Genomic DNA, 72089 nt, shown 5'->3' with positions numbered 1-72089 from the left:
ATGTCTAGATGATGGTTGTGTTAATCGAATGTACGGCCAAAAATTTTAATGTCATCCAGGTAGCAAAGACAAACTTCCCACATTAGTCCACGTAACACAGAGTCCATGAAGCGCTCAACGTGGCTGGAGTGTTCCATAGGCCAAACGGCATTACATTTAATTCAAATAGACCATCTGGGGTTATGAAGGCCGTTTTCTCTTTGTCATTCGGGTGCATGGGTATTTGTCAATAACCAGATCTCAAATCCACGGAGGAGAAGTACGATGCCGAATGTAAACAATCGATGACATCATCAATCCTGGAAAGCGGGTAGACATCCTTTTTAGTAACAGAGTTGAGCCGTCTGTAATCCACGCGGAATTGCCATGTACCATCCTTCTTTCAGACAAGAATCACAGGGGCAGCCCAAGGGCTACACGACTCTTGGATGACCCTTTTCTTTAACATCTCTTCTACCCGTTGAGTAATGACCTTGCGCTTCGCAGATGAGACATGGTATGATTTCTGCCGGATAGGGTGAGCGGATACTGTGTTAATCCCATGGCGAGTACGCCACTCGGGTACACTTATTTGCTCTTCTTTCTGCGCAAAGTCAAATATAGTAGCGTGCTTCGCAAGGACTTCGACCAACGCTTGACGTTTTTCTGATGATAGCGACTTGTTTACCATACTCAGAAAGTTGGCTTCTGTATGATACGTTGCACGAGTAGGATCTACTCTCTCGTCACTTAGAGATGCAACAAAACTGGTCGCATTTTGTTCGAAGCGGGCGAGTCGCATTCCGCAGGGTAGCATAACGTGTTCATTTGAATAATTCGACACCCATAAGGCCGATCGCCTATCACTGATCGACAGAACACAATGTGAAATGAGCACATTTTTCTTGGCGCAATTGAGAGGAATGGGCTCCACAAGAACATCAAACTTTCCGGCGTCCGAGGCAGAGGCGTCAACGCGTACGGTCTTCATCGAGTTGGGCGGCAAGACAACATCTTCAATGACGGTGATAGATCCTTGACAGCACCTAAGATCTTCAGTAAATGCCGATAGCATAATCTCGCCAGCACCGCAATCTACAGTAGCCCCGCACTCGCGTAGAAAATCGATGCCCAAGATGATGTCATGGGTGGGTCTGGACAGGACGGCGAATTCAGCCTCGAAGACCTTGTCATCCAAAGTGACACTAACAACACACACACCGATCGGGCACAATGTCTCCCCGCTCACTGCACGAAATGATGCACAACTGTCCCAGCGAAACATCACTTTATGTCCCAGCCGCAATTTGAAGTTAAGACTCATCACTGAAACAGCTGCTCCAGCATTTATCAAAGCCATCGTAGGAAGTCCATCAAGCACGGGGACCTTATTTTGCGTCATAAAAACGGGTGGAGGCATAGGCGGATGTAGTGACAAATGTTCGGTGACCTCACCTCCATTGGCTGCTCCACCTAGTTTCCCGGAGGCGGGGAGGTGACGCGTCGACCAGGAGATGGAGAACGGAACCGGCGTCAAGGGGGGGGGGGGGCGTCAAGCTTCGCACGGAGGAAGGCGAGTCGTTGCGTAAATTCCGGTGGAAATTGCGTCCTACATGCGTATCACTGTGGGTCGTTTGCTGGAAGCCGTCCCCAACGTACGCGTCCCGCATGGAACGCATACCACCGCGCCAGCCGTTTTGTCGAGAAGAAGCTGATGGTCCCTCGTAGCAGCGTTGCTGAGGGCGACGCCTTTGACCAGAGAATCGACCCACATGTCCACGGAAACCGCAGTTATAGCACAGAGGGGCCTCACGCACGTCGCCAAACCTTCCACGAGGCGCCATGTGTTCATGATCGTTCCACGAAGACACCAATGTAGGTGGTTGGCGAGAGGCGTTCGGGAAACCACGGCGATGATGTAAATTGTCGGTTGGGTGCTCTGGTGCTCTTGATTGGGGCACATCATATAGCGTGGCATCAACGGCAGCACACATTGCATCGTATGGCGGGGAGGTGTTGATAGCAGGTGCTCTCGGCGGGTTGACAGCATCACGTCGTCCAAGTTCTTCGCGTACGATTTGCCTGATCATTGAGGCAAGATCAAAGGGGGATGTTGGAGAGACGTTGACACTTGCAACGGTGGTGACGTTGGCAAGTCTACCAAATTTGGGAGCGATGCGCCTAGCTTTCAGTGTCTCAACGCAGTGATGGACGCAGGGACGGACGCACAAACAGACGCACGTACGGATGGTCGGAAGCAAGAACGAATGGACGGACGAATACTTCACCCCACTCCTAATCATTCACTTAAAGGCACGCCTAAAGTGCGTGGATGGTCTATAAGGCGTAAACAGTGTCTGGTCAGGCGTCTCATTGAAGAAAAAGAATATACTCGGCGACAGCTTTTCTTGACAGCACTGTGGAAGCTATAGAGCCGAACCGTCTGCATGCGCGCGCGCCAGGAAATAATACCTATTTTATATAGTACCTACTTGGCCTGAATAAATAAAACTTTCTTCATTATAAGGATAGAACAAGTATGGGACGCTGTTCATGGAAAAGAAGTGATCGTGCACCTTAGTTTTTTTTTCTTTTTTATTTCTTGGACGGCAACACGTTTTCCGCACGCCGGCTGTGTCTGCTGCTTGCTCTTGCAGCGGCGAGCGCAGCATCAGCCGTGAAAAAGCTGCTCATCGTTGGGACGCGCCGTCTTTTGTGCATCACGCATCGAAATTTTCAGCCTTATCACTGGTGGCCACGCAAGCTCTGAAATAAGCTTCACTGTTCGCGTCTTGCGCGCAATCTTAATAACGATCTACAACAATTGTGAGGCTTCTCGAACACTGAGGCGCGGTCTGCTCCGATGATTGCTGACAGCCTTTGAGGGCGTAAACCGAATACAGCAAAACTGAAACAAGACAGGCCCGTGGCCGGATTGTGCCGCAACCGGCCTTCCATTTCGCCCGTACCAGGACTCAATACCGTAAACGTTAACATTCGATCACGTGTGGCGCGTACCCGTATATACTGGGCTGAACACGGAACCTAAACTTCACTGTTATGAAGGCTGAATAATGCTAGAAAAACGTTCTGAACAACGGAAAATTTTATATGTACCTGTATATAAACAGCACAGTAACTAGCTGCATGTATGCACTCTCATCAAAGTTTAACTGTGACGTTCCCATTTTGCATGCATACACTTTGCTATAATAAACACGCTAGCGCAGCGAGCAAGCGAAAACCAAAAGTGGAACCGAAATCGGCTGCAAGCTGCCGGACTACTTGCGTAGTAACTCTGTAGCCTTTGCTCCGATGTAGCTCTGTAGCCTTTGCTCCGATGTCAAGAAAAGCTGTCGCCGAGTATAGGACATGCTTGTTGGCCAAGAGACAAATGTTGAAAGTCAGAGTGCAACCCAACAAAATTTCGCTTCTTTCAGCACGCAACATATTGTGTGTGTTAGCCTTGCGGAAGGTACTTCCGCGGGGTGTGCAATAATTACTGAGAAATAATTAGAAATTGTTGAGGAAAGAGTAGAGTACTGTAATGCTTCGTCTTTAGGAGTTGAACGCGATAGCAGCATCCTGTTTGTAGAGTGTACTTCAAACAATTACTGCATGAAACCTTTTCGGATTGGCTATGCACCCACTTCGTGGCCCTAAGGCAAGAGGTACAGCAACATGTGTACTTCTTGTAGTGGAGTACTGGCTTTAAGCCACGGAGCCGTCATGATATTCCCATATTCTTACCCCGTTGGCAATGAACAGACGCACAAAAACAAGAAAAGAACTTCCTGTGCTTAAGAATGCAGTGAAGGAAGCTTGACCACGCAGTATTGCTGCAATATTTCATGTTTTATTGTGAAGAATATATTTAAGATACGTGCGTTTGTGAACCATGAAAGCTACCTTCACTGCATTTTTAAGCTGAGAAAGTTCTTTTCAGTGTTTTTGCAAGCAGAGGCATGATGATTTGGTCAAACATCTGCTTGCCACGCAAACGACCCGATTTTGGTCCTGGCTCGGACCCCAACAACCCTGGTTCAGTCCCCACACTATTCCAGCATTTTTCATCATTTACTTATTTTATTTGCATCATTCTCGGTTAATCGGTCAGGTATATCTTGATGATTTTTCGCTCAGAGCCGGCAACCCCCACGCCGACAACAACGCCGACACCGACGCCGACACCGGAATTTCTGCGAAACAGGCTGTTTAACGCTGTCATGTTAACAGTGGTTCGTTCTTATCATGGAAGGTTTGTTCTGTGCGATTTCATCTATCAGAAGGCAAAGATCAAAATAATCTACTTGTACGCAACAAGAGACCCTCGTGATCACTTATCCTTTGTCCAAGAAATGTCCCCTTCGTTTGACACTAATAGGCTACTGGTTGTCCTTGTAGATTTTAACTGTGTAATCCGTGCACATGATCGATCTAGCTGCTTAGATAGAAAATGTGACAGCGCTGATTACCAAAACAGATTAATAATTAGTGTTCCCTGAAGGATGTTGCTTTGTCAGCTAAGGCTGATTGAACCGTCATTATCGCCACTTTGAAGGATCTAGCCATGCAAGGTTAGACAGAGCTTACGTGGTATTAGAGCTGGCAAATGTCTGTGAAGTTGTGCTATTGAATAAGTATCATTCAGCGATCAGTCACCAGTCATGTTCTCATTAGGCCAAAAAGAAGATTCTAAACGTGCATCTATATGGCACCTCTGGAAGTTAAATGCCAAGCTACTTAGCGTCGATAAGTTTTTCAGTTGCATCAAAGAACAATTACACAAACGTGGCGCCCTCGGTTTTAGAAACAGGTCTGAAAATCGCTAATACATCAAATCTACTGTGAAAACGTGTGCCATGGAAATGCATGCAGAAATACGGTACGAGGAACATGTGGAAGATGAGAGTTTAAAGAAGTTGCTTGTGGGATACAGCAAGGAAGACAAAGAAAACCCCGGATTTAGTGGCAAAGTTATTTGAGAAACTAAAACCAAACTCGAGGTCATCAATGTTCCTACATTCTAAGGGGCCCGTGCGGACAGCTCACTTGCTTACGACATGCCTGATCACCGATTTCTTACTACTAAAAAAAGTGTGCGCGTGCTAAAGACATCACATGATTTTAAATTATTGGCCAGTTAAGCACTAAACCAGAACATATATAAAGAATGCATATACAGAATATTATCACGAAGTAATTTTCAATCGCATACACAAAGAAGCAACTTTTGAAAAACTCTTTCTAAGCGTTTTGCTAACTTTATATCCCCAAGATACAGAAAGTTTGTCAGTTGATAAAATTGTGGGAGAGATAGAAGTAGTTATAGACAAACTGTATAACGGGAAACCTCCAGGCGCACATGGGATAACGGCAGTATTTTAAAAGACTTTCAAGGCAGAGTTAGCCGCTATTCAGCAAAATTGTATTCGCTGAATCATTTAACAAGGGTAGCCTACCACCTTCATTCAAGAAATCAAACAATTTTCTCATCCTGAAAAGTAAAGACCGTCTAAAAAGAAAATATGTATCTGGCTATATACCGACAACATTGGCGAATGTGAACTAGAAAATACTAATGAACGTTCTCGCGATGCGCTTCCAAACAGTCACATGTGCAGTGGTTTACCCAAACCAAACCTGTAAAATAAGATCAAGATCAATTATTAAGAACATACATGTAACACGAAGCATAATAGGGGGGGCTGTGACGCTGACTTCAGAAGGGTTAGAATGTTGCGAATTTTTCTAGCGAAAGCTGTTGCCATAGCGTTTTGTTTAAATTTTTAGAACACGTTGGTGTTGGCATTGTGATATTGCAGGGTGTTGAGATGGCTTCCGAGAATTGTTCAACCAAGTTGATTGTGAACCGTGATTTAGCGTGAAAAACAATTGTACGTTCATCTGTAAGGCAAGGCTGCCCACTTACGCTTTCATTATTTGCTTTTAACCGAGAATCTCTGTGTGTGACCAATACTAAAAATAAAGTATACAAGATTTTCAATTCGGCGCTTGTGAGGGGAATATACTGGCATATTCTAATGATGTTGCCTTATTTTGTACCAATAAGGAGAGCATACCCACCTCAATGAACATTGTACGAAGGTTTGCCGATGCTACCACTACATTGTAAATATAGTCAAGTGCTTTGGGCTGTTGCATAGAAATCGGGAAGCGTAACCCGTGGTGGGAGAAATAATTAATGGTCAAGCAGGCTCAACGCATCCTTCAGTGTGCTGATATAAAATATCAGAACAACTATGATATCTGGATCAAAAAAACTAGGAGCTATCTGTTCTGACTCAGACGGGAACGCCGTGACATCTCCGGTTTTGCTCGCGTGACTATATGCAACGTCTTCCTTGTATCGCGGCTGGTTTACTTGTTGCAAGTACACTCGTGTTTCAGGCTCAATATTCAAAGTATTCATAGGATTCTTGCTGTTTTTGTGTGGCAGTACCAGTACGAATGGAGAAGCCGCTACAACCTCTCTTTAGAGAGTCACTCACCAGGTTTGACAATTCTGAGCTGACAAGCGCAGTGTGTACATGGGGCGTTCAAGACCACGTCTGCCAAAATTTGCAACGCTACGCGTCGCAGAAACGGGTCAAACTTCAAGATGAACACTGCAACCCTTCGTTTTGCGGGCACTCGTCCAGAGAATGAGGGCATGACGTGCGCGTATGAATGGCCCTACGTACGCGTCAATGCAGTGTCGTTGGTTCTCTACGTAGACAATTGTGCTCTGACGTTGCCAACAGTGGCATGTGACATGGCGCAAACTATTTAACACTACCTGCGTAGTTTGTGTACTTGTTGCTTGATAATAATAATCAATCTCTAGATAATTATTAAGACGCCTTAAGGAAATGTGAGTGTTCTTTTTTTTCATTGTTTTTTCGTCAATCACCACGAGATGTGGGGCTGTTGTGCCGGTGTTTCGCATCCTTCCAGATCCCCGCTGTCAGCGCATCGAGCAGACGACAGCCATGAAAGCGAAAGTAACGCTCCTACGCGTTCGCGTACTCATTGTGCTCCTCTATCCTAGCGCGTCTAAGCCAGTGTTTCCACACTCTTTCTAAATGTTCATTCGAGTACGAACACACGACACGATCACTCACATACGCACACACCCAAACATCAAACATACACAGGGCTCACTTCCAACTGATTTATTCATAGCTCGAAGGCTTGAATATATACAGGACACATGTACGCACTAAAACCACAAAGAAAGGCCAACAGCATACATTATCAATACATACAGTTAATCAATGTCATTGCCTCAGAGCGAGCAACTTGAATTAGCTTAGTAACAACGATAGCGAAGGGGCGCTTATATAGTGATCTTTATTTTTTTTCAATGAAAAAGGCCTCTAACACTTCACGTGCCGTTTTACTTGCGCTTCTGTTTAGAATCTTCGTCTCAGAAAATCGTGCGTCCCAAACACACGAGATGACATGCGCAACCAGGTGCGCATACTTGTCATCTCGATTTGTTAATTTTTTTGGCGTGTTCTCCTAATCGGTCTATAATACACCGTCCGGTTTGGCCGATGTTCCCTTTTCCGCATTTTAAGGGCACGGAGTACACTACCCCCGTGGAACACTTAACAAAGGCCCTCTCATGCTTCTTCTCACAGCCACGCTTCTTCCTATCGCACACACGTCGGCACAGTCTTCCGACTTTTTCGGGTGCAGATAACACCATCGGAACAACGTGCCTGGCCGCGAGTTTCTTGAGGTTGTGCGAGAAGTTATAGATATATGGCACAACTTGTGGCCTAATCCTCAGGGGCTGGGTAGCAGTCATCGCTTCCCGTATTCCACGTTTAAACGTATGCAGAAGTGATTCAGCAATGGCCGTAATTACCGATTCAGGGAACCAAGCAGCTTCTAATTGACTCACCTGATTGAGGAAACTAAGTTTCATTCTGTGTCGGCACGACCTCTTTAGGGCTGATTCTAAGCAAAGAGACGCAACGTCCCTCTTCACAATCTTTGAACGGGTAGAATCGTATAGACAAACTCCTGCTCAACATGCGCGAGGTTCATAAGACCAGCAAAAATGCTCATCGTTCCACGTGATGCTTTAAGTCTAAAACCTGCAGACAAGCTTCCTCTGGCGACTTAACAGTAAACAAAAGCCCATGTCCTAGTCTTATAATAATGTTTAAAATAAAATCAGGGGATGTATCACCCTGCTAATCTGAAAGAATTCAAAAAAATGTAAACGTACAAAAACCTGTAAGCCCCCCCCCCTTTAAAGTCATTCTCCAATTCCCTATCTACATCCATAAAAAATATCGCGAAAAACCGGCGCGACACAGGCATCGATGCAGATTCCCTGCCGCTAAAGAAAGGGCTTTTCGTCAAACGTTATAAGAGTTACATTGAGATAAAATTCTAAAAGCCACAAAAAATTGTCTACACTAGCGCCTGCGTCATTGATAATATCAACGCCATTCTCTTCAATACAAGATTTTACAGAGGCTAGAAGCTTGTCATGTGCCATGGAATAATACAGATCTACGACATCCACTGAAAAGGCGTTGCCTGTAATATCACGAGACCACGAAAAGTCGCACACATCACTTAAGGCCTTCGTACGAAAAGGGTCATTCACCACGAGATTCTTTAGCTTGCTTTGAAGAAATATGATATGTTAATCTGCCAAGACCCTCCTTTACTAACAATAGTGCGAAAAGGTACATTCGGATTGTGTGTCCTGGCTGAGAAAAAAACGTTCAGGTTACTTCCTTTGCTGTTCTTTATGCCCTTAGCTAACATTGTAAGCCTCATATTCTTGCAAAAATCAGCAAACTTAGACTTAATGCGAGTCGCTCTCAACTTAACAGGCGCAAGTTCTTGATAGCCGCTAAAGCCTTTTCTTTGTATGCTCCCTCAGGCATGACCACAAAGCAACCTTCTTTGTCGGCTAGCATTAACGTTAATTTGTGGTCTTTGAAAAACCACACGATCTTATTTAAGTCTTTATTTTAGGTCTATCTTGACCCTGCGGTGCACATTTCAATAAACAGTTCATACCATCTTGTAGGCATCTTTCCCGGTCTTGATTGGCCTTCGCATACAAGTCCTTGTTTAGTCCGAGAAGTTCATGAGCAGAAATGCGATGTGCATTGGCCGAACTTCCGTCCCTTCCGACGCCATCTGGATCTCTGCCGGTATGTATGCGTCCTGTAGCACCACAATGCGCTTCCGTTCTTCCCTTCTTTGCTTTTCAAACAGCTTGAGGAGTGTGTTCAGGACCTGCTTCCACCTCACTTCCGTGAGTACGCCCAGTTGCTGCCTCAGCGCTCGAAGACGTTGAGCAGCCAGCCGTTGCGGAAGAAGACTGTAGTGGACCACGCGGAGCCAGTCATGAAACAAACGCACCTGATGCCTCGAATCAAATTTTAGAAGCGTTGTACCAACTAGCCCAACAACAAGTTCCTTAACAATACATTTCTACACTCTCCTGCACAAACAGGTAGGAGACTAAAAAATTCTACAGATCCTATAAAATATCATTATAAAACGCCGGAAGAAGAATAAAGAAGACTGCTGCCTAGAGCGAGTGCGTGCTACTTCTCTTCTTCTAATAAATAGTATTCGTTCGAAGCAGTCACTGGTCTCGATCGCCTTAATAATGGTGCCGTGAACCAGGATACTACCTCCTCGCTGGCAAGAAAGATCAACCTGCCACGGAGCAGCGGATAAGAAAACGGCGGAGGAGCAGAGGATCGACCTGGATCGAGCGACGAGACCACGGTGGACAGTACAAGCATCATGACGAACGATTGACAAGTAAGGAGTCATTGTTAACCACCTCATTATGAGCAAGGAATTGATAACGAAGAAAAGGAAAGCGATTCGCTCCGAGATCACGCGACTGTATAACGCAGCCGAGCAGCAAAACAATGATGGAGCTAACCGGAAGCAGCTGCTTACAACGCAGGCGCAGATTAAAGCAATAAGCGACAATCTCAAGAGCGCGAACGAGCAAATGGAAAAGTTTCTGACAGAAGACAATGCTGAAGCTGAATTCCAAAGCGTCATAGAGTACGACATGAAATTAACGACGCCCTTATCTGCAATTGAATTCAGACTTCGACAGCCTGCACAATCGGATTCAAGAGATAGGACAAGGCAGGGGACGCCATCAAGCACAGGACAAGAAGCAACGGAACTAGTTAAGCTACCAAAGCTTGAAATGATAAAAATTGGGGGTAAAGCTTTGGAGTGGAACCGCTTTTGGTCTCAGTACGAGTGGGCAGTTTGCCTGAGACTGAACATGAGCAAGAGACAGAAGTTCAATTACTTGTTAGCATCACTAACCGGAAAAGCGGCGGCTGCTATTGAAGGACTTTAGTACTCGGCAGAGGAAATTTATTATGATGCAATCAAAATACTGCGAAAAACGTTCGGCAATCAAGAACATTCTATTGAAGTGCACATGAATGCGCAATCGAGTTTGGAGAAAGTGAGGTCTATTCAAGATACCGATGACTTTAATAGGCTAGTACAGATAGTGCAAGTTAACATATTGGTACTCAAGTCTCTAAAAGTGGGAAACGAGAGATATGCGCCGATGTTGTTACCGGTATTGAAAAGAACAATTCCACCAGAATTATCAGTGCAGATCAAGTCAAAAGAGGCTATGAGAAACAGCTCAGCTTCAGAAAAAGGCGAGCAAAACAATGCAACGGAAAAAGCGTGCGAGGAAAAGCTGGACAGGCTTATGTTATTCTTAAGAGAGCAAGCGGCTTTTTGTGAGAAAACACAACGTGAACAAGAGCGGATACCTGCAAAACCAAGAAAGAGCCGCGGACAGATGCGCAAAACTTCAAGCTTCTATAGCTCAGAGGACAGAATATGCTTATTCTGCAAGCAGAAAACCCACGCAACCAAACACTGTCGTAGGAGCGTTCCAATGGATGAAAAGAAAGCTATGCTTACCGAAAATAGAGAATGCTTCAGATGCACGTGACCAAACCACACAGCACGCATTTTTAAGGCCCAAGTAAAATGCAAGCCATGCAAGGGACAAAATGCCACGTCAGTGTGTAGAACAGTGATGCAGAAAACAAGGGCAGAGCTGGTCTCAACAGCGCAAGCCGAAGCGACGACGGCTACGCTACACGCAACCGAAAATATCAAGCATAAGTTTGTGCTTTTGCAGACGGCTGTAGCATGCGTAGAAGGAGAAACATGTGGCCGACATTGCCGTTTGTTATTAGACAGCAGAAGTCAAAGTTCATTTATTGAAGCGGGATTGGCGAAAGAAATGGGTGCGAAGGTGTTGTGACAGGAAAGGATGACGATTGGTTCATTTGGAGGAGACGAAAGGGTCAAACTAATGAACGTGGTGCAAGTGACTGTAGGTTTGTGAGAAACAAGCACGACAACAGTGATTGAAGCGTTACAAGTCGACGTTATCTCGCACAGTTATATACCCACCCCAACTAAGAAACTCAGCGAGAAAATGAAACAGCTAAAGATGCAAGTGGCTAATCACAAGACCGAGACGACTGCAACAGATTCTGTAGAGCTATTGATCGGGTCAGACTATTATTGGAAATTCTTTACTGGTAGAACTCAAAGAATTGAGGACAGACTGATGGCTGTAGAAACTATACTGGGATGGGTACTGCAAGGGCCGTCAGAGCAAAGCAAGACAAAACTAACACACAATCAAGCAGTCATGGTTCTGAAGGTCGAAGCTGTGGAGACAGAATTCTAGCAAGAGCCACAGAAGTTCTGGAGCCTGGAGTCAATTAGATCACAAAAAATAGTTTAGATAACAACGGAAACGAAGTGGTCGAAGAATTCGAGCGCAAGACTGTACAATAAAACGGTCGCTATCAAGTCAGCTTACCATGGAAACAGGACGTAAACTTAAAAAACAACAAGGAAAATGAGATAAAAAGACTACAGCAACTGGCTAAAAGGCTGCAGAAAAGTGAAGACATGCTGTATCACTACAACAAAGCTATATCAGAGTGTATGGCATTAGGAGTCGCAGAGGAGGTCTAAGAGCCATCAGAACAGCCAAATGCACTTTGCTACTACATACCACGTCATGCGATCATTAGAGAAGACCGAGCCACAATAAAGGTTCGAGTAGTGTTTGACGCCTCATCACATTCTCGAAAAGGCATGTCTTTAAACAAGAACCTAGACGCAGGACCGAATTTGAATGAGGACATGCTATCGCTGCCCATTAAATTCCGAAAAGAAAAGGTGGCATTAGTAGGAGATGTTGAAAAGGCATTTCTACAAATCTCTATACACGAAGAGGATAGAGATGCAATGAGATTTCTGTGGTGGAAGCATGACGCTAAAGGAAGGTTAATGAATGAAGTGCAAACATGGCGCATGACAAGAGTAGCGTTCGGAACAACACGAAGCACGTTTATACTGGCAGCTACAATTAAACACCATTTGAAACAAGTGAAAGACCCGTTTCTTGATACAAGGAAACTGCAGAAAGCGATCTACGTGGATGATGTTATTCTGGGAGCAGCGACGCTTGATAAAGCTGTCGAGTTGTACGAAGAGGCAAAGCAAGTGTTCAGAGAGGCAGCAATGAATTTTAAAAAATGGACATCCAGTGAAGAGCTAATAAACAAAATAATAGATGAAAACGAAAGGGACAATTCTCACATAGATATTCGATCTAGAGGATTTACAATGCTTCTGTGCTTGATATGAAAACACTCAAAGGACATTAGTTGCTTCCCCATGGAAAAGTGGAATTTATTAACAGATACAACGTACTTGACAAAAAGGGCCGTGTTACAAACCACAGTGAAGATTTTTGACCCACTTGGTTTGTTGTCGCCATTCACAGTACGCGTGAAAATAGGACTGCAGAGACTGTGGAAAACGAACGTCACGTGGGACGACCTGCTCCCTAACGATGAATGCGACAAATGCAAAAACCTTATGTCTGAAGCGAAGGATTTTCGAGTTCTAGAAATCTCCCGATGCTACGCAAGCAAGAATCGACCAGTACAAGCGTACAATCTGCATGTACTTGCCGACGCGAGTCCATTAGCATACTGAGTGGCAGCATATTTGATATCAGTATTTCATGATGGAAGCAAAGAATCAAGGCTGGTAACAGCAAAAAGCCGCGTAGCTGCAATTAAAGAGCTGACATTGGCGCGACTTCAACTGATGGCAGCGGTGGTAGCATCAAAATTATGCGACTACATCAAAGGTCACTTCAACGAAATATTTGAGGAAATACACTGCTGGACGGACTCGATGATTGTGTTTCACTGGATGGGGGGACAAGCAAAAGAGATTCGTTTGTTGCCAACAGAATCGCAAAAATTAGACAAAAAACACTTCAAGCAAGCTGGACATTCATTTAAAGTGACGACAACCCTGTTGACCTACTCACACGAGGAATAAGCGCAAATGCATTGATAACGTCAAAGTTATTGTGGAACGGTGCCAAATGAATAACGTCACTGGAAAAGAAGTTAGTAAGCATAACTGGCACAATTATAGACGTGGAAGACCAGCATAAAACACAATGCCACCAATGCATGGGAAGAGCCAAAATTGAGCCAATCTTGGAAATCGAAAGTATTCATCATACGGACGGCTTATAAGAGTGACAGCATGGGTGTTCAGATTCATAGACAACACAACAAAGGAAAATCACAAAGGGCCGTTGACATAAAAAGAGGTAACAAATGCAGAGAAATACTGGATAAGACAGACCCAAATATCACTGAGACAAACAAATGGTGAGGCCTATTCAAACACTATATCATTTAAAATTAATGAACACGAAGTCTACCTTGATGACGATGAAATCGTCAGACAGAGGAGACAATCGCAGTGCAGCCAAGAATTCAACAAACACGTTATAGTAATTCCAAATGATGAGCATTTCACGGAACTGCTAATACGTCACGTGCATAAAATGATATTACACGGAGGAGTTCAAGTTCCGCTAGCGCAACTTCGAACTAAGTTCTGGATATTGCAGGGTATACAAGCAGTGAAAGAGTTCTGAAGAGATGTGTCGTCTGCAAGAGGCATAACTCCAGACCGGCGACTCGAGACACACCTGCACTTCCGGCAGACAGAGTCACTGAAGCAGAGCCATTCAAAGTTACGGAAGTTGACTTCACAGGACCTTTTTACGCAAAAGACAAGTACCAGATTGTGAAGCAATATGTACTGATATTAACCTGCGCGGTAACGAGAGGAGTACAATTGGAAGTTACCGGCAGTTTGTCATCATCAAGTTTTCTACAAGCATTCCGACGATTTACGGCTTGACGGGGAATGCCAGCAGTAATCTACTCGGACTACGCCAAAACATTTATAAAATCTGGACAGGAAATCAACAGAATGCTCGAAACAATTGAAAACGAGGTCCTAAAGAATTACTGCAGTGGCCAAAACATTCAGTGGAAAACGATAGCCGAGTACGAGCCATGGTAGGGAGGGTTTTACGAGCGCCTCATAAGCAGCTTGAAGAAGTCGGTGCGAAATATAATATCGAAAAGCACAGCTTCGGTAGAGAAGCTACGCACTATTGTAGCAGAGTTGAAGGAACACTCAACAATCGACCATTGACTTACGTATATGGAGAACCTGACGAGCCCATGCCACTAACACTGGCAGACATCATAGGTGGACGGCGACAGTTTCAAGACGGAAAAACAAGACTGTACAACGGTGACAATGAAGACGCATGGCGAAGCAGATGCAAACTCGTGCGCGTTTGGTGGAAAAGATGGCATCAAGAATACATCAAGGAAATAGGAGCTACGGTCAAAGCCAAGACGCGGCTAGCAAAACCACTCTCACAGGGTGACATCGTGTTGGTTGAGAACAAAGCCCCAAGAACGTTTTGAAAAATGACCTGGATTGAAAAAAAATTGGCAGAATATCCACGGAGTGAATGCTGGAGAGTGGGGCGAAGCATTCGTCCGTCCACTCGTTCTTGCTTCCTTCCGTCTGTGCGACCGTCCATGCGTCCATCCGCCCGTCCGTGCGTGCGTCCGTTCCTGCGTTCGTCCATGCATCCGCCCCTGCGTCCGTTCATGCGTTCATTCATGCATCTGTCTGTGTGTCCGTTCATCCATCTATTCAACACTTCAAGTACCACCATCTCGCATATTTTCATCATATATTCCCCATATAGAAACACCGCCATCCAGCGGACATTCTAAGAACTAAACGAGAAGTGGCACACGCACACTTTCTAACAGCTTGCGCTTCGGGTCTACTTCCCACTTTTAACCACCTCGAGTTCATGGTATATACTAGTTCACTGTATTCATGGCACTGCGGCCCAACACTCGCTAAACCTTTTTAAAACCAAGGAGGTTACGCCCAGCGAGTATAACGTAGCAACCTTTTCCTGGCAGATAGAGCTCAATGTACATGCCAATGGCTGCATGGGAAATGAGAGACAGGAGAATTCGACTTTTACTTTCTTGCGGCTTGCACTTCGTACCTACTTCCCACCTTTAACTACCTCGAGTTCATTCATGGTATATACTAGTTCATTGTATTGATGGCACTGCGGCTCAACGCTCGCTAAACCTTTCTAAAACTAAGGTGGTTACACCCAGCGGGTATAACGTAGCAACCCTTTCCCTTTAGATAGTGCTCAATGTACATGCAATGGCTGCTAATGGGGATCGCTGCGCGCCCGCTAACTAAAACCTGAATGCTCCTGCCTCTCATACCCCATTATCAGCTATTGGCATGTACATTGAGCACTATTTTTTGTTGTTCAACAACGCACAGAAGGAATCTCTCACCGGCACCACCTTGGAGGTCAAAATGTTTGCAGGTCAAAGCGTAAGACTCGTTACATACTACGACGGCACGCGGGACAAACGGGTGCCGCTATAAGGACCTTCGCCCTTAAAACTCTACCCTGGGCGAGACGGAATAAGAAGAGCTTGTCTCCTTCACATAGGCAAAAAAGAGCTTCTAAGAAGACCAGCGAACCACATATACCCTATGGAAGGTTGTTTCAAATAGCCCGCGAGAACTTAATACACTTAAACTTGGGCGGGCGGGAGTCTATAATATATTATCATAAAACGCTGGAAGAAGAAGAAAGAAGACTGCTGCCTGGAGCGAGCACCTGCTACTTCGCTTCTTCTAATAAACCGTATTTGTTCGAAGCAATCCTTGGTCTCGATCGTAATAATGGATCCCACGTACCTGGAAATCAACGTTGTGTGAAGCATCCGGAGGAAAGGTGACCATCTTGCAATTGTTTTGTTGAGCGACACGTCAAGAAATGACGATAAATTAATGTAAAAATGTCACACACAAAGACATATGTTGAAGAGTTGCAGATGTTTATATAACCAGTTGTTTGCACTTGCGTAACGATGCCCACTGGAACATGCGTATTAGCAATACCAGAATGATATGAAGCGTTGATGCTCGCGAAGATGCTGGCCCTGGACACTGCGACCTGAATCAACTTCAGCTCATGGCAACTAACCACATCTGACGTTAACTCAACCTGACGGCTGTATCGAAATAGTACATATGTAATGTTTATAAAATCTGGTAGGCAGCAGTGCAAGCACTATTGATGTTTCACGACGAGTATAGTCTATTTGAAACGTAGTTCCGAGACCTTGCGTTGCTTTGTGGCGACATGCTTCACTCGCACCCAGAATGCTTGGGTTAGATTCCTGCTGGAACCCTAAAATTGGTTATTGGCAATCGTCGGAGGGCCAACGTTGCCTATGTGAGTTTTTTTTTTAAACTGCGATTAATTTTATGTCTTCGTTGGGTCGACGCCATCGATGTTGGGTAAACACTCGCGGGTTTAAATTGCCCATGTGTGTTCTCGTCATTCTCGTTGTTCCCCACTTCTTGTGATCGATCATCGTCCCCCGGGCAAGATGGTACATTATATTGCCTGATATGCAACATAACTAATAGTGCACGAATTGCTTTACTGGGCGAGTTCAATGAGTCTTGGAGGGCTGGAGCTCTTCCCAGAGAATGGAAAACAAGCCGTCTGTTTCCGATTTCTAAACCTGAAAATTGCCTCCAGAGCCGACGTCGTACGGATCAATATCACTGGCCAGTTACGTGGGCAAGATGGTAGAGCGAATGGTTCTTGTCTGGCTCACGCTCTACTTAGAACGCTACAGTGTATATCCAGATTTCATGACCGGCTTTCGTCATCTTCGTAGCTCCATTGACAACGTCATTGACCTGGTGACTTATGTACAACACCAGAAAGTGAGCCGACGGCTATCTGTAGCATTGTTTTGGGATGTCAAAGTAACTTATGATAATGTCTCTCATGAGGCCATACTTGACGCCCTCGAGTCAGTTGGCTTAGGTAAGCGAGTGTACCGCTGCATCTGCTGCTACCTTCATATGAGATCATTGTTTATGGAAACTGATGATAGGCCGACAGCTGAGCGTTACATACACCGTGGTGTTCCCCAAGATGGTGTATTCAGCTCCACACAAATCAGTCTAGTTATGATCGACCTCGTGTGAACCATACTAGAGCCTGTGCATATATCTATTCATGCAGACGATATCGGTGTTTGGATATATGGTGTAACACGTCCGCGGGTCGTGCGAGACTTCACAAAGCAGCAAAATCAATTCGGTGTACCTTAGAAAATAAGGCTCGAGGTCTGTCCAGACAAATCGGCGTTGGTTGCGTGCACGCGGAAGGCAATGACGCCATATCTCTTCACCATCAATGGACAAATCTCTGCTACACCCGCACGCAGGTTCTAGGGGGTCCCCATTAATCAAAATCTCTGCTGGAGCACCCTTGTGGCCACTTTAAAGAAGCGCCAAACAGCCATCTCCCAACTTTTCAGATTCCTCGGAGGAAAAAAGTAAAGCACATCAGTACATGTAATGTTGCAGCTATACAGGGCGTTGTTCCGGGAGTACCTGCGGTGCAGCTTGCCAGTTTCGACGAACGCCTGCAAAAGTAGTATCGGCACAATCAAAAACGCCCAGGCCAAGCACTCAGATTTTGTCTTGGTCTACCACGCTGCACATCAACAGCGGAGGTCATTGCCATCGCCAAAGATTATTCGCCACAACCCACATTTTTCTAGGGGTCCTTCGAGCGCTTATTAGGCTCATTGCTGGCATCCCTGCCCACCACATTGCTTTGCTTGCCGAAGACCGACCAATTTTACCTTTCTGTGAGACAATATTAAGCTACCGGTAGCGCCTTCCAGCAGCCCACACAACTCCGCAACGTATCCTGACACCCCATTGGTGTTTGAACCGTTCCAACCAATGCTCGGCCATGCCGGAAATTCGCAAGAACGCAGATCTCTCGACACAGCTTTAAAGCAGCTGACTCTACTTATGCTTCACGAAGAAAACAAACACCACGTTAAAATTTATATGAATGGTTCGATAAATGTTCGAGGACCCATGATCTTCCCAGCAAAAGCAAAACCATGTGATTTCAAATGCCTCGCATGACAACAGCGATAACCGCAGAGCTCACCACCCTCCGCTGCGCGCTCCGCAGGATTGATCAAGAAGCACCTCTAAAATGGCGAATTTTCACTGATTCAAAGCCAGCGTTGTCTTGCATTCAAACTGCACTACGTCATGAGTTTCATGACCTACGTGTGCTGAAAACAAGACAACTGTGTCAACAAGCACTACAGAAAAGACATTATGTAACTTTTCAATGATTACCAGGCCACTGCAGAATCATCGATAACAAGCATGCCGACGATGCAGCGGAGAACGCTAACAAAAATAGCATGATAGATCCCATTACACTGTCAAGAAACGACGCAGCCGCAAAGATTAGCATGCTCACTCACAACGTCGCCAGGTCTCTGTGGAACAAAGCCGGGTTTCTGCACACCCGTCTTTACCACGTCAACACAAACCAATGACTTACCATTCCATCTGGTTTATTCAGATCTGAGACAACATTTCTGTGTCGCATGTGGCTTGGGATGTCTTTTTGCGAACGCCTTTGCTTGCCACAACGTATGAGCAGACTGTGCTGCGAGTGACCATTGTGGCTCTGATGAGACAATCGACCATAATTTGTGTCAGTGCCCTCAGTACAACTGTAAGAGACAGTCTTCGTCAGCAGTGTTTACATACCTCGACGAGCAGCCGCTTTCCGAAAAATGATTTTGTGATGCCGGAAAGATGGAGCTTCACGCCGAAAAGCGACGAAGGCACTCCTGAAGTTTTGGCGATCGGCCCGCCTCAACGAACGCTTGTGACATTCTAGTGTGTGTGTGTGTGTGTGCGTGTGCGTGTGTGTGGGTGTTTGTTTGTTCGTGGGTGCGTATGCTTGTGTGTGTGTGCTTGTGCCTGCGTGTGCGTGTGGGTTTGAGTGTGTGTGTGTGTGTGTTTACCCTCCTGCCTTTCTTTATATCATCTAATTTTGTACTCTCTCTCTTTCTCTCTCCGACGACTTAGCATGAAGAAGCAGAAGTGCATCCCTCTGGCAAGCTGACGTCTCGTAATGCACGAAAAGCACATAAAGAAGTGGCAGATTCCACGTACGGTGGCAATCGATGTTATGCGAAACACGAATGAGAAAGGTTGATATGCAATTTTAAAATCAGCAAAACGTTACGAGGTTAGGGTAAATGATGCCGTACATTATTTTCGTGTTCTGATTATCATTTTTGGACGTGGCGTTTTTTTTGTCATCAATTCAAGTCACTTGATACGAAATTTAGTATATGTTGAGCTAGCAAAACGACCGGGAGCACGCTATGAGTGTGGTATGATGTCATGCTCTTATGACACGCGTGTCAGGATTACCACATTCGCACCAGACATATACTTTAATCATCCTTTGATGTCACCTAACACCAAATTTGGTATATGTGGAGCTAGCGAAACGGCGGCGACACCATCAGCAACGGCCCAATATACTACAATGTAGCGTTGACGCACGTGCACGCTGGGCACAGCGACGCTACGTTAGCAAAACGCGAGCACTATACTTGTCTGACGCCAGGCATGACCAGCGTCCGTCGGCGTGGTCCGACGGCAACCGGCGCGAATCGCGACATGTTACATTTCGCGCCGGTACGTTACCCAGACAACACCGCGTCTTCCTATTTTTGGGACGAAGGGACGCCGGACGCGCTGAAACGCGCATGCGTAAAAGCAACGCAGCGCGGCGCGCGCCTGCGAGTATATGGCAGGACCGGTGCCTGGCGTGACGCGTCGAATTGAAGCCCGGCGAACACGCGCACCCCACCACGTCGAAATTTATTGGCGCTTTGACTGTGCCATGTAGTCACGTTCTCACATGACTAACATCTCATGACTATCGTGTCTGCACCATTCGCATGCCTTCTTCATCAACTGACGTCACGTAATCTAAAATTTGCATGTGTGAAGCTAGCAAATCGGCCGCAAGTGCATCGTGAGTGTGGCATGTGGTCATGTTGTTACACGACAGGCATGTCGTGATTATTATATTTGTATGTGTTATTTACCTATCTTGTCCTTTCGCGTCGCGTAGTACCGAGTTTGGTACATGATCACACAGCGTTGAGAGACAAAAATGCTGCACGAAAATAATGCTTAAAACCACGTCGCGCGTGAGGGTATGCTTTTTGCAGACGCCACCCAGTATTCCTGAAATAATGACATCAGTAATAAGGTTAAGCGTGGCTCCCTCTTCGCAATGGCGGTCATTGACACCGAAGGGAAGACCGTGACCTCAGGCCCTGTAAGGATCAGATCGTCGGAGTCAGCGGATGAAATGACCATTGCTCTTGCCGTACTCAACGATCGAAAACACGACCAACTAATAATGAGTGACTCCCAGATGGTCATTAGGAATTTTTCAAAGAAATGACTATCTACCAAAGCAGCCCAAATTGTGAACCGCAGAGCAGAAGACTTTTGGAATGGTGAAAACGTACCAAAATACCTCAAGTGGATCCCGGCGCACACGGGGGAATAAAAAAATATAGAAGACACGACCACCCCTCCGAACCTCAACGAGGACGCCCACCGAACTTTAAGAGAACTAACCCACCACAGCTGAAACAGCGATGGCCCGTCACCCCGCACCCACCACAGAAGGGGGGACGACTCCGCTGGATGTGATGAAGACTATGGAGGTGATGCGATGACAATGAAGAACACGGAATAAAAAACGACAGAGACAGACTGGTCGTGTACTATGACATATTGGCACACAATACGCAACAACGAGAAGAGTATCTCCCACCACACAAACAGCTACACAGATCTCAAAACACAGATCGGTGAAGAATGCAAACCAGAACTTTTCAAAATCCAGTACACCTTAACAGAGTGAATTCCAGACAATACCCACAAGCAAGCTCTGCCCTCTATAGGCACGAACACGCAGATTTAGCGCTTATTCTATGGCACTGCACACGGGTCACGGTAATACACCGAGAGCCCAACATAGGACCGGACCTTCCCGAGGAGCTTCGGCTACGTGCGCTGACTATAGCTAAGATCTGCGCTACCAACTTTGGGCAATATAGCGGGCCCGGACACCGGCAAAAAGGGTACGTCTCACTGCATTAAAAGTCTAGGTGCCCTGAGCCCGGCAGGTAAGCTATCAGGGTATTTTTTGTTTGTTTTTTCGATTAAGCTTTTTAGGGGCGAAGCTTCTTATAGCAGCACCCGTTTGTCCCTCATAGCCGTTGTAGTGTGTAACAAGCATAACATTTTGACCTTCAAATTGGTGCTTGTGAGAGATTTCTTCTGTGCGTTGTTAAACAAAAATTATATTGCTCAATGTACATGTTAATGGCTGCTAATAGGAATGAGAGACAGGAGCATACGGCTTTTAGGTAACGCGCACGCTGCGATCCCCAATAGCAATTATTGGCATGTACATTGAGCAATATTTGACAAGAAAAGGTTGCTACGTCATCCTCGCTGGGCGTAACCCTTGGTTTTTGAAAGGTTAAGCGAGCGTTGGGCCGCAGTGCCATAAATGTAGTGAACTTGTATATACCATAAACTCCAGGTGGTTAAAGGTGGGAAGTAGACCCAACATGCAAGCCGTAAGAAAGTGTGCGTGTGGCACCTCTCGTTTAGTCCTTAGAATGTCCGCTGTATGGCGGTGCTTCTATAAGAGGAATATATGATGAAAAGATTCGAGATGGTTGTACTTGGAGTGTTGAATAGATGGACGAACGGACACACAGACAAATGCATGGATGGACGCATGAATGGACGCAGGGACGGATGCGTGGACGAACGTTGGCAGGGACACACGAACAGACTCTCGCACGGACGGACAGATGGATGCATGAACGGTCACACAGACAGACGCATGGACGGACGGAAGTAAGAACGAATGGACGGACCAATGCTTCGTCCCACTCTCCATCATTCACTCCGTGGATATGCTGCCATTTTTTTCGTCCGTCCATCTGCCATGTCTCGTTCGGCGTCCTCGTTACCCGCTCGCAGGAAACGGCACAGAAAGTGAGCATTCTGGCCCTGACGTAGGTGCTCTCTGGCGGTGTTGAGCTAATCGTGTAAGTCTGTTTTCTCATCATGTAAATGTTGCGCCTAATTTCACCGATATCCGTAGGCACGCTTCATGTGCGTGTATTGTCTATAAGGCGTAAATAGTGTCAGGTCAGGCGTTTCATTGAAGAAAAAGACTTGGACATCCTGGTTGGCCAAGAGACAAAAGTTGAAAGTGAGAGTGTGACCCAACATATTTTTGCTTCTTTCAGTACGTGATATATTGTGTGTGTTAGCCTTGCAGAAGATACTTCCACGAGTGTGCAATAATTGCTGAGAAACAGTTAGGTATTGTTGAAGAAGCAGTTAGAGTAACGTAAAGCTTCGTCTTTGGGAGTTGAACGCGATAGCGGCATCCTGTTTGTAAAGCGTACTTCAAACAATTATTGCATGAATCTTTTCTGAATTGGCTATGGACACACTACGTGGCCTTAAGGCAAGAGGCACAGCAACAAGCATACTTTTTGTAGTGAAGTACCAGCTATAAACCACGTAGCCTTTATGATAATACCATATTCTTATGCCCATTGGCAATAAACGCTTGACCACGCAATAATACTCATATATTTCAAGGTTCATTGTGAAGAATATATTAGGATACGTGTGTTTGGGAAGCATGAAAGCTACCTTCACTGCATTCCCAAGCAGAAGAAGCTCTTTTCACTGTTTTGCAAGCAGAGTTATGGTTGTTTGGTCAAACACCCGCTTGCCACGCAAGCGACCTAATATCAGTCCCCACTCAGACTCCAACAACCCTGGTTCTGTCCTCACTTTATTCCAGTGTTGTTTACCATTACTTATTTTATTTGCATCATTCTCGATTTCTCGGTCACGTATAAAATGAAGATTTTTCGCTCACAGCCAGCGACCCCCACGTCGACACCAACGCTGACGCCGACACCGCAATTTCTGCGAAACAAGCTGTTTAACGCTATCGCGTTAACAGTGGTTCGCTCTTTGTATGGAGGTTTGCTTTTTGTTATTCTATCTAACAAAAGGCACAGATCTAAATAATCTACGTGTACGCAACAAGAGACCCTCGTGATCACTTATCCTAGTTCAAGAAATGTCCCATTCATTTGACACTAATAGGCTACTGGTTGTTCTTTCAGAATTTACCTGTGTGTTCAGCGCAGATGATCATTCTAGCTGCTTAGATAGAAATTGTGACAGCGCTGATTACCGAAACAGGCTATTAACTAGTATTCCCTTCAGGATGTTGCTTTCTTAGCTAAAAGCTGATTGCACCGTAACTATATCCACTTTGAAGAATCTAGTCACGCAAGGTTAGACAGAGCTTAGGTAGTATTGGAGCTGGGAAATGTTGATAATGGTGTGCTGTTGAATAAGTCTCATTCAGCTATCACTCACCTGTCATGTTCTCGTTAGGCCAAAAGGAATATCCTAAATATCATCTACATGGCACCTCTGGAAATAAATGCTAAGCTACTTAGCATCGATAAGCTTTTCAGTTGCATCAAAGAACAATTACACAAACGTGGCGCCCTCATAATTAGAAGCAGGATGGAAAATAGATAATACATCAAATCTACTGTGAAAATGTGAGCAATTGAAATGGATAAAGGAATACGGTACGAGGAACAAGAGGAAGATAAGAGTTTAAAGACGTTCGTTGTTGGATACAACAAGGAAGACACAGAAAGCCCCGGAATTAGTGGCAAAGTTATTTGAGAAACTAAAAACAAACTAGAGGCCATCGATGTCCCTACATTCTAAGTTGCGGTTATAAGGGCTCGACCAGACAGGTTACTTGCTGAGTAATTGCCTGATCAGCGATTTCTTACTTCTGAAAAAATGTGTGTGCGTGCTCAAGACACTCCGTGATTTAAAAATATAGTCCAGTTAACCACTAAATCAGAACATATATAAAGAATGCATCCACAGAATATTATCACGAAGTGTTTTTCAATCGCATACCCAAAGAAGGAACTTTTCAAGAACAATTTCTAGTATTTTGTTCACTTTTAATCCTCAAGGTAAGAAAGTTTGTCAGTTGATAAAACTGCTGGAGAGATAGAAGTAGTTATTGTCCAACTCCATAAGGGGAAATCTGCTGGCGCCAATGAGATAACGGCTGTAATTCACACGACATTCAAGGCAGAGTTTGTCGCTGTTTTGAAAAATTGTATAGGCCCACCACCTTCACTCAAGAAACCACACACTGTTCTGATACTGAAAAGTAAAGACTCTCTAAAAAGAATATATATATATATATATATATATGGCTATATACTGATAACATTGGCGAATATGAACAACAAAATTCTAATGAACGTTCTAACGATGTGGTTTCAAACAGTCGCATGTGCATTGGTTCACCCACACCAAACCTGTGGAATAAGACCAAGATCAATTATTAAGAAACTACATGCAACACGAAGCATGTTAGGGGTGCTGTGACGCTGACTTCTGAGGGGTTATGATGCTGCGAATTGATGTAGCGAAACCTTTTGCTGTAGCATTTTGTTTCAATTCTTAGAACATGTTGGTGTCGGCATTGTGATACTGCAGGGTGTTTAAATTGGTTGCGATAATTGTTCAACCAAGTAGATTGTGAACCACGAGTTAACGTGTAGAAGTAATGTACCTTCATCAGTAAGGCAAGCATGCTCACTTTCGCCTTCAATATTAGCTTTGTACCTAAGCCTCTGTGTGTGACCATTACTAAAAATTAAAGTACACAAGATGTTCAATTAGGCGCTTGTGAGGTGAAAATATTGGCATAATCTGATGATGGTCAATATCTTGTACCAATAAGGAGAACATACCCACCTCAATGAACATTGTACGAAGGTTTTCCGATGCTACTAGCAGCATTGTAAATATAGTCAAGTGTGCTGGGCTGTCACAAGGAAATCGGGAAGCGTTACCCGTGATGTGCGAAATAATTAATGGTCAAGCAGGCGTAACACATACTTCGGTGTGCTGATATACAAATATGAGAACAACGATGATCTGTGGGTCAAAAAAATCACAAAGCTATCTGTTCTGACTAAGAGGGGAAGGCCGTGATGTGTCCGGCTTTGCTCGCGCAGCCATATGCAACGTCTTCTTTGTATCGCGGGCTGGTTTACTTGTTGCAAGTTCTGTCGAGTTCCAGGCTCAATATCCAAAGTATTGATAAGATTATTGCTGTCTTTGTGTTGCAGTCCAAGTACGAATTGAGAAGCCGCTACAACCTCTCTTTAAAGGGCAACTCACCAGGTTTGAAAATTTGTAGCTGAGAAGCGCAATGCGTTCAAGACCACCACTGACAAAATTTTAAACGCTACGCGTCACAGAAATGGGTGAAATTTCAAGATGAAAGCTGCTTCCCCTCCCTTTTGCGGGCACTCGTCCAGAGTATGAGAGCAGGACCTGCGCGTATTATAGGCCCTACGTACACGGCAATTGAGTGACGTTGGTCCTTTACGTAGACAACTGTGGTCTGACGTTACTAACAGTGGCATGTGACCTGGCGAAAATTATTTAACACGACCTGCGTAGTTTGTGTATTTGTTGCTTGATAATAATAATAAATCTCTGGATAAGTAATAAGACGCCATAAGGGAATGTGAGTGTTCTTATTTCTCATTGTTTTTGTTAATCGCAACGGGATGTGGGGATAATGTGCCGGCGTTTCGCATCCTTTCAGGTCCCTGCTGTCAGCGCATTGAGCAGACGACAGCCATGAAATCAAAAGTAACACTCCTACGCGTTTACGTTCACATTGTGCTCATCTATTCTACCGCGTCCAAGCAAGCGTTACCACACTATCCCACAGCTTGCTCTAAAGAAATCTGCTATTGTAAATCTGCAAAGGCCCTCCTTCGCTAACAATAGTTCGAAAAGGTACATCTACTTTGTGTGTCTTGGCCGAGAGAAAACGTTGAGGTTGCTCTCTTTGCTGTTCTTCATGTCCTTAGGTGACACTGTAAGCCCCGCATTCTTGCAAAAATCAGCTAACTTAGACTACACGCGAGTCGCTCTCAACTTCACTCGGTGGAAGTTCTTCTTGATAGCCGCTAAAGCTTTTTCTTTGTATCTTCCCTCAGGCATGACCACAAAGCAACATTCTTTTTCGGCTAGCATTGCGTTAATTTGTGGTCTTTAAAAAGTGACACGATGTTATTTAGGCCTTTACCTTAGGTCTATCTTGATCCTGCAGTGCACATTTAGATAAACAGTTCATACCATGTTGTAGGCATCTTTTCCGGTCTTGATTGGCCTTCGCAGACAAGTCTCTGTTTAGTCCAAGAAGTTCATGGGCGGAAATGCCAGGTGCAATGGCCGAACTTCGGTCCCTTCCGAAGCCATCTCTTGATTTCGGCCGGTATGTATGCATCCTGTAGCACTACAATGCACCTCCATTCTTCCCTTCTTCGCTTCTGAAATATTTTGAGCAGAGGGGTCCAGGATCTACTTCCACCTCACTTCTGTGAGTACGGCCAGTTGCTGCCTAAGCCATCGAAGGTGTTGAGCAGCCAGCCAATGGGGAAGAAGACTGCAGTGGACCACGCCAAGCCAGTCATGAAACAAACGCACCTTAAGCCTCGAATTAACTTTTATAAATGCTGTACCAACTAGCCCAACAACAAGTTCTTTTACAATACATTTCCACAACCTCCCGCACAAACAGGCAGTAGACAACGAAAAATTCTGCAGGTCCCACGTACCTGTAAATCGAGGTTATGTGAAGCATCCGGAGGAAAGGTGACCGTGTTGCAATTCTTTTATTGAGCGACACGTCAAGAAATGGCGATAAACCAGTGTACAAAGGTCACACGCACAAACATACGTTGAATAGTTGCAGATGTTTATATAACCAGTAGTTTGCACTTGCGCAACGATGCCCACTAGGACATGCATTTTAGCTATACCAGAAGCTGTTGTGAAGCGCTGATGCTTGCGAAGATGCTGGCTCTGGACACTGCGACATAAATCAACTTAAGCTCATACAACTAACCACATCTGGCGCTAACTCAACGTGATGGCTGTATCAAATTATTACATATTGTCACGTTAAAGAGACAGGAGACGTTTTTTTAAGGCGTCCTCACAAAAGTCCGAAGAGCGGTCGGCTCAGCACAGCCAAAAACAGAACAATGGCACGAGGGGAACTGCCACTTCGTCTGCCTCTTTTGCGCTGGCAGATCAAGCGCGCGGCACTGCCCCTCCTCCCTGAAGAGCATCGCCTCGATGCTAAACGAAGCGTGTATCGTAAAAAAAAAAACATTGTCACAGTGTGTGGTACGGTTTTAACCGCACCACGTGCACAATCTCGGGTCGTAGCTGTCGGCGTCGGGGTGGTTGGCTTCCGTCCGGAAGGACTTCGTAATTGACGTCGCTCACTTGTCGTAGCACTTTGTACGGGCCAAAATACCGACTGAGAAGCTTCTCAGAGAGACCTTTGCAGCGCACAGGGGTCCAAACCAACACCTGGTCACCTGGTTTATAATCGACTTGTCTGTGGCAGCGGTTGTAGCGCTGTGCATCGACGCCTTGTTGTTTCTTGATGTTTACGCGGGCTAGTTGACGTGCTTCCTCGGCTCGTTGCACAAAACACTCAGCATCTTCGTCGAGATTCTCGATGTTGTCAATGTCGCATGGGAGCATTGCGTCCAACATCGTCTGAACGTCCCGACCGTATAGAAGACGAAACGGAGTGAATCGTGTGGTCTCTTGCGTAGCGGTATTATACGCGAATGTTACGTAAGGCAGTATTTCATCCCACGTCTTGTGCTGTACGTCTATGTACATAGACAGCATATCAGTCATCGTTTTGTTAAGCCGCTCGGTCAGTCCATTTGTCTGAGGGTGATACGCTGTTGTCTTGCGATGCGTGGAGTAACTTAACTGAAAAACTTGTTCAAGGAGCCTTGCTGTAAACGCTGTTCCTCGGTCTGTGATGACACAGGATGGAGCACCGTGGCGTAATACAATTCTCTCGATGAAAAACTGAGCAACTTCACAAGCCGTGCTTTTAGGAAGCGCCTTAGTTTCAGCATAGCGGGTTAGATAATCTGTAGCGACGATTATCCACTTGTTGCCGGAAGATGACAAGGGAAACGGACCCAGGAGGTCCATGCCGACTTGATCGAAGGGTGTTCTGGGTGGCTCGATAGGGTGAAGTAATCCCGCAGGCTTAACAGATGGGGATTTTCGGCGCTGGCATTCGCGGCAGGCTTGAACGTACTGTTTAACGCAAGCGGCAAGTTTCGGCCAGTAGTAAGACTTTCGTACCCTAGCGATGGTTCGGGTGATGCCCAGATGGCCCGATGGAGGCTCGTTGTGGCAGGCAAATAGAATTTCCTCACGCAGCTCTGCGGGGACGACCAACAGGTAAGTTTTGTTGCTGGCGGCTGCGTTCTTCTTGTACAACACGCCCTGTCGTAAGCAGAAGGATGACAATCCGCGAGTTATATGCTGGGGCAGTGATACGTTGCGGCCCTCTAGATGTTCAATGATAGGTCGCAATTGAGCATCTGCTCGCTGCCGTAAAGCCAAGTCTGTTACGCTTACGGAGCCAAGGAAAGGGCAGTCCTCTTCGAAGCTCTGAGCGGCAGGCTCAACTGGCGCGCGTGACAACGTGTCCGCATCTTCGTGTGCACGACCGGACTTGTACACGATAGTGACGTCGTACTCCTGCAGACGTAGGCTCCACCTTGCCAGTCGTCCGGAGGGGTCTCTGAGGTTCGCAAGCCAGCACAGCGAGTGATGATCCGTCACTACTCTGAATGGACGGCCGTAAAGGTAAGGTCGAAACTTAGCAATTGCCCACACGACAGCAAGGCACTCCTTCTCCGTGGTACTGTAGTTTGACTCCGGGCGTGTTAGGGTTCGGCTTGCGTAGGCGATAACCTTTTCAATTCTCTCCTGCCGTTGGACGAGTACCGCGCCCAGACCGACGTTACTGGCGTCGGTATGAATTTCTGTTTCGGCTTCCTCGTCGAAATGTCCAAGAACAGGTGGTGATGCCAGGCGAAGCCGAAGCTCTGTGAATGCTGATTCTTGTTCAGCACTCCAAACGAACGGCGTATCGTCTCTAGTGAGTCTAGTTAATGGTTCGGCAATTTTCGAAAAATTGCCTATAAAGCGCCGGTAGTACGCGCATAGACCAAGAAACCGCCGCACACTTTTCTTATCGGCAGGAGTCGGGAAGGCTGCGACAGCGGCGGTTTTCTCAGGGTCAGGACGGACGCCTTCTGCGCTTACGACATGTCCAAGGAACTTTAGTTCTTCGTAACCGAAATGGCATTTTTGCGGCTTTAACGTAAGGTTAGCCGTCCGAATCGCCTCAAGTACTTGTCGTAGTCGCTTCAGATGTTCGGAGAAGCTGGTTGAAAACACGACCACATCATCCAAGTACACAAGGCAGCTTTGCCATTTTAAGTCAGTCAACACAGTGTCCATCATGCGTTGGAAGGTAGCTGGCGCAGAGCAGAGTCCGAACGGTAGCACCCGAAATTCGTAGAGGCCATCCGGCGTGACAAAGGCGGTTTTTTCGCGGTCGCGCTCATCAACCTCAATTTGCCAGTAGCCACTCTTTAAATCCAGGGAAGAAAAATACTTCGCTCGTCGTAGTCGGTCAAGCGAGTCATCAATACGCGGCAGCGGATAAACATCTTTTTTTGTGACGTTGTTGAGCTTTCTGTAATCTACACAGAAGCGAAGCGTACCGTCCTTCTTCTTAACCAGAACGACCGGTGAGGACCAGGGACTGTTCGAAGGCTGGATAACGCCGTCGTCGATCATTTCTTTCACTTGCTGCTTGATAGCTGCGCGTTCTGTCGGCGAGACGCGGTATGGCTGTTGGTGAATAGGTCTTGCGTCGTCGTAAGTGATTATCCTGTGCTGTGTAATTGGCGTCTGACTCACTTTAGACGACTGAGCAAAGCACGCCCTGAATTCAAACAATAGCTCTCGCAAGGCCCTCTGGTTCTCTTCTGGCAGTGCACTGTTCATGTCAACATCTATTACGGTTTGTCCATTGCGGCTACTGTCTTCACAGGCAAAACACTCAATGACGTCCTCCAAGGCTTCAGCGTAGGCGACCGCAGTGCCCCGGAAAAGGTGACGATGCTCATTGGTGAAATTTGTAATCATGACCTCGGCTGTACCGTTCCGAATGTCAATGATGCCTCGTGCCACAGAAATTCCAAGCGCCAGCAGCAGGGAGACGTTGCACTCTGCCACTGTTTCACCGTCACTGGTTCCTTCGGAAGTCACCTGAATTAGGATACTTGCACGAGGTGGTATTGTGACACTGTCGTCGGAAACACGGAGGGCGGTTGTACGGCGGTTGGAGTCCCTTGACGTAGCGTTGACTGTCGAAAAGGAAATGCAGCGTCGCCGTAGGTCGATTACGGCGCCATATTCCCGAAGAAAATCGAGGCCGAGAATTAATTCGCGGGAGCAGTCACGTAGCACGATGGAGCTGACCAAAAACGTGCAGCCTCGTATTTGTAGCCTGGACGTGCACAAACCAACCGGCGTTACAACATGTCCGCCAGCTGTACGTACATGCGATCCTGTCCAAGGCATTATCACTTTCTTCAAGGTACGTGCCAATTGTCCGCTAATAATCGAGTAGTCAGCACCAGTGTCTATTAAGGCAGTTAAATTGCGACCGTCGAGCAGCACAGGTATGTCCATTGAAAAGTCGCTCAGCTGGGATACAGGCGCCGGCGTAGTCGAATTTCCGTTGGTCCGATGTCGCGTCGATTGGAGGGCGAGGTCTTCATCACGTCGAGAATCAGCGGCCTCGCCTCGAAAGGTCGCTGGCGTTAGTTTTCCAGGCGAGGGCTCGGAGACCGTCCTTGCGGCCTTCGATTTCCGTTGCCTGAATAAGATGACGACCGCGGTGACGGTGAGCGCGACTGACGCCTGAGTGGGACGTTCTGCCGAGCGATAAAATCTTCAATTTCTGGTGGTCTCTGTCCAAACCGGGGGCGGGGTGAATTGGCAGGAAAACCCTGCAGCCCAAGTCGGCGGTACTGGCAGTCTCGGTAGAGGTGACCCGCTTCACCGCAGTGGTAGCAAAGCGGTCGTCGGTCGGGCATGCGCCATATGTCGGATTTACGCATGACGGGTCGAGTGTCTGCAAAATAAGGGACCACCTGTGCGGACTGCAGTGTGGCGTACGGGGTTGCGGCTGGTAGTGGGACTGGTGCAGGTGCGTTGTGTTCGAACGTGTCGGTATAAGTGGTGCGCTGGAAACCACTCACTGGGGATGGTGTCGTGGACGACGGAACGGTGCGTCTCAATACGTCTGCGTAGGTCACCCCTAGAGGTTCACTTGAAGTTGCGAACGCCTGAAGTGGTGCAGCAACCTGCGTTGGTGTCTCGCGGCGAGGTGTGCCGAGCGCATGCTGAACTTCGTCACGTATGATGGTGGCGATGCAATTCGTGGAAGGCTGCTGCTGCGCCTGGTTCAGCTGTTGCAGCTGTTGTAGCTCGTCGCGAACAACCGAACGTATCAGCTCGCGAAGCGCTCCCACGTCGGTCGGGAACGAGCCTAGCCCGGTGGTATAGGTAGCATTCACTTGCCGATCGTACTGGTTCCGCTGCTGCAGCGCCTTTTCCATGGCGACGGCTTCAGTGAGGAACTCCGCGACCGTTCTAGGCGGACTACGAATGAGTCCAGCGAAGAGCTGCTCTTTCACACCTCGCATCAAGTGTCGCAGCTTCTTGTCTTCCGGCATGGTTGGATCGGCGCGAGTGAACAGATGAACCATATCCTCCACGTATGTAGCCACACCTTCATTAGGCATCTGCATGCGGGACTGGAGGGCCCTTTCAGCGCGCTCTCGACGATCGAGACTCGAGTACGTTTCGCGGAGCCTGTGACAGAACTCATGCCACGACGTTAGGAGGCCCTTGCGGTTCTGGAACCATGTGCGAGCACCATCCAGAAGACTAAAGTACACATTCTTGAGCTTCGCTACTTCGTCCCACCCGTTGAAATCCGCTACGTACTCGTACTCAGCCAGCCAATCTTCCACATCTTCATAGAGGCCACCACGAAAGGGACTCGGAACACGTGGTTTTTGTAGCGTGTAATGAGTGGGTGCAGCTGCGGGTGCAGCGGTTGGAGCAGCGGCGGCTCCAGCGGTAGGGGAAGCGGTGACAGCAACAGTATTCTCCATACCAGTCGACGTACTTGTACTGTGAGGCACAAACTCGGGGGACAGTCCTCGAATCCTCCGACTGAAACGGTGTACCGGCGTAAGCTCTGGGTTTTGGGTCACGTTCCGGCTGCTAGAAGGAGTCTGTTGCATAGGTGAGGTTACCCCGCACCTCCACCATTAAAATGTCACGTTAAAGAGACAGGAGACGTTTTTTTAAGGCGTCCTCACAAAAGTCCGAAGAGCGGTCGGCTCAGCACAGCCAAAAACAGAACAATGGCACGAGGGGAACTGCCACTTCGTCTGCCTCTTTTGCGCTGGCAGATCAAGCGCGCGGCAATATGTAATGTGTATAAAATTGAGTAGCCAGCACTGCAACCACTATTGTTGTTTCCCGACGATTAGCGTCTATTTGAAAAGTAGTTCCGAGACCTGGCGTTGCTTTGTGGCGAAATGCTTCATTCGCACCCAGAATGAAGCATTTCGTGTGTTGGATTCTTGCTGGGACCCTGAAATTGACCAATTGCATTCGTCGGAGGGCCAAAGTTGCCTAAGTGTGGCTTTTCTTAAAGCTCAGGTTTGTTCTATGCCTTCGTTGGATCGACGCTATCGATGTCGGGTATTTCTTGACACTGGCGCGTTCTGCCCATTAGTGTTCTCATTGTTCCCTGGATCATAACAAGTGTCCATCATCTGTGCAACATACCCGCATACCAGCGGGTATGTGCCACTGCCTGACGGGAAGTGTTGCACGACGCACGCGACCGGATTGTCACATTATTGATGATGTTCACGTACCTGGGAGCCGAGTTAATTGAAGCAGGTGGAGGGAAGGTAACTGCGTTGCAGTTATTTTTTTTAGTTGAGTTACAGTAATCAAATGGCGCTAAAAATGTGTACAAATGTTGTACGCACAGACATATTTGGAAGAGTTGTAGATGTTTATATAACCAGTTGTTTGCACTTGCGCAGCGATGCCAACTGGAACATGCGCATTAGCAACAACAGGGGCTGATATGAAGCGCTGATAGTCGCGAAGATGCTGTCCCTAGACACCGCTACATAAATCAACTTCAGCACATGGCAACTACCTACAATTGACGTTAACCGGATATGACAGCGGCCTCAAAGAAATATATAAGTAATGTTTATAAAATTGAACAGGCGGAACTGCAACCACTATTGAACTTTCACGAAGGTTGGCGTCTATTTGAAAAGTAGTTCCGAGACGTGGCGTAGCTCAGTGGCGAAATATTTCAGTAGTAAATGGAGCATTGAGCCGCTATCCAAACGGAGCTCTGTGGTAAATGAAGCTCTGTGGTAAAATGCTTCATTGCCACGCAGAATCCTTGAGTTCGACTCCAGGTGGGATTCTGACATTTATTATTTGCATTCATGCGGCCAACGCTACCAATGTCGTGTATTTCTTCACGCTCGCCCTTTAAAAGCACCCATGTGTGTTCTCGTCGTTTCTGGGTAGATACCAAGTTTCAATCGCCTGTGAAACATAGCCGCATACCAGCGGCCTATACTCACCCGTGGGTATGTGCCACTGTCCGGCGGGAAGTGTTTGACGACGTACGCGATGGGATTGTGACAATATTCATGTGTTGACCAGCATGTAATATTCATCAAACCATCTTCACATCCCATGCTACGATGATGATGATATTTGGTTCTTTTTGGTTCAAGGGCCATTTGATGACCACAGAGTGCAGTTCAGGGGACAATAGATGTGAACAGTGGTTGTAATTAACCGCTGCATAAGGGCCTTGAAATTCTTCACGCAAAGGCGGGTAAAAACAGATAAGTAATAAAATTATGACCATGCCATAAAAATGTGTGGTGTTGATGATGAAAGTTCGTGATAAAATTGGTAGATCCCACGTACAGCGGGAATCGATGATATGCGAAGCACGAATGGGAAAAGATGATTTGTAACTCCAAAATCAGCACAACGTTATGAGATAGTGGTAAGTTATGCCGTACTTGGCTTCCATGCCGTGATTTTCATGTTTTGACGTTTCATTTACCTTCGTCATTTATTATCGTCACCTGATACCAACTTTGGTAAATGTGAAGTTAGCGAAACGGCCGCAAGCGCGCTATGAACCTAGCATGTAATCATTATTTGCACGACATCCATATCACGATTGTCATGTTTGGACATGTCATTTACATTCGTCGTCAATTCACGTCACGTAATACCTAATTTGGTAATTGTGTAACTAGTTGTGGAACTAATTGTGGAAGCGTGAGACCGCTTTGAGCGTTGCATGTAGTCATGTTTTACATGAAACACATAATTTGATTATAAAGTTTGGACGTGTCATTCACCTTCATCGTCTATTCACTTCCCGTGATACCAAGTTTTGCACATGGGGAGCTAGCGAAACGGCGGCGAGCGCGTCACGAATGAAAGGCACCTTATACTTGGACGCAACGTGGACGCGCGTGCAGGCTGGGCGCAGCGACGCCACTTTAGCGAAACGCCACAGGCGCGACCAGCATCTGTCGGCGTGGCCCAGTGGCAACCGGCGTGTTATGCGACATGCTGCATTTAACGCCGACGACTCTACTTAGACAGCCAAGCGTCGGCCTCTCTTCGTGACAAAGGGACGCCGTGTGCGCTGAAACGCGCATGCCTCAAAGCAACGCAGTGCGCGCCTGTGAGTATATGGCAGGCATATCCACAATGGAGGTCAGTGGGCAGATCCACTGATCTCTACTAGAGTATAATGCCTAGAATATACTTACTATATACTAGGCACTGTAACTAGGGGGATATAGGCACCTGGCGTGGCATAGCCGACGTGACGCCATGAACCGAACGCTGGTGCGCACGCACAGCTGGTCCCGTCGAAGTGTATGGGCACCTTGCGTGTGGCATGTAGTCGTGCTCTTACATGATACGCATTTAATGATTATCATGTTTGCACCTGTCCCACACCTCCATCATCAATTTATGTGATGTAATACCAAATTTGACATTTGTGAAGCTAGTGAATCGGCCACGAACGCATCATCAGTGTGGGTCGTAGTCATGTTGTTACATGACACTCATGTAAAGATTATCATGTTTGGACGTGTCATTTACCTATGTCGTCCGTTCGCGTCGTGCATTATCTACCTTGGTACATGTCAAGCTAGCGAAGCAGCCGCGAGCGCTTCATGACCGTATCATGTCGTCATATTTTTACATGACAAGCATCTCATGATCCCATGTTAGTAACAATCACATGCCTTCGTCATTCATTCACGTCCTGTAATACCAAATTTGGTACATGTGCCGCTAGCAAAATGGCCGGAGCGCATCATGAGCGTGGAATGTAGTCATGTTGTTACATGATATGCATGTCATAATTTTTGTGTTGGGGTCTGTCGCTTGTGTTCGCAATGCAATCATGTCATACCATACGAGTTTTGCAACATGTGATGTGAATTAAACTACCGCAAAACCAGCAAGCTCATGAAATGTAAATCGTGACATTCATTACATACATGTCATAATTTTCATGTCATGATTAGTCATTTATGCTCACCATAGGGTCATGTTATGCCGTACCAATCTTGGTACAGATGCGATTATCTAAATGGCCAGGAGAGCTCAAAGTCTTAAGCAGTTAGATAGATAGATAGATAGATAGATAGATAGATAGAAAGATAGATAGATAGATAGATAGATAAATAGATAGATACATAGATATACAAATAGATAGATAGATAGATAGATAGATAGATAGATAGATAGATAGATAGATAGATAGATAGATAGATAGATAGATAGATAGATAGATAGATAGATAGATAGATAGATAGATAGATAGATACGCCAAAAGCCGCCGAAGTTCACCAAGAAATGCTTCGCATTTGAAAGAAACATTGTACGGTTCGTCCAGGCATTTGCGATCAGCAAGAACGAACGTTCGTCCACTAGAACGATGCCGAGAAAGACAAAGTCGATGCGCTGATTAGAAAAGCGTACAGAGCTGCACTGGGTCTACCGCAGTGCACAAAGAACGAAAGGATGTTACAACTCGGAGTACATAACACGCTAGACGAGATCGCTGAAGCACAGAGGATAGCACAGTCCAAACGATTATTTGTAACGATAACGGGTACATAAATATAAGAAGCATTTCTATTAATTAGCACAGAGACAAAGATTTGCAAGACGCAGATTCATCTAGACGTCAGGTCCATGATAATTACGGAAAACATCCCAAAATATATGCACCCTGTACACAACGTTAACAGACAAAAATGCCGCTCAAAATAATCCTTAAAACTACGTCGCACGTAATTGTGTGCTTTTTGTAGACGTCGCCCGGTATTCCCGAAATAATGACACCAGTAATAGGGTTGTGCGTGGCTCCCTCTTTTCACTGGTGGTCATTGACACAAAATGAAGACTGTGAACACCGGCTCTGTGAGGATCAGATCGTCGGACGCAGTGGATGAAATGACCATTGCACTGGCCGTAATCAATGATCGAAAACACGACATATTATTAATGAGTGACTCCAAGATGGCTATTAGGAATTTAAAAAATAATGAGTATCTACAAAAGAAGCCAGAATCCTGAACCGCAGAGCAGAAGACTTTCGGAATGGCTAAATTGAACCCAAGTACCTCAAATGGATCCCGGCGCACATAGGGGAATTGCGCATCGAAGACACGAATATCCCTCTAAACCTCAAGAAGAACGCCCACCGAACCGCGCGAGAACTAACCCACCACAGCTCGAACAGTGACGGCCCGGCACCCCGCACCCACCAAAGGAGGGGGGACGACTCCGTTGGATTTGATGGGGACTATCTATGTGATGCGATGACAATGAAAAATGTGCAATAAAAGACGACAGCGACAGACTTGTCACGTACTATGACATAATGGCACACAATATGCAACAACGAGAAGAGTATCTCCAACCACACAAACAGCTAGACAGATCTCAAAAAACAGATTGGCGAAGATTGCAAACCAGAACCTTTCTAAATCTAGTACACCTGAACAAGTTGAATTCCACACAACATCCACAAGCAAGCTGTAGCCTCTGTAAGCACGAACATGCAGATTTGGCGCTTGTTCTATGGCACTGCACACGGGTTACAGTATTATACCGAAAGCCAAACATAGGACCGGACCTTCCCGAGGAACGTCGGTTACATGCGCTGACTGTAGCTAAGATCTGCGCGACCAACTTTGGGCAATCTAGCGTGCCCAAAGAGCGGTGCAAACGCTGCGCCTCACTGCACAATACGGCTAGGTGCTCTGAGCCCAGGCAGATAACCTAGCAGAAAATTTTTTGTTTTTTTAGTTAGCTTTTTTTAGTCCGCCCGTCTGCCATGTCTCCATCGGCATCCTCGTCACCTACTCGCAGCAAACGGCACAGAAAGTGAGCATTTTGGCCCTGACTTAGGTGCTCTTTGGTGGTGTTGAGCTAATCGTGTAAGTCGGTTTATTTCCATCGATATCACAGTAAATGGAAAGTTGTCCCCACTGTTCGCACCATCAGGGTTTTAGAAATGCTCATCCAGCATAACACTCATAACTTTGAAGCTATCAGCAAGTAACAGGCATTCGAACAGCAAACGACTAGGCTACTAAAGGGAGGGGCAACAAAAATCAGGGAATGCAGGAATCCAACCTATGCAATTTAATCCACACTATTGTAATCAGTGGAGTCACCTACTCGTTCCTCTACTACCAACTCAGAAAGAAGGATGTAGAAACACTAAACTCCCTAATTAGACAAACATAAAAACGTGCCCTAGAACTTCCCAGATACGCAAGCACAGAAAAGCTACTGCGCATGGTATCCACAACACAGTGAAGGAACTAATAGAAGGGCATTTAACAGCCCAAGAAGAAAGGCTGTCATGAAGCAAAGCAGGCTTGCACATACTCAACCGTCTCGGACGACGCACTAGTTGCACGCTCAACAACAAGGTTTTATTTACAGCGGCAGCTCGTGCAGACATTATACTGAAACACCTACTCAAAAATATGCTGGCGGGAATACATGACGAGAGACTAAACGCAAGAGAAGAAAACCTCACAAAACAATTTCAAGATCGCCCAAACGTTCAGTCTGTTGACTCCGCTTGACAAACAAGAGACCGTTACACCATATGCGCGGTGACCGGCAATGGGGAACTTAATAGTGCAGCCACCGTAAAAACGGCATCAGCATTAGAGACAGAAAACGCCGCCATCGTGCTGGCCACCTCGATTCCGGCTATCAATTTCATCCTGAGTCATTCGAAAAGAGCGCTCATGAATTTCACGATGGGCTGTGTTGGGTCGGTGTGGCCAACATTATCAAAAATAAGAAACGAGACAATGAAATTCAACTTATATGGGTGCCCGCTCGTGCGGAAACTCCAGGGAATGAGGCAGCCCACTGTGTAGTCTGAGGTTTATTCAACCGGGGCGTGGACCCCTCCACCCTGGACTTCCCGCAGGAAGGTATCACCACGTATAACAAAATTACAGCGTATTACCGAGAAAACCACAAGACATACGCGGCGCCGCAGGCAGATATGTCAAAGGAACATGCGACGATCTGGAGGCAAATCGAAACAGATTCTTTGCCCAGCCCTCATCCGCTGTCTAAAATTTATCCAGAAGCAATTACACCAAACTGACGACATTTCAGCTGCATGAAAGCTGCCCAAAACCACATCCTTCGGGAATGCGAGGATACCCCCCCCCCCTCTAAGAACAATACTGCCAGCTTCCTCCCTCGAGGCGTGGGAGTCGCTCCTGTCGTCAGCTGGCTACCGTGTTCAGGCAGAGCTGGTAAACTGATTTTGGCCACCACCCTTCGAACCACCAGCAAATTAAGTTGACCGACTTTGCGAAGCCATCAATAACGTTGTTTCTCTCTCTCTCTCTCTCTTGCCAACATACGCGATGGGATTGTGGCATTATTTGTTTCTTCACAAGCGCATGATATTCATCAAACTATCTCACCCTCTCATGATAATTTTGGTTCACGCTAAGTTAAGCGGGTGACCACATGAGCACGCAAACCTAAGCGGCTAGTTCGATAGACACGCTCAAAATCAGCGAAGTTTGCTAAGAAATGCTTTGCATTTAAAACCATGTTAGATACGGACGTCTTTTGAAGGGTGGCAGCACATATATTTAATGCATTGGCTGAGAAAAAAAGGTGGATGTCTACCTCGAGTCGTCTCATAGGAATACGTAAAGGACTATGTGAACTTTGTGTATAAAAAATGTTTCCTCTCTGCGCCTTTCTTCTTCTGCCTCCCGCGACAGGTCAACAAATTTTTCTCGTGCAAATGGCACTGATGTCAAGCGCGAAGAAGTTAAGAGAGCGTATGGTGTCTCAGATTACAGCGTTAAGCACTGGGTAATCAGTTTTTTATTAAGGTGGAAACATTTAATACCTCATAACTATCAGCCTCGTCGGTGACGCAGTCAACACGATTAAGGCAAAAACACCTCTGCCTTGTAACGACGTCGGCTTTTGACGTCATTATCACACTCCAGATGACAAAAATTTGCAACTTCATCTGACATCGCATTGACGACAATACATCACGTCGTAGTATGGCAGAAGATATTACCATCCTGTGGGCAGTGCAAAGCAACGTTATGTGTCGAAAACTTTCGAAAGTGTGCGTGGGGGAAGGATGACGTCGATGTAATCAAGTGAGAAGAAAAAAACAATTGCTTTTAGCTTGTACTCACTTGAGGCTATATCACGAGCAAACATATGTGTTTGCTCGTGCGCCTTCGGTATTAAAATGCCAAAAGTAAAACAGACCTACAAGTGAATGCTCATGGGTCAAAAACAGTGTGCATTGTATCATAAACTGTGGTCTTATATTTTGTCCTGGTTAAAAGGATTATTTTGTTCTTGTGAACCTTTTATTCTTTCATCAGCGTTGACTGATTGGTGAATGGTTATTGATGTTTTTACGAAGGTCTATGGAGTTTTCACATTTTATTTTGTTTGTTCCGGAAAACAGCATTTTGTTTACCGTTTTGTTGTCGACAGAAGTTTAGATTCGTTCACACGTAACTGTGCTACATCTACTGTGGACGACAGACGGCAGCATACGAACATTGTGCGGTCCTAAGGCACTTCGACCATGAAAATAAACTATTTTTTTTCGCGTTGTAGTGGTTTAAGCAAACTCATTAGCAACTATCAGCTCTCGCTCATGAGGCGTTGGTAATGAAATCTGAAAAAATAACCACAATGTTATGAATAGAAGGGAAGAAAAGAAACTAGAATACGTTAAAGTGAGAGCTGTAGGAAAAAATAGATACACGCGGCAGAATCGTATATGCACCCAGCCAGAAAACTTACGTGAGAGGCACTCCTGTATACAACCTTATGACACGTGTAGAAAACCGCATTTTGTTGCCTTTCCTGCTGGAGCTCATTTACAGTCCGCGGTTGCACTTGTTGTGAAAGAACAATGTCAACATTGCTAATGCTGGTGCAACATTTGCACGCAAAGTCTCTCCGTCAGGCGCATAAAAGGTTGGACTTGGCTACGTATTCGCACCATAGGATCTAAGGTGTGTCACTTCTAAACACAGTAAGCCGATGTGCCTGAACACAACGTTGCAGTTTCTTTAGAGATTTTCATTGCAAATAATGCTAGCGGCTGCCAATACAGTTTGTGAGGTATGCTACGAAAAATGCACTTCGTTGAAACGTGTTGCTTTGTGTTAGTGAAAGTTGCCATTTGAAAAAAATATAGTTTTTAATGTATGTTCACCCTTATGTGTTGCTCACCTGCTTCGGAATATTATGCCATCTTATTAATTATACTTTTTACTGAAATAGTTTTTTCAGGCTAGTGCAGTAATTTAGCAGAAAATATAACATCTTAGAAGATTATATACCGTCTAACTCATGTTCTGTATTCGCTTATAGTATCTAATAATCGTGCCTGGCATAATTATGTCATCAGATAAATATATTGCTATAATTTCCCTCTTACCGCACTCATAATGGTTCTCTACAGTGCTACTCGTTCGAAAGAATGGAATCGATTTGTCCTTACGTTTAGAATAGGTGCGAGAAACATGTGTGTTGGAACGTCACATCAGAGATAGTAACGATAACATGTATTTCTTGTCGTCTTTGCCGCAGCACAACATACAGCATGAAAACCTGTATAGGGAAAGACTTGCTGTTTGCTTTCTGCTCTCTTGTTTTTGCCAGCGTACAAGCCGTAAGTGCACAAGGTAAGAGATAACTCATCGACTTTGTTGAAGATTGGTAGGGCTGACAATATACACCATGAGCCAAAAAAGGGAAGAAACGTTAGGTATTGTGACAGAGATCGTTTGTGGTGTAGCGTTTAACATGGATTAAGTTTGAACACAATGTTGGTGCGTCGCGTCCTGGTCCATGTTTTATATATAGAGCAGCGTACGGGCATTTGAATTGCTTTTAGTATTTTTCATCTTTTGTGATATACTCGGCGAAAACTTCTCTTGACACTGGAGCAAAGCCTACGGAAACCGGGCTTTTGCGCATTCGTGGTTCTCCCCAAGTATTATGCCAGCTTGCGGTCAATGTCAGTTTTGCTCTCTCGCATCGTTAACGTGTTTAAAGTATTCTTTACAACAAAATCAGGAATGACAGAAACATTTCTATTTTCTAGTGTACAATTGATTGCTATATGAGGGTGAGTTTTTTTTTATGAGGAACAAAACAGCGCTGTTGTAGCGGCACGCTGACGCATTAACGGCGCAGAGGCCGGGATCGCTTTGGAAAACGCGCGTGCTGAAAAGACGGCGCTAAGAAAAAAGGCATTCTTTGTAAGTGAACCACACCTGTATTTTAGCTAATAGTATCATTAACTGTTTCAATTTTACATTGAATAAAGCAGCACTTCTTACATATAGGCCAATGAGAAAATTATACGTAAGATTTGGTGCTTTTTGTGAGGCGTTGTAGCGAGTTTCTCTCCGGCTCTGAAGCTTCATAGTGGTGTCAAGAAAAGTTGTCGCCGACAATAGAAGCCCTTGAGATCTCACCCTTTAGCGAGATCTCCAGGGCTTCTATAGCTCTAAATATGAGAGCAAATACAGAAGACAAATTAGCTTTGGTTCATGTAAATTTTAAGTATAATAAAAAAACCACGCATGCACGACCTATAATCAGTAAAGAAAAACGTCGCATTGAAATTAACCGGCTCACCAGGGCATACGCAAATTACGGCGCGATCTCTTCTACTCTTAGGACCCATGATTTTCTTCCTTTTTAATACATAAGTGGCCTATTGAGCACTTTACACGTCTGATGCTTCAGCATATTCCACAAAAATTTTGTGTGTCGCGCTGAATGCAGTGTTTGAATGCTGCAGCGTCAGCGTGGTTTCTTTTTTGACCATTCAATTATAACAAGGATACCGTAAATGAGTCGGGACTAGTACTTTACACATTTCCTTGTGGCGGGCTTATTGAATAGCGTGTCGAATATATTATGTTTTTGAGTGTAAGTTTTTTTTAAAAACAAGGTTCACTATATGGTTCAAATACATTAAAACAACTTTTGAATGCATTGAATGTGGATAGTCAGTGAAACATCGTAAAAAATTTGCTTGGCTATGCAGCATCTAAGTAGTGTGAGCTAAGGTGCTCCACTAGGTGAGTAGCACGTTTAGCCTCCTTCTGTTTGTTCTCATGCTCAACCGCTACTTGCCAGGCCGCTACTTCGGGATCTGATGTGTTAAGCTTCTCCACTCTTTGCTGAGCTGAGCAGCGATTTCACCCTCCTCCTTGACTATACCACACTGACAAATGTTAAAATATATCTACACTCCCAGTGATACCACTGCGCATGTACACACCCACTGATATGTACACCCCAACCGATACCTCTGTGAACCATGTGACGTCACTGCTCCTCGCGCATGCGCAGCACTGTTCTCCAGGAGCCATGCGAAGCTGCTCAATCTAAGCTAGTGTAGCTCACGCAGGAACAGTATTTTGGCATCTACCTACCTCATCACTGCATATTGTTTAATAACAATAAAATCAGGAAGTAACGTCATAGAAGTAATAAGAAAGAAAAATTGTACTGCCTGAGGTATATTCTAATAAATGGGATGTAGAAGTGAAAAAAGTATAGCGGACAAGGAGGCAACTTGCTGCTGGTAGATACCGATCCTAAATTACAAGTTACCATTGTCCGTCGGCGTTGACGTGGACCACGCGTTGCGCTGATGCTGAATATAACTTCTGCGTGTCTCTGAAAAAAAGCAGCTCAACCAAACGTATAGAATGTCTCGTTAGTTCAAGGAGGTGGCAGAACCTGTCAGTGAGGATGGATCGCATTGCGGTGCCAAATTTCTTACGGAGCACTGAAAATATATCCGTGTTGCGAAGACGTTGCTAGATAAAACACCGCCACTACACATGTACTACGTAAAATGCTCAAAGGTTTGACACATCAAATATGTAAGCACACGAGTGAAAAAATATTGTTAAAACCTAAGTTAAAAATTATCTTAAGAAGACATTTTCCAAATAACGTAACTAAAATTTATAACAGCTGAATGATTGGGATGCAATCACAATAGCAAACGGCATGTTTGGGTTTTGAAATGAGCCTTCAGTTTTCCTTGATTGCTTTATTGATGTAGTGCAGTGCTCTTCTTTTGTGAGAATATATAGTTAAATGTCTCTGTCTTCAACTGAGTATTGGCTCCGATGTTTCCACAGTGTAGATTCGGGATCAATGAGGTAGCCTTGATAACATACCTTCAACTGAAACAGGTGTATTGTTTGCCATTGAGATATCAATCTTGCGCTCTTTTTCTTTTCACCGACAGATAAACGTGACTTTTCTGATGTTGACACCGTGGAAATGGTAGAGAGTGTCTTGCGGAAGCTGCCACATTTGTATACAGTACCAAACATGAAACCAGTGGAATTAATTCTCGGAATTACCTTTGGCCCTGTTCAGTTGAAAGGCGCGGACATTTTTAAATTTTATGGTCCCGTGTCAAAATACTGCCGTAACGGAGCCAGGCTCGTGCAAGTCGACATCATAGCTGACCACCCCATAGACTTCTTCACACCCTGGAAGATATGCAGTGTAAAGGAGGGCGTTCTTGGAGTTCAAAGAACTGCCAGAGTCACGGTCACCTTTGAGGTAACTCCCAAAGCTTAGACTGTCGTTTTTTTTCAACGTTTTTTTTGCCATACGCTGTTGTAATACCCATCATAATCTTCATATACATAATCATTATTACCAACCATTATAGTTTCACTATAAGTGAATGGTTGATGCTGCGATGTTAATGTTACTCTCTGTCATGCCAGCTGATTTCTTTTTCTGTCTTCGAAGAAGTTAAAACTCGTGTTCATGTGCACTAAAAGGCGAATATTTAGCGGGGCTGTGGGGTGTGGGTAATGACACCTATGTCATTTTTTCGTGCTAAGGAATGTCAACTTTAACAAAGCAAAAATTAACTATATAGTCCTGTTGAGTTTATTAAAATTACTGCGTAGAACAAGCACAATCGTACCAACAGTACCACCTCCATCAGGAGCTGCGTTTGCATTCCTTGTTATTGATTGCTTCGTTTTAAAACCATGGGTGGTAAAAGTTCACGAGAACTTCCACCATGATATCCTAGCTGCCTAACATATCGTCCTTTAAAACTTAAAATTTGAATAATTAATATTTCATTCGCACTTGTTTTTCGTTGCCGATCCGTCTCACGCGTTTCGTGTCCCGCCAACGGTCACTTACTTACTCCTTATGGTAACAGCTATTGCAGCCCTACCTGTTAATTTCCTTATTCACTCTGCTCCCTCTATATCTCTTGAGATAATGCCTATTGTATTGCGAAATCGTACCTCTATATTAATTGATGAAGTTTGACGTCCCAAAACCACGATCTGAATATAAATGACGCCATAGTGGAGAGCTCCGAGAATTTCGACTCGCTGGGGTTCTTCAAACTGGCCCTTAATCTACCCAGACGGGCCTCAAGAATTTTCGCCACCCTCAAATAAAGTGCAAGAAAACGTGCAGGTGAGGGGCACCACTGGCTTCAGGTGTTAGTGTTGTCATGTTATCGGTGGTAGCGTTGGGAGTAAATCTTGTGCCATAGCTACTGCTGTAGGTGGCACAGTGCTTCCTGTTGCCACAATACATAACAAGATTATACATAACTTTGAAAGGTGACGTTAATGTTACGCACTTGAATCCCAGCTGCAGTGGCCACATTTCAAAGGAGGTGAAACAGTGGTGTCCCGGGTACTTAGATTTATGCACTCGTTAAGGAACACTTTATGGTCAAACTTTAAAGAGCTCTCCACTACAGCATTCCTCATAATCGTATTGCGGTTTTGCGAATGAAACCCCCAATAATTATTATACAGTGACACCTCGGCTAAAGTGGGATTGGCTTTTTGGTATAAATCTCTCTCAGACTGAGCCAATATAGATATATTTGCGATACGAATCTCATGAAAATATTGAAAATATTTGTATCATCTGACATTGCTTTTGCTTTTGTACGAGCTTTTTTCCCTTCTCTAGAACCCTCTCTAGAACTAGAAATAATTCGCTTGTAACGTTCCCTCCTTCAGTTTACGTTATTAGGCTTACCGTTTATGTAATTACTAATACGTATAGCTGGCTCCCGTCTGAGGGCCACTGTTTTCTTCTAAGTCTTTTTACCAGAGAGATTTTTAATTTACTACCCCAAAACGTCACCTAAATAGCATTCAGCGTTTCAGGCAGGGCCTGTCTATTCTTTAGCAGTTATAAACTTCTCGCGTGTAATTTTCATGCACTCCCAACACCCGTAACATATACGCTCAACGTAAGAATCATATGGAAGTAGCTGATAAGCCGGAAAACAGGTGCGCGCAACTCGTCAGTTTACAGGAAACGCCAAAATAGGGATACGACCACTTGAAATCAGCAAAACTCCGACTTGCGGGCACATTGAAACCAACCGTGTCAATATTGTGCAAGACAGAAAGAAGTTAGGAGAAATCAAACGCGTGGAAAGAAGGGTCATTCAAGCCACTAATCCGGTATAAACTGGCAAGGTAATATGTTCGAAACCACAGAGGCTGTGTGTTTTTAAATAGGAAAATTGGATTTTTAGGCATTTAGAAAAAAAGGAGAGGCGAGCTACGAGGCAGGTGAAGCCGGGTACTTTAGGCGGTCAGGTTGCTAATAAAGGAACATTGCTAATAATGTGCAAAAGACCATCTACTCACAGATAACACAGCAGCCAAGCATGCCGTGATGAAATACGGTTTGAACAGAGATGTCGAACCATTCCCAATTCTCTATGTACTCAAGATATGTGAGGAAAGAATCGTTAAAAAAACAGAGGGAGGTCTGGGGTGCGGCCTTAGCGGCGACCATCTGCCGGTGATGCACTCCCTCACCAGCCTAGGATCGGCCACCCTGGTGCAGTACCTGGCCACAACCTCCTGTGTATACAGTGATTAACCCTTGGCCCTCAGTCCCCACCAGCTGCGAAAGAACTGTCCAAGGCGGCGGTCAGACCTAGCTGTGACGCAGCGGAGTGTGCAAGAAATTTCTTTGTATGGACAGGCTGCCATTGGAATTGTAATCTTACCATGGCTACCTTCAACACTGGAACGCTATTTAGTGAGGCTACTGTAGCTGTGCTATTCGAGGAATTAGAGGGTGTTAAATGGGATGTAATAGAGCTCAGCGAAGTGAGGCGGACACGCGAGGCTTATACAGTGCTGAAGAATGGACACCAAGGATTAGTGGACAGAAAGAATGGATGCTACCAAGGATTATAGACAGAAAAGAACGAGGAGCAGGGGTTTGTAGCGCCTCAATACGCCGCTCGACAAGAAAGAAGGCCACACGGCGCGCCGCGGGACGTTTCATCCTCAACCGTGTGCTGGTACCATCACCGATTCGGTGCTTCTGCTCGCAAGTGCACTCGCCCGTGCTCCTGGTCGGGAAATGCGACGACCGGCCACCGATGGCGGCAAGTGGTACTGGTCGAAAATCTTGCCGTCTTTTCTATGTTTCTGATAAGATCACTGGCGCTTGCTTCCTAGTCGACACAGGAGCCCAGGTTAGCATCAACCCGGCCTCGTGTGCAGATCGCCGTCGCAACGAACAGACCTGCCCACTCCAAGCGATAAACAATTCCGCCATTCGCACATACGGCCAAGGCTCTCTTACACTTGACCTTGGACTACGCCGTACGTTCCGCTGGATTTTCATCCTCGCTGACGTCTCGCAAGCTGTTCTTGGAGCTGACTTCGTCAGTTTTTTCAACCTTGCTGTGGACATGCATGCTCATCGCCTCATTGATCTCAACACCCGCCTCTTCATCAACGGGACTGCGAGCTCTCACACCTGCTTCGCCGTATGCAAAAATACTCGATGACTTTCCCAGCATCACGAAGCCGCACACCAGAGAGTCGCCAGTGAAGCATTCCATCCCTCACCACATTGTCACCACTGGACCTCCCGTTTTTACACGACCCCGTCGACTATTTGGAGAACGCCTCGCCATCGACGCCGTGAGTTTGAGCACGTGCTCGAACTAGGCATTGTGCGGCCTTCCTCCAGCAACTGGGCGTCGCCACTCCACGTGGTGCCGAAAAAATATCCTGGCGACCGGAGATCATGTGGGGATTACCGCGCTCTCAATGCCCACACCTTACCATACCGCTATCCACTTTCTCACATACAGGATTTCACATCAAATTCGGCTGGGCGCACAATCTTCTCTAAGATTGACTTAGTGAAGGCCTACCATCAGATTCCTGTAGAACCCGCCGACATTCCGAAGACGGCCATCACCACCCCATTCGGTCTGTTTGAATATGTGAGGGTGCATTTGGATTGCGCAACTCTGCATAGACCTTTCAGTGCACTATCAACGAGGTCACGCGATGTCTCGATTTCGTATTTGCCTACCTTTATGACCTCCTTGTAGCAAGCTCATCCGGCTCTGAGCATGAAGCCCACCTGCGCATGCTGTTCCACCGCCTGGATGATTACGGCCTCGTAATTAATCCCAATAAGTGCCTCTTCGGCGTCGCTACAGTAGAGTTCCTAGGCCACCTTGTCACTCCAAAGGGTATCCAACCACTCGCCAGCAAAGTGAAGGCTATTCAAAACTTTCCACCCCCGACTTCACTGAAGAGACTCCGAGAATTTCTGGGCCTACTAAGCTTCCATCACCGCTTTTCCCAAAGTGCGCCACATTCCTAAAGCCCTCGACTGAACTATTGGCAAAAAATAAAAACCCGGCTGTGCCACTGGAGTGGCCCAAGGACTCTGCATCTGCCTTTGGCACTGCCAAGAAGGCTCTGGCAGAGGCTACCATGCTCATACATCCCGTTCCTGATGCCCCAATTGTCTCATCACCGATGCATCAAGCGTGGCAGTTGGCACGGTTCTCGAGCAGCACGTATTCAGTTGGCAGCCCCTTGGGTTTTTCTCGCAAAACCTGAAGCCTCCAGAGACAAAATACAGTACATTTGCCCGAGAACTCCTCGCGGTATCCCTCGCCATCAAACATTTTCGTCATTTATTGAAGGGCCGGAACTTTTACGTCGTTACAGACCACAAGACCCTGAGGTTTGCCTTCCATCGCAATCACAGCAATTATACTGCACGGGAGATCCGTCAACTATGCTTTATTTCCGAGTTCACTGTGGATCTCAGACACGTACATGGGCCGGAAAATGCTGCTGCTGATGCATTATCCCGCAGCGATGCCTTGTGGACCCAGCCACCACTAGACATGGAAGAGCTAGCAGCTGCCCAAAGCAACCATCCTGAGCAGCATCGTCTTCGCTCTTCATCCACGTCTCTATCGTTCACTGAGTGCCCGCTTTCATTTTCTGCCTCATCAATAACGTGCGAAACGTCTACTGGTGTCCCTCGGCCCTTCGTGCCTTCAGCTTTTCGCCGTTCACTTTTTGATCAATTGCACAGCATGAGCCATCCTGGTATTCGTGCGACCCAGAAGCTAGTCACACTTCATTTCCTTTGGCCAAGCATCAATGCTGATGTCCGACGCTGGGCTCGAACCTGCCTTGAGTGCCAGCGCGTTAAAGTTCACCGTCACACTGCCATGGCAACATCCCCGTTTCGGCCTCCAGACGCAAGGATTTCTCACGTTCATCTCGACATCCTTGGTTCTCTTCCATCATCGCAAGGAGCCTGTTACCTCCTGACATGCGTGGATCGCTTCACCAGATGGCCGGAAGCGTTTCCCATTTTCGACATTACAGCACCAACAGTTGTCAAGGCTTTCACAAACGGCTGGGTGTCGTGCTTTCGATGCCCTTGTGTCGTCACCACTGATCGCGGTCGTCAGTTTTAATCGGTCCTTTTCACCGTACTTGCCAATAACCTGGGCATTTAACACATCCCACAACTGCCTACCATCCTTCCGCCAATGACATGGCCGAACGGCTTCATCGACAACTGAAAGCTGCCCTCACTGCTCACCAGCCAAGGAAACGTTGGCTCAACCACCTGTCTTTCGTACTTCTGGGCATCCGATCAGCATTGAAATTGGATCTCGGCTCCTCATCAGCCAAACTGATCTATGGCGTTTCCCGGCGTCTTCTAGGAGAATTCTTCGAGCCATCATCGCCACGTTCCACTCACGATGCCTCCACGTACATTCGAGAGCTGCGCACCACGTTTAGCGACCTTGCTCCAGTGATTCCTGCCGACTGACACCCCCAGTCTGTCTTCGTCAGTCAGGATCTGTACGACTGCAGTCTTGTCTTTGTTCGGCGTGACCAAATACGGCCACCACTGACACCAGCCTATGATGGCTCATTCCACGTACTCCATCGTACACTTAAGACGTTCACACTGGACATCAATGGCCGTGAAGACGTCGTGGCTGCTGATTGACTGAAACCTGCGCATATCGCCGCTCTCGCGGCAGCGCGGTTTCAATCTAAAGTCTGGATGCCAACATCCAAGCATGTCCACTGGGCGACTTCTCTGGTGATTGCTACGGCTCTCGCTCTACGGAGGGGGCCCGGTAGCGCCTCAATGCGCCACTCGTCAAGGACGAATTTTGGCATTTAGGCCGCGCAGCGGGTGCAGCGCGATAATAAAAAAAATGAGTTCGAAAACTGAACGCTGTCAGGGCTGGATGTTTCCCGTGTTAGCTCCGACAGGTTTATCATACAGAAGAATGTCACTGGCAAGATAGAAGAATACTGTAGCATCAGTGAGAGGGTGGCAAGTATCATAATTAAGTTCAACAAACGTTACAAGATAAAAGTGGTACAGGCCTACGCACCTAAATCGATTCATGATGATCATTTGGTTGAACGCTTTTACGAAGACGTAGAGTCAGCCAATATTAAAGTAAGGACACAGTATCCTATTTTTATGGGTGACTTTAATGTCAAAGTAGGCAAGAAACAGGCCGGAGACCATGCAGTAGGGAATATAGCATTGGCTCAAGAAATGCCAGAGGGGAGTTATTAGTAGAGTTCGCAAAACTTAGTAATTAACGGCTTATGATTAACATCTTCAGAAAACGGGCTAACCGTAAGTGGACGTGGTGCAACCCTAATGGGGAAACTAAAAATGAAATTAGCTTCATTCTGTGTGCACACTCACACACTTACAAGATGTAGAAGTAGTTGGCAAGATTAGATGCAGTGACCATATAATGATATGAACTCGTATTCACCTAGATTTAAAAAGCAAAGACAAAAAATTATGCGCAATAAGCCAATAATGAACTGGCGGTGAGAGAAAAAATACAGTAATTTGCAGTTTCGCTTCAGAATCAATTCGAGGCACTAAATGAGACAACCAATGTTAGTGTTGACGCAATGAATGATAATCTTACTAGTATGATCAAAGAGTGTGCAACTCAAGTTGGAAATTCAGTCACTAAACGAGAAACTGGCAACCTATCTCAAGAAACGAAAAATCCTATTAGGAGCGAAAAATGATGAAAGCCTCAAATGCAACCGACAAGATAGAGCTAGAGGAGCTTTCGAAGGTAATCAATAGGCTTAAAGTAGGCAAAATCAGGAGGTATAACATGGAAAGAATTGAGCAGGCTGTAAAAAGCGCCGGAATCCTAAAAGCTGCGAAGGCAGACTTGTGCATAAACAAAAATTGGATGTATGCAATGAGAAAGAAGGAAGGCAATGTCATAACAAATATGAATAGGATAGTCAAGATTGCAGAGGAGTTCTACAGAGAGCTGTACTGAAGTCAAAAGAAGCGGAATGGTATTGTGAGAAACTATAATCGTCGAAGAGAATTCGACATCCTACCACTGATGATAGGAGAAGTAAGGAAAGCCCTAGAAGGAATGCGAAGAGGCAAAGCCGCTGGTGAGGATAAAGTAACAATAGACCTTCTGAAAGATGGCGGAGAAATTGTGTTAGAAAAAATTTGCCACCTTATATACAAAGTGTCTCTTGGCGGGAAGGGTACCAAAATCTTGGAAGAACGCCAACATCATCTTAATCCATAAGAAAGGAGACGTCAAGGACTTGAAATATTACAGACCGATCAGCTTACTCTCCCTTCTCTAGAAACAATTTACATAAATAATAGCTAAGTGAACCAAGACGATATTAGAATTCAATCAGCCAAAGGACCAAGAAGGAATTCGTACCAGCTACTCCACTATAGACCATATTCATGCTGTCAATCAGGTAATAGAGAAATGCGCTGATTACAACCAACCCCCATACATAGCTTTCATAAATTACAAGAAGGCGTTTGACTCAGTTGAGACATCGGCAGTAATGCAGGCACTACGGAATCAGGGCATAGAATAACCCTACATAAACATACTGAGATAAATCTACAGAGGATCAACAGCCACCATAGCTCTCTATTAAAAAGCGAAAGAATCCCAATGAAGAAGGTTGCAGGAAAGGGAGACACGATCTCTTCAATGCTATTCACTGCGGGGTTACAGGAGGTATCCAGGACCGTAGACTGGGAAGAGTTAGGAATAAGAGTTAATATGGCTACCTGATTTACCTGTGATTCACTGATGACATTGCCTTCATGATTAACTCAGGGGACGAATACAGTTCATGATTACTGAACTGGATATGGAAAGCAGAAAGGTAGGTCTGAAAATCAATATGCACAAACTAAAGTATGTGCAACAATCTTGGCCGAAAACAGCACTTTGTGTTACGTGGAGAGACGCTTGAAGTTCTAAAGGAATATGTCTACTTAGGACACGTAATAACCACGGAGCCGGACCACTAGATTGAAGACTCTAGATGAATAAGAATTAGGGGAGCACATTTGCAAGCCCTCTCAAGTCATGACTGATAGATTGCCACTATCACTCAAGAGAGAGGTGCACAACAGCTTACCTAGTCCTTACCTACGGAGCAGAAACTTTGAGGCTTCTAAAGAGGGTTTAGCTTAAATTGAGGACAATGCAGTGAGCGATGGAAAGGCAAATGATAGGTGTAACCTTAAGAGACAACAAGAAAAGAGCAGAGTGGGTCAGGGAACAAACCAGGGTTAAGGATATCATAGTTGAAATAAAAAAATGGACATGGGCAGGACACGCAGCACGTAGACAGGATAATTGGTGGTCATTAAGGGTAACTGACTGGATTCATAGAATAGGCAAACACATGAAGGGGATTCGATTGATTGATATGTAGGGTTTAACATGCCAAAACCACCATATGATTATGAGAGACGCCGTAGTGGAGGGCTCCAGAAATTTCGAGTTCCTGGGGTTCTTTAACGTTCGCCAAAATCTGAGCACACAGGCCTACAGCACATCCGCCTCCATCGGAAATGTAGGCGCCGCAGTCGGGATTCCATCCCGCGACCTGTAGGTCAGCAACCAAGTACGTTAGCCACTAGACCCCCGCGGTGGGGCAAACGCATGAAGGGTAGACAGAACGCATAAAGGGAAGGTAGGTTGGTCGTTTAGATCAAAAACGTTTGCGGGTATAACGTGGAAACAAAAATTGATTGATTGATATGCGGGGTTTAACGTCCCTGAACCACCTTATGATTATGAGAGACGCCGTAGTGGAGGGCTTGGAAAATTAGACCACCTGGGGTTCTTTAACATGCACCCAAATTTGAACACACGGGCCTACAACATTTCCGCATCCATCAGGAATGCCGCCGCAGCCGGGATTTGATCCCGCGACCTGCGGGTCAGCAGCCGAGTACCTTAGGTACTAGACCAGCGTGGCTGGGCGTGACAACGGAAAGCACAAGACCGGGTTGATTGGCGAATCATGGGAGAGGCCTTTGACCGGCAGTGGGCGTGGTCAGACTGATGATAATGATGATGATGATGATGATGATGATGATGCAGATGATGATGATTATAACATATCGCCACATTCGTGCGGCCATAAATCAAGAAGGGTTACTACACAACTTTGCATGAAGATAGAATGGCCTAAAAAAGATCTTGCTTGCGTGTGGTTCTAAAAGACAGACCTGCTATTGTTCTCCCATTTCATGCATGAAGACGTCTGCTTTGATGTCACAACGACATTTACCCAGGTCTGACTGGCTTGGATAGTTCTTGAATTTCTTGGCGTGAATTCCACCAGTGTCTCCTTTGAAAATTTCCCCGTGACAACAGGAATTCTCTTTTCCTGCTGCAATGCTACGAAATGAGATCAAAAAACAAGCATAACCTACGAAAAAATACTAGCGGCGAAACTGTTCTTGGTCGGCCCGCTCATGTTCGGGATCCACTGTAACGCTTGTGAAGCTTATAAACGAGAACTCGGGTAGATCTCAGAGACATTGACTAAATCCCACTACTCACAACTAGTCTATTCAAATTTAAGGCAAAAGTAAAACCAACAAACAGGCATGTTCAACAGAGATCTGTGCAGTCTGTCGAAAAACTATCATCCACGACCGGTATGTGCCACAGAAATTGTTTCCCTACGGACAACATCCACAAAAAGAAAGAATGCAACATTTGGCGATCAGGTGACCATAGTGACACTATCGTCCTGGGATACTCCCTGGTTATTCAAGGTGGTAGCTGTACACCACGTCAAAGCTCAAATAAGACTTTTTAATAAATGACAGTATTACAACATATCTGAAAGACTTGCAAAACAGAGATTCATTAGCCTGACAAAACATTGGTTCCAAATCTGCATGTTACACCGCAAATGTAGACGAAAGACGATAGTCTTGCGTCTGGAGAGAGTGAACAAAACGTTTATTTGATGTTCTGTGCAAGAAAATCGGTGAAAGGTATTCTGGAGGCGCTGCGTAAAAGTGCCTCAAGCGTGCAGCGGAGGCGAATGAGTGCATCGAGGCACGTTAGACACAAGTGCCATTTGACAGTTATCTTCTAAAACGAAGGCGTGCAGCCTGCGGAGAAAGATGCGCGTCAGTCTCGGAGGTGATAAGGTGTAGAACGCAAAGCGACTCAACGTGACGTCACCACCGTGACGTCGTAGCAATCGTTGGAAACAACTTTTTGAGCATCGCGTTGCACTGTCAGCACAGCGCGCTAAAACGCTACATCCCTAGACTTACTTGTGTGTGCCTCTTCTAGTGTAAAGGCAGTACTACAAAACTTCGAAGTGCTGTTATGTTGCCTCAGATAAGCGCGAGAATCGCTTTTTAATTGAGAATCGCACAACTATGAACGCTACAGCTTGAGTAATATTGGTGGGCGCTGCGAATGGGGTTGGCCGCTCGGTGCCGTTTGAGGCATCCTTAGGGTGGAGAAACAGACAAACAGACAGACAGACAGACAGACAGACAGACGACCAAAATGTTTCCATCGAAGGTCCCCAAAAAAGACTATAGTCTTTATATCGTCTTTAAAAGAATGCCGCCAGCTGCAGTGTTGAAACGGTGTCCGCTAAGTGGAGCTCCTTGGGTGTTTCTTTTAGGGCGTCAATTCTAGCATTCACAGGGCATAACGTTAATTCTCCTCGCCGGCAAACGGGTGCAGTTCAGGTTACTAATCTCAGATTGTTCTCTAGAAAATTTTCGAGAGGCAATCAACTAAAGGAGCTGGCAATAGGGGTACCTTTCTTTTTTTTCTTCTCAACGCTAACCTCTATCCTTCGCATTATGTTTGCTTTCTTGATCTTTCTTGTAGGATTCAAATGGAATGTTTACGTGCACTTATTACTTATGCTTTGCATAACAGCTAATGTTTTGCGATTATATGCCGGTTGTATACACTGTTTCATTTTAGGTGGCCAACGCGACTGCATCAAGTGAACCGAAAGGAGAGAGGAAGCTGGTTGTTGTAGGCGAATTGATGCCAGTCAACACCCGTGTCAATGCCGTGTACCTGCGAGGTGCTGGAGAAGTATTGCAAAACGCTGTTGGATATTCTAGAATCTTGTTGCCAGCTATATCCGACGAGCTATGGGAAGGTGCTGTGAAATTTGAACTCCGCAAGATGCTTCAAAAGGCTACCGAAGATCCATAAACTCAAAGGCTGTATTTCTCGCTTGATATCTTGTGTTCACACGGAAATTTCGTAAAGTCGGTGGTGCACCTAACGCTTAATAAAACTGGCATGTTACCACGTTCCTGTTCCTAAGTGCAAGAAATATTTCATGGCATATTCATTTATTTTGGTATTGATTGAAACATTATATTAGCTTTACACTTGAAGCTCTTGCAGCAATGACGGTGATATACATATTCAGAAGATCTATGTTCAAGTCAGGGCATGCATACAATAGATAATACGAGACAATACGCATACCTTAAAAAACGATCGCACAAACGCTACATAATTGTGCACTAAAAAATACGTGTTAGAAGATACATATTCAAAAGAAAAGGTCTGGCGCTGAAGCGCACAAAAGTTGAGTAGAACCACTCAGTAGATATGTACTTTACATGAATTGTACAGACGCTACAAGAATGAAAAAGAAACAGCAATAATGGCATGCCAGAACATTTAGCGTATTAAAAGGTGTATACAAAAATCCGACAAATCTTATTTTTGCTGCCTAAATTGCCAACTCCTGTAAATCATGACACACACACACACATATATATATATATATATATATATATATATATACTAGAAAGGAGCGACGGAGACCCACCGGAAACGAGCGGGTAATTCTGGCATTGTTACTGGGTATATGTAAGACGCGCCGCCAGCGGAGGCGACCAAGAAAAACGGAACTCCGTCGCTCCTTTCTAGTTCCTCTCCTTCTTCTGCTTCTTGCTGTCTGTTGCTACCTCGTTCGCCCGTTTGTCTCTTTTTTTCGAGGGTCTTTAAACTGTGAGGGTGACCCTCTGCTACGGGAACTTCTATTATTTCACTTACATCCTCCGAAGAAGGCTGGTACACCAGCCGAAACTGTTAGGATTAAATAAATAATTTATTGTTTTGTTTCATATACTGCACTATTGTCGAAGTTTATAACTTTTATTACGGTAGCCGGAAGAAACTCTGATCATCTATTTCATCTATATATTAATATGTATGTATATATATATATATATATATATATATATATATATATATATATATATATATATATATATATATATATATATATATATATATAATAGGTATGGGATATGGCACATCGGGAGCGTTGTCAACAAGGATAAATATATTTATTTCGCAACAGTTTCGGAAGGGGTCCTCCCTTCATCAGGGGATGAGTTATCTATATAACCCATCCCCTGATGAAGGAAAGACCCCTTCAGAAACTGTTGCGAAATAAATATATTTATCCTTGTTGACAACGCTCCCGTCGTGCCATATCCCATACCTTCAAGCAGACTAACTGGCCCATTGAATCATTACTCCCAATCAATATATATATATATATATATATATATATATATATATATATGAGGGCAAGGGGTGTATACCTTAGGGCTCGTTTGTCCGTGTTCTGGCACAGTATTATTGAGATCTAACAGACAATGATGCCAAGAAGTGTATAGGGGAAGGTATTAGAATCAATGTAATGTAAATAAGAAGAAAAGTGGGTGAAAAATATATAATATATATATATATATATATATATATATATATATATATATATATATATATATATATATATATATATATATATATATATATATACAATTCTCTTTGTCACGTACGCATATAATACGTCAGTTCAACGAACCTCAGGCTATTGTACATTTTTCCTTGTATACGGACGCCAACCGACATCTCCACTCGACGTTTCATTCTTTTTTGCCCCGTCAACTCTTCACCATTCCTTTGCGACCAGTTTCTGTCCCGTTTTGCTCAATGCCGTCGTCTTGCCCGTGTAAACACCGAAGCTAGCCAAGAAGATCGCAAACATTGTTACAATGCCACTCACCGCGTCGTTCTCTACCACCCTGGCGACGATGTACTTGTGTGGACTCCTGCGCGAACGCCTGGCTTATGCGAGAAGCTTGAGTCACGCTATTTTGGTCCCTACAAAGTTGTAAAACAGACCTCACCGGTGAACTACCGTCATCACACCTGTTTATGCCCCCACTGACCAACGCTGCCGTGGGACAGAGATTGTGCACGTTTCGCGTGTCAAGCCCCATCGTATGTGTTCCACAGCGTAACTTGTGGCCAGGCTGGCCGCTTCCATTGACGGTGAAAATACTGTAAGAATTCATTGGACGTCATCTTCCTCATCTGTCAATAACCATCATCACTCTTCATCCCGTTCCTCTTGATCATCGGCGCCATCTTGCTGTTGCTTGAATAAATCGTCAGCTGAACCGTAGTATTTCATTTTCTCTCTCTCTTTCTCTCTCTCTCTCTCTCTCTCTCTCTATATATATATATATATATATATATATATATATATATATATATATATATATATATATATATGTATATGTATATAAGTCTGTGCCAGACTGCTGGATCGAAAGCGATCGGCAAAACAGAACGGATTTCGGTGCTTCATTAAGCATGTTCCTACGTTTGTTGTTTTAATGTTGTTTTAATTTGTTTGTTGTTTAATATTGTTTTAATGAGACCACAGCAGTAAAAGTAGTACCATTGGAGTCATCAGCGCGTACAATAGAACTGATCCTCTAACTCCTGCGAGTGATATTTTGAGCTTTATATACCTCATGCACTGCGATCATGTGCAGGAACTCCGACACTGAAATCAGGCGATATCTAGTGGAGAAGCAGCTCTCACATGTGTTCAGATATTGGAACTATTGTACTGTGCTACCCACTAAGAAGAAGGCAAGTGGTTGCTGTGGTATAACACGGTTATACGTGAAACTGAAATGTACGGGATTCTCACATCGTCACTTGTCTTTTTTCGATGCTCTCAGTAGATACAACTATCGCACTGTTGATGTCGTAAGATATGCAGTCAAGACGGTGAACACGAATGCCACATGAAAACAGCTTGAAACAGTCCTTGCTTTTCACCAAAAAAGAAAAAAAAAGTGAACTTACCGAAGCAATACGAAGGATAGGAAAACTGCGAGATTTTAAAATATTTGGGCACGTGCTCACGATGACATAAACGAAGCTTATCAGTCACATTGCTGTGCTGGCGGCGTGGAAAGAATCTGTACGTCATGAACAGACCAGAAGAAAAACAAGAGTGCATCCAAGGTCTAATGGGAATGACAAAATACTCTGACGTGGTAGGGCGACACTCAGACACACAACCATGAAAGCAAAGTTAAAGGCACGTCCCAACACAACTCTTTCGCGCGTGTCGAGAAACGTCGCATCAATTTCTTTTCTTATTGGAGTCATTACAGCATGCAATCGCGCTTGGTATTGGAAGGACGCCATCAATCACATCCTAAAAATAAAATAAACGCCAGACCTGCGCGGAAGACACAACAGAGTCACAGCGAAAGCTATAGAAAACCGGTCTTACAGAGCCTTTTCTTAACACTCATTAGGTAACTTGGGCAAGCACAATTGCTTGACACCAACTAGGGCATTAATAAAAAATGTTTGGGTAGTAGGCTGGCATTCGCTATGGTATTTGTTGTCATTCTTCTGAGAAGCTTGGTATCCGCTAGGCATTTGCGATGAATTTTGTGCTAATCGTTCACGCAATGGCTGATGACGATGAGAAATTATTGCTTAAGTGGGTATGCGCCACAGGTAATAGCCGAACAAGAAAAAAAAACATTTTTAATGGGTTGAAGCATCAGACGACCCTCAAGTTAGGCTATTCGCATTGTGCGACAGCTGGTTGTTCTTTCGCTGTTTTAAAACGTTTTATAAGCCGTTATAAAGTGATTGCTTTTCCGACATCAGTACTGCTTAAATCAAGTTTGCCAAAAAATCCCAAGCACCTGCGTGGCTCAGTGACATAATTTGCATGGTTTTTATATACCATGTGGATCTGACTGTATAATCTGTAACAAACCGGGAAGAATTGACCACGTTTTCCTACACTGCTCGGAAGGAGTATACTTTTGAGACATATTACAAAGGACAATTAAAAAAAATTACGTTAGAGCCTCATGGAATCAAGAACTTCGAACTAGATAATACCATGGATAACCTTGTGATATATTTATGAGGACAACGTTACACAGTATATGGCACTCTCGATTGGCTGGACTTCATTGTGACTCTGACAGCTATCAGCAAGACAATATTTTAAAGAAAGTATACCCAGGTATCTCGTGGTAGTAAGAACAAATGAATGTTTTCCCCTATGGTTAGAAAGAATAGAAGCCCTGCTGACCATGAATGTATTTTAAGATGTGATGAGCTAGAGCGGTGATTGACGGCCGTAGTAATTTCTTTGTCATGTTTGGTATGTATTGTAATATGTTTAACTTATCTCACCGTGTGTGAAGTTTAACCATAAATAAAGAGAAAAGAAATCCATCGTGGATCAGTGGCTGAATACTGGGCCGGCACGCAGGGAACCCAGTTTCAAATCCCATTCATGCTGGGTGTTTTCTATTGACCAAGTTTTCTTCTTAATTCACGTGATAGTGATTACGGACACTGGTGGCGGCGGCAGCGGACAACTACGGCGCACGAGACCCATATTGTGATTTTATAACCGCTTTCGCTTTAAAAGAAGCAAGCGAGAAAGAGAGAGAAAGAAAACAACAAACGAAAAATAAATTGAAAAAAGGGAGATTCGAAGAGAAAAAGAAGAATGAATGAAAGAAAAAACAAACAGAAGAAGCAAAAAAACTGCTTAGGTCCGCATTTCCTTCAGAATAGAAGAAGCTGCCTTAAGTTTTTTTTACACTTGTGTTCGTTAACCTATCGCTTGCTATCTACTGAACTGTAACTGCACATACAAGCTCATTGTCATCAACATGCGAAGACGTTAACGAGAAGATTACAAGTAGAGATAATGTGACATCAATCGAAACTACTGCTCTCACAAACTCTCACAAACACACAGAACAGTTTCATTGGCTCAAAGCAACAATAACAAAAGGAGTAGAATAAATATGAGAGGCACGCAGCTGGTGAAGCTCGTTTCATACTTTGATCTTTTCGTAAAAAGGACGAAACAGTCGAGCATTGCTTACTATTATGCAATCGGTTTATTTCACCGAGGAGAAACATTAACAGAGCGGTGTTTAAGCGAATTAGATTGGTTTTTTTTGTGTCCAATTTTGTCTCCGTGCAGTGTCCTCGTTATGTCATAGCCACCGAGATCTTTGTTGCGCTGCAGAGAAACTTTTAACTGAATCGCGGTGGTCTTGATCTTACGTATCAAAATTATTATTATTTTACAATATTCTAGTATTATTTAGCTGTGCAATTTTTATATGATTACTTTTTTATTTCGATAGTTGGCCGCCAGGCATAATAATTTTTTATTCAAAAAAGCACAAACAAGTTTCTTCATGTTTAAAGTCTAGTAAAGAACGGTGGAGTGGTACACGACGCCAGTGGTCAAAGTTGGGTGGTCAGCCAGGCCTGAGAGCTGCCGTGCGGAGGTGATGGCGACGACTTTATTGTAGGCCAGTGCAGGTCCAAAGTAAGTGTGAGGCAGTTACATCTTGGATTGGAGCGTCACAAAGTGGTCATAATGTGCCATACGAGCCTTGCTAATTTCACGCCCAAAGGGTGGTCAAGGACGGAATAAGCACAACGTAACCTTCTCACGGTGAGTTAAACCACCAGGGAGGTCTGATCCACACAGAGGTATAAGAGCTCGTGTGGCACGTCGGAGGCTTTCTTTTTCTCAGAGCATCTGTCCTTGAGTGTCCTCAGAAAAATGCGCTAGCTGGTATAGTTTAACTTGATGGTGGGTTGCCAAATCAGCTTTTACAAGGTCCGGCAAAGCGGCCCGTGGAACCCACTAAACGCGCATTTCCAAAGATATGGACTCAGCAAGAACATGAATAGTATCCGAGAGTGATGTCGGGCGATACACTCGTCATAAATCGTGAATAGCTTGCGTCGAGTCCGTACGAATAATGAGCTGAGAGTATTTGCCTGGTCGTAGAAGAGGTAGCAGCGATGCCTGTCCATCACATATGGCGGCCAGCTCCGCAAGGTGAGCCGGTGGTGCAGGATCTGCAAAGTATAAGCATGCCTGGCCAGCTTCTGGTATTAATGAACATACAAGCGTGATATGAATGGTGGTGCCGCCCACACTGACATCTGTATAAGCGACGGCAGTAGCGGCATCTAGGTTATCCGTTCGACGCAGGCGGGATACTTGGGCGTTCGCCTGGTGTAGAACCGGGCTGTAAACTCGACCAAGAGGTTTGTTTTCAGTCAGTTGCATTTTTGTTCCACGGGTCAAATGATCACTTTTACTCAAAAATATTCGTTCCCTGAACAAATCCCCCAGGGTGAGTGTGAGCCATACATGGAGGCTATCACCATCATCGTCGTCATACAAAGCCCTCGAGTTAGAAGAGAAAGAAGAACAAAGCAATAACGTATGAAATAAGAGGGTACTGCATTAAGAAAGCAAAACATTTCTTTGTGTTAGTTTAAATAAGTATATGTATTAGATGAAGCAGCACATATACCCAGGTAATCTGTATTATTTCTATTATATAGCCTCCATTATTCTAAAACTGGACACAATTTTACAAAACCATTCATTTCTTGCCAGTCCTCCACAGTGGGTATGCGCTACGATCAATAGGTGAACAAGAACAAGAATGTACCGCACCGACGATGCCCGAGGCAGCGACGAGGGTTTCTTCCTTCCGCCCTGGTCGTCTGAGGGAAGCCTTGTAATCGAGCAACATTACCCACTGCGAGATCTTGGACAGCAGAGAGGCCCGAGCCCGTCGGTAGAACGCAGTGATTTCAGGTATTTCTTGACTTTTGTATCGACTGCGTTTGAAACACTTTTATATCATTGCGAATAGCTCTACATGTTTGCGTACAATAAATGTGCTAGTGCCATGTTAAAGCAGCACACGAGTTCGGAACCAGCGCACTGCAATGTCCATTTGGCTGGTTATTCATCGTTAATTTCTACAGTGCTCATTTTTGGTCCTTGCGTTTACTGATGATTTATTCGCATTGAAGATTACCAATAATTAACGTTGCAATGCGTGCTAGTAGGTATACCTCAATATATGTCATCCAAAGAGTTGCCGATGGACGAATACATCCATCCTTGCGTACCCTTGCATTGTATTTAAATTCGTCGCACTATATGAAGAACTGCTGTCGAGTGTCGATTAAAAGTATCAATCAATCAATCAATCAATCAATGAAACTTTATTTTCATGAATAGATATATGTAATTACAGGGATTGTTTGGACCGATAGCCTAAAGTGGCTAGTGGACGGTCCAATACAATGTGCAACATAAAAAAGTGTACAGGTCCGCTCTGAGGTAACAACATAAAACAAAAACAAAAAAACAATCATATGATACAGATAACACAGTAATACATTTTTTCCTGCAGATATGCATACTTATTAGCTTGCAGCTTGTTTCTATAGATAGGCACTTATTAAAAAAATACAATGAAAATCGAATCAAACACACACATGCTTACATGTCTTGACTCCACAGAAAAAATGATTTACATGCCATGCTGAAATTACGTGCCGTTTTAATCTCCAGGGGGACCGTGTTCCATATTTTTGTTCCATTAAACTGTATCAGTCTTTCTCCGTAAACATTAAAACATTTGGGCAGATTGAAATTACCATTCGAAGCATGTCGCGTATTGCGTTTAGGAATTGAAAAAAGATCAGCAGGCAAAGGTGAATTTCTATTAATTATGTTATTTACCAAAACGGCAATTTTGTAGTCACGCAACATCGGAACCGAGAAAATGCGTTGTTATTGGAAAATATTACTTACTGATTCACTTTGGCTTATGATTTTCAGTGTACGCTTTTGAAGTCGTTCAAGAGTTTTTGATAACTGTTGTACGTCACACCCCACGATTCCAGACAGTAACCTATGTGACAATGACACAATGAAAAGTAGAGTGTGCGAAGTATAGCTTGTGGAAAATATTGGCGAGCTTTTATTAGAGAATAGCAGCCATAGGCTACCTTTGCGCACACACTCTGTACTTGCTCATGCCAGTGTAAATGTCCATCAAAAGTGACGCCTAAATTAAAACAAGGAACTTGTTGAATAGGAGCGTTGTTTATTGTTAGGTTAAGAGATTCAGCGTCAATATGTTTCCTACGAGAGTGAAACACCATGTACTTTGTTTTAGTACAGTTAACAGTCAGCCGATTCCTGGCAAACCATTCCGAAATGTTCGATAAATCGGTCATCGCGTCATCTAGTAAATCTGCTAAGGAGTGTCCTGTGAAAACTAAAACAGTGTCGTCCGCGTACATCAGTGCCCTTGACCTTTGTAGGGATCGCGGGACATCATTAATATAAAGAGAGAACAATATAGGGCCCAAAACTGAACCCTGTGGCACCCCGCATTTATTATAACCGTAAGATGACTTGATGTCACCAAAGACTACCTTTTGTTTGCGTGCCGATAAATAACTAGAAAAAAAATCAAGCCAGTTACCTTTTATCCCATAGGAATGCATTTTTTCCAGTAAAATGGAATGACTAATAGCATCAAATGCCTTTCGTATGTCTACAAATACTGCTATTGCTATGTTGTTTTCATGTAGCGCGGAATTAATATATTGCGTAAGCATCAAAACAGCAGTTGAAGTGGACCTGTTTGCAACAAAGCCGTGTTGCTGGGGACAAAGTACATTCTGTTCACCCAGGAAGCGCCTTAATTGCGACGAAATTAGTTTTTCAAGCGTAGTGTTAATACTACTCAGGACAGATATTGGTCTGTAGCTGTCCGGAAGATTCCGATCACCAGATTTGTACACTGGTATTACTTTGGCGGTCTTAAGTATACTAGGATAAGTTTTAGAGGAAAATGCATGATTAAATATATGGCATAAGGGACCACACAAAGCATCAATATTCTCCTTTAAAATCCTTGATGATATGGCGTCATGGCCACCTGCCTTGTTTCCTGGTAACTTATTAATTACTTGTCGGATGTCATCCTCAGTTACATCACATAGATCGAAATTATTGGTAACAGTACAGGGTGCATTTAAATTCGGCATATGAGCAAGGAACTTCCTCGCAAGGCTGAGACCAATATTAGTAAAGTAATCGTTAAAGTTGTCGGCCACTTCACGAGTTGGATTATCAGGTATAATGCGTTCTTTGCTACCCATGCCAGTGACGTCTTTAACAATCTGCCATATCTTCTTCGTGTTACCATCATTTTCTTTCACTAGGTTGGTATAGTAGCACTTCTTGGATTTTCTTATCATTGTTACTGACTTATTTCTATAAAGCTTAAAATTTTGATGGTAGTATTCATTGCTCCTGTTATTTTTCCATTTGTCGTAGTAAAAATCTTTCAGCTTCAAAACCTCAAGTATATCTCTATTCATCCATAAACATATGGCATGGTCATAATTTCGGCGCGAACAGCTACGCGTTGATCGTTCAATGACATCCACAATGCATTTTACAATGTTATCACACTCGACGTCCACGTCTTCATCATAGACGGCATCAAAAGTCGTACCTTGTAGTAGTTTTTGCACGGAATTATAGTCGACACGTGTTGTACGTTTAATGGCAGGTATGTCAGGAGCACAAATGTGTTTCTGGGGTAAAAATAGAAAGGTGGGATTGTGATCCGCAATAGCAACAGCGTATACGCCTGCCGATACATCCAGGTCAGCGTTACACAACACGTTATCAATAATCGACTCCGAGTGGTCTCTTATGCGAGTGGGTGATGAAATAACATTTCTCAGATTAACTGATTGTAGCAAAAACACGTAATCATCACATGTATCTCCAGACACGTCTATAATTTTATCACCGCAGACAATAAAAGGTGCTTTAGAGGCCACAATGGGTATCATGGTACTTTCCATCACAGTAATGAAGTCAGCCACAGTGGAATTTGGTGGACGATATATTACACCGATGATAACACCATTTTGAAGATGAATAAAAAGAGTCTCTGCCGATGAACTGCAGCATTAGCTATTGCTAAGGTGAACGAAACTAAAACAGTCTTTGATAAATAGCGCCAAGCCCCCTCCTCGTGTAGCACTGTTTCTAGGTTGCGAAAGCATGCCGTAGCCGGGTAGATGAACTGATTCGCTTTCTCGAAGCCAAGTTTCAGTTATAGCGATGGCATCATATTTAAACGAGTGCTGTGATAAGTACGAAAGCAGATGATCGAAGTTCTTCTTTATGCTGCGAATATTACAATGTAATACAGCGAAATGATCCTGATGCAGCCATATGTTTTCAACCTCAGAAAAAGAAAACGCCATTTAAAAATATAGGAAACTCCATGTTTACAGAAACAAGCAGGCAATCCTCAAACAACTTTGGAAAGATCCTCAGCACATGTGACGTGAAGCGCACGTGAATTATCCGCCTTCCGCATCAAAATCTTTCCACCAGTTACCCAGGTGTACTTCCAGTTTTTTTCCCGCTTTGTCTTAGCAATTCCTTGTTTGCCGGACACAAGTGCTCATTTATGCATACTGGAGATGCGATGCCCTGAAAACCTAAAGCTGTCGTGTTAAGTCGTTGCTTCTTAGCAGTCCTCAGAACATTATCTTTCACAGCTCTCGAAAGAAACCTAACTCTGATGTTAGGTGTTGACGCGTTCCTTGATGACACTCGGTGCACGACGTCTATATCTGTTTCTTTGACTTCAACTTTCAGGCAGCTGGCAAGCTGTTGCATTGTGGACACCAAGTTTTCTCCCTCCATCACAGGAACTCCCTTTATTTCTAGGTTATTCTGTCTACTGTATTGCTGCTGAGCAGTGAGTTCCTGTTTTATTTCCTTAATATCCTTGGCGAGGCGACTGTTTTCGCTTTTAATCGCGTGGTTTTCTGTTCGCACCGCAGCAAGCTCTTTCTTTGTTTCGCCAAGTTCCACCCTGAATTGCTCAAAGTGCTCATTCATGAAGTTGATTGACTGTCTAAGAGTTTGTAGTTCGCCTTCAATAACCTTTGTGATGTCTTTCTTTAGCTCATCATGTTTGGCATCAATTCTAGCAGAAAAATCTGACAAGGCCTTAGCTAGTTCCTTCACAGTAGTGGGCGGCTTATCACCCATAACACCCGTCATTCACTGAGCAGTCCAGAAACTAAGAAGCTAAAGTACAAGTCGTTCACGTACCTGCGTAAAGCAAGGTAAATTTTTAGCTGTCGTTCAGCCTCGTTGCTGCCTGGACTGCTCGTGAAATGACGGCTGATCCTCGCTGGAGCAGTGGTTTTATAGCAGAGCTGTGACGTCACGGTATTTCAGGAGGCGTTGTTCCCGGTTCCGCCCACTTGATTCCTAGTAGCGCTGACCGCTTCCAAAGACACCTTGTCTGCTTCCACCACCAGCGTTCTGCGTAAAGCAAGGTAAATTTTTAGCTGTCGTTCAGCCTCGATGCTGCCTGGACTGCTCGTGAAATGACGGCTGATCCTCGCTGGAGCAGTGGTTTTATAGCAGAGCTGTGACGTCACGGTATTTCAGGGGGCGTTGTTCCCGGTTCCGCCCACTTGATTCCTAGTAGCGCTGACCGCTTCCGAAGACACCTTGTCTGCTTCCACCACCAGCGTTCTGCGTAAAGCAAGGTAAATTTTTAGCTGTCGTTCAGCCTCGATGCTGCCTGGACTGCTCGTGCAATGACGGCTGATCCTCGCTGGAGCAGTGGTTTTATAGCAGAGCTGTGACGTCACGGTATTTCAGGGGGCGTTGTTCCCGGTTCCGCCCACTTGATTCCTAGTAGCGCTGACCGCTTCCGAAGACACCTTGTCTGCTTCCACCACCAGCGTTCTGCGTAAAGCAAGGTAAATTTTTAGCTGTCGTTCAGCCTCGATGCTGCTTGGACTGCTCGTGAAATGACGGCTGATCCTCGCTGGAGCAGTGGTTTTATAGCAGAGCTGTGACGTCACGGTATTTCAGGGGGCGTTGTTCCCGGTTCCGCCCACTTGATTCCTAGTAGCGCTGACCGCTTCCGAAGACACCTTGTCTGCTTCCACCACCAGCGTTCTGCGTAAAGCAAGGTAAATTTTTAGCTGTCGTTCAGCCTCGATGCTGCCTGGACTGCTCGTGCAATGACGGCTGATCCTCGCTGGAGCAGTGGTTTTATAGCAGAGCTGTGACGTCACGGTATTTCAGGGGGCGTTGTTCCCGGTTCCGCCCACTTGATTCCTAGTAGCGCTGACCGCTTCCAAAGACACCTTGTCTGCTTCCACCACCAGCGTTCTGCGTAAAGCAAGGTAAATTTTTAGCTGTCGTTCAGCCTCGATGCTGCCTGGACTGCTCGTGAAATGACGGCTGATCCTCGCTGGAGCAGTGGTTTTATAGCAGAGCTGTGACGTCACGGTATTTCAGGGGGCGTTGTTCCCGGTTCCGCCCACTTGATTCCTAGTAGCGCTGACCGCTTCCGAAGACACCTTGTCTGCTTCCACCACCAGCGTTCTGCGTAAAGCAAGGTAAATTTTTAGCTGTCGTTCAGCCTCGTTGCTGCCTGGACTGCTCGTGCAATGACGGCTGATCCTCGCTGGAGCAGTGGTTTTATAGCAGAGCTGTGACGTCACGGTATTTCAGGGGGCGTTGTTCCCGGTTCCGCCCACTTGATTCCTAGTAGCGCTGACCGCTTCCGAAGACACCTTGTCTTTTTCCACCACCAGCGTTCTGCGTAAAGCAAGGTAAATTTTTAGCTGTCGTTCAGCCTCGATGCTGCCTGGACTGCTCGTGAAATGACGGCTGATCCTCGCTGGAGCAGTGGTTTTATAGCAGAGCTGTGACGTCATGGTATTTCAGGGGGCGTTTTTCCCGGTTCCGCCCACTTGCTTCCTAGTAGCGCTGACCGCTTCCGAAGACACCTTGTCTGCTTCCACCACCAGCGTTCTGCGTAAAGCAAGGTAAATTTTTAGCTGTCGTTCAGCCTCGTTGCTGCCTGGACTGCTCGTGCAATGACGGCTGATCCTCGCTGGAGCAGTGGTTTTATAGCAGAGCTGTGACGTCACGGTATTTCAGGGGGCGTTGTTCCCGGTTCCGCCCACTTGATTCCTAGTAGCGCTGACCGCTTCCGAAGACACCTTGTCTGCTTCCACCACCAGCGTTCTGCGTAAAGCAAGGTAAATTTTTAGCTGTCGTTCAGCCTCGATGCTGCCTGGACTGCTCGTGAAATGACGGCTGATCCTCGCTGGAGCAGTGGTTTTATAGCAGAGCTGTGACGTCACGGTATTTCAGGGGGCGTTGTTCCCGGTTCCGCCCACTTGATTCCTAGTAGCGCTGACCGCTTCCGAAGACACCTTGTCTGCTTCCACCACCAGCGTTCTGCGTAAAGCAAGGTAAATTTTTAGCTGTCGTTCAGCCTCGTTGCTGCCTGGACTGCTCGTGAAATGACGGCTGATCCTCGCTGGAGCAGTGGTTTTATAGCAGAGCTGTGACATCACGGTATTTCAGGGGGCGTTTTTCCCGGTTCCGCCCACTTGCTTCCTAGTAGCGCTGACTGCTTCCGAAGACACCTTGTCTGCTTCCACCACCAGCGTTCTGCGTAAAGCAAGGTAAATTTTTAGCTGTCGTTCAGCCTCGTTTCTGCCTGGACTGCTCGTGCAATGACGGCTGATCCTCGCTGGAGCAGTGGTTTTATAGCAGAGCTGTGACGTCACGGTATTTCAGAGGGCGTTGTTCCCGGTTCCGCCCACTTGATTTCTAGTAGCGCTGATCGCTTCCGAAGACACCTTGTCTGCTTCCACCACCAGCGTTCTGCGTAAAGCAAGGTAAATGTTTAGCTGTCGTTCAGCCTCGTTGCTGCCTGGACTGCTCGTGAAATGACGTATACATGTACACATGTACATGTACTCTGTATACATGTGCATGTACATGTACATGTACTCTGTATACATGTACATGTACTCTCAGTCTTACGAACGACATTTTAATAACTTCAGAATAGTGCACACTTACAAAAATCCCACTATTTTTTACGCATTCTATGTGCAAATATTTCAGGTAAATGAATTTACGAATAGTGAATATTGCAGCTAAACTACCCTAATCACTGGATCTAGGCTGATTTTTGAAACCAGTTCAAATACGTTTTCCATTGTGCAGAACTGGCCTATGTAATGTGAACCCCCGCATGGATGACCAATTTGGGGGTGGTGCGCAATGCCTAGACGTGTCACATATATCGGCGGCGGTACAACATTTCGGGCGCGTGTAGTGCAGCCGAGGAAAAGCGGCCGTGCAGGAGATTTCTGTGGTACCTAAACACTTAAATTCTTTTACTTTTCTGTCCAAAGCATTTCGTTTGACTGACTTAGTTTGGGGTAACCGCAGCGCACCTTTTGCTCCGTGTGCCCCCTATTGTGTGAGTTGGTCGAAATGAAAGCAGTTGTCTCAGTAGAACAACTGCTTCCTGAGGATATAGGATATATCAAAATGTTTCCAGGTATAGCGTCAAATCAAGATGCTGTTCCAGAGACAGTGCACACAGTCGTAGACTTTCTAAAGAGCCTTGTCTCTTCTTGCGCTTTTTGGGCGCCATTCATTTGAAAATAACGTTTCTTTGAGAATAAATTGATTTCAAAACTTTTTATTGCATATATGATTTGCCCAATGCTTTTTCAAGTTAAATTAAGTTTGATTTCACTATTAAATAATGCCTAAATTGATTGATGCTTACTCAAGCATATATCGAGTAGCGCGCAAGGCACGTTCAATACAGTATGCTTCACACGAAGTCTCATTTATAGTGTAAGGTAAGTAGGTACTCTCTTTTGAGAACATATACGAACTACATTGACAAAAAAGAACAGTATAGTTATCTGATAAACCTGTCATTACTAGCGTTCGATGGAGCATCCCTGTGGTGCAGAAAAGCACTGCAGCTTTATTAGTACAGCGATAATAGTGAATCTCTTATAGCGTGAATGTAACTAATAGTATTCCGCACCATAGGCCACTCTAGACAGGCTATAACAGGTAGGTATTGAATATGCTTATTCAGCTTCCTAAAGATCTGAAATAAATAAAAGAAAATAAGTATCTCAAAGAACATTTTCTCAGCAGGCACCAAAGAGACAAAGACCTGACGAGAAAAATTCAGACTAGAGTTAACTTCCGACTTACTTCATTCGCGTTTGCTTGTACGTTTTCCTAGCGTTCTTGTAGCGTACACGTAGAGTTTATTTCATATAAAGACTTTTCGCAAAATGAGATTGCTTTCTTTGCGTTCACAATAAATTATTATGGGTTACATTTATGCAGTATTACGTCCTCGCAAACTACAAGAGATGACAGTGAGCTTAAGGATCGTCGCGCGAATGTAATGTGGTACACGGTCATTGCCGTGCTCGGCGTGGCTCTGGTGTCAGTCGTCGGCTCGCTCTTTGTCAACGTGAGCTCGTTGCAAGTCGGCTCTTTTTGGGCGACCCAGCCCTGGTTGGCCGACGAGTGGGAGGACGAGAACCGTGAGGCCATGGTGGCCGCCCGCGAGATTGTGCGATTCGCGGCGAGGCCTATGACGGTAAACGTGTCCTTGACTAGGACTACGCGGCGACGTCGAACACCCATCAGCAGCATTCCCATGACCGAGAAGCCTAAGAAAGCCACCATGAAAAGGATGCATCGGCAGCCTCTCAGCACCATAGGCGTAAGCCTTACATTGTGATGCGTCTTTCGTTAAAGAATCTATTGAGCCATATGAACATGTGCTGCATATTTCGAGCCTTCTGCCTGTAGTTCCATGAACTGTGCGTAATGCGTAATGAAGGCCTGAATAACATTCTCGTAACAATAGACTGGAACTGACATAATGAAAATAAAAGCCCACTTAGAGGCGTGAAGTGCTAGGAATAAACACTCTGTGGTAAGCGTCTTCGTTAAGCGAACGTACAAGCACTGGTTTACAAGCAGACAAGATCAAAAAGATATTGGAGGTCGCATATCAGTTATACACATCCTATATGCTATGTACCTGATAAATAAGAATAGTATTGGATGTATCACAGTAATTTGTGT

At 45.1% G+C, this 72089-nt stretch overlaps 2 protein-coding genes across 2 annotated transcripts in view; both read left to right on the top strand.

The window, feature by feature from the left end:
• The first annotated feature begins 41780 nt into the window (after window positions 1-41780).
• Window positions 41781-56094, top strand: LOC142764837 (uncharacterized). The gene is made up of 3 exons (XM_075865371.1): window positions 41781-41864; window positions 44462-44784; window positions 55841-56094. Exons 1-3 carry the CDS (start codon window positions 41783-41785, stop codon window positions 56078-56080), a joined length of 645 nt encoding a protein of 214 aa, XP_075721486.1. The 5' UTR covers window positions 41781-41782; the 3' UTR covers window positions 56081-56094.
• Window positions 56095-62685: 6591 nt separating this feature from the next.
• Window positions 62686-72089, top strand: part of LOC142765957 (uncharacterized) — a 13547-nt gene continuing 4143 nt past the window's right edge. Inside the window, exons 1-2 of the mRNA XM_075867763.1 lie at window positions 62686-62879; window positions 71337-71721. Of these exons, the coding sequence (XP_075723878.1) occupies window positions 62725-62879; window positions 71337-71721 (540 nt within the window). The 5' untranslated portion in view covers window positions 62686-62724. The remainder of the gene's footprint in view (window positions 62880-71336; window positions 71722-72089) is intronic.

This window comes from Rhipicephalus microplus, chromosome 6 (genome assembly GCF_043290135.1).
Source record: "Rhipicephalus microplus isolate Deutch F79 chromosome 6, USDA_Rmic, whole genome shotgun sequence".
Classification (NCBI taxonomy): Eukaryota; Metazoa; Arthropoda; class Arachnida; order Ixodida; family Ixodidae; genus Rhipicephalus; species Rhipicephalus microplus.
The sequence above is the reverse complement of the archived record's forward strand: the minus strand, read 5'-3'. Positions and strand labels throughout refer to the sequence as shown.

Excerpts from the sequence above, each read along its gene's own strand:
- LOC142764837 (XM_075865371.1), top strand. The coding sequence starts at position 41,783 with ATGAAAACCTGTATAGGGAAAGACTTGCTGTTTGCTTTCTGCTCTCTT. Across the intron at positions 41,865-44,461 it reads ACAAGCCGTAAGTGCACAAG|ATAAACGTGACTTTTCTGAT; the intron begins GTAAGAGATAAC and ends TTTCACCGACAG. Across the intron at positions 44,785-55,840 it reads GAGTCACGGTCACCTTTGAG|GTGGCCAACGCGACTGCATC; the intron begins GTAACTCCCAAA and ends GTTTCATTTTAG.